The sequence below is a fragment of the Clytia hemisphaerica genome, unplaced genomic scaffold (assembly GCF_902728285.1).
Source record: "Clytia hemisphaerica strain Z4C2 unplaced genomic scaffold, Clytia hemisphaerica genome assembly, whole genome shotgun sequence".
NCBI lineage: Eukaryota > Metazoa > Cnidaria > Hydrozoa > Leptothecata > Clytiidae > Clytia > Clytia hemisphaerica.
Window position 1 is genome coordinate 395,455 of NW_027103353.1, and position 72,089 is coordinate 467,543.

Below are 72,089 nucleotides of genomic sequence, written 5' to 3' on the forward strand. Positions count from 1 at the left end.
TAGACTAGAGTTTTTCAACTTGATTCTTTCATTTTTCTTGGATTTTTGACTATAACTCGAGTCACAATCTTTGTCTGTTTCAGGGCCGTGATATGATTTCAACTCCTTTTTAATTCAATACTTAACGCGACAGCTATTTTTGGGTTCTTACCCGTATCTCTTCTACACAAAATAAGGTTTTAATATTTTTTATTCCGTTTTAGGTAACTTGGTAACTCAAAAAACATTAGTATCGACATGTATATAGACTGGCCGACTGAGGAGAATGGAAATTGACAGGTACAACCACCGAAAACACAGTAAACAAACTATCGTACTTACCTATTATAAGTTAAACAATACAGTAGTTCCCTTACAATCCAAAATCGCAAAAATTCGGATAGCTGCGGTAAAGCCACGTTTTTACAACTTTGGCGCTTTTAATTGTGAAGGGAACTATTGGATTGTCCTTCGAAAAATTACCGTACTTACGTTACCAACGGTAATTTTTCGAAGCTCGTTTTTTATTAACTACCCGGAGTTCTGGTCTTTCACAGGAATCTTCTTCTTAGTATGGGAAACTGAAAGGAAATATGTAAAACGACGGTATAAACCGTATTACTTCGAATAAACGCCCCCTCGAATAAACGCCCCTCCTAAAATAAAAGGAAAATTATTCAATAGACGCCCCTCAAATAAACGCCCCTCCTAAAATCGAAAAAGTTAAATAAACGCCGCGGGCGAAGTAATACGGTACAGTTGAATGTAGCATATAGGGTAGTCGAAGAAAGATTGTCGAAGGGTCATCGAACAGTCAGGCAAATCCTTGCATTTGCACGGGGTCCGCTACTTTGCATTAGCAACGGGTCGAAATCGAAAGTAGCGTGAAAACCCGGTGAAAATACACTAGGGGTGGAAAATTAGAAAATTTATGATTTTGCAATGGTTTTACAATCAATTAACACCATTCTTTTTGTTTAGAATCAATATCAAGAAGATGAATCAAATTCAATAAGATATACCAGGTAAATCCTTCTTTATTGTCCTTGTATTTTGATTTGGAAAACAAGAATCGTTCCTTCTTATGCTGGCGTGAGGCTGTAGTGAAGGAGTTTATCCGCGCGGCCATACTTTCGATTTTCGAATGCGGAACATACGAAACTTAGAATACGGGCATTGTGAGATAACGGTGTTTCAGAATCCCGATCCCGCCACTCCATACTTATTTTTAGTTCTCCAGTGGTCAAGATAGGGTGAATTACAACAATTCTTCTCTCGCCGTTTCTTCTTTTTCTTTTTTATTTCAGTTTTCATTTTTATGGGAACACAATTGCGATCATATCCAGGTGAGACGTGTATTTCCACATTTTCAAACGTTGTAGTAATATCATAATGATACACATTCATTGGCGAGGGCAAGAATATGATGGAAACCCTCTGGAGAATAACCTCGTGTCAGAGATCCGGTGGAGCCCCCCGCCCCACTAGAAAACTTAGCCAAAAATCGTCTGGCCACTACGATTAGATAGAAATTTTCATCCACACTGAAGGAAAAAGCTCCACCGGGGCGGCACTGAGACAGTGGTGTATGTGCGCGAGAGAATGAAAACAACGCCCATAAAGAAAAGAAAGACCAACGAAGTTACAGTCTATATTCCATTAATTTGATTGTAATGATCAATGGCCTCATTTTTATTTTTGGCCACTTTTTTTAATGTTGTATTTATTTCGTAACGTATATTATTTTATAAATCGTTAACTTTAATAAAAAAGGTGGTTCTTATTTTCTTCTTCGCGACTCTCGAGCAACACGCTCTCCCTGAACAGCTCATAATGGTAACAATCGGTAACATTGGTGGCAGCACACTAAATAAAGAATGAAGATTGAAGTTATGACTGTGGAAGATCCGTGGTACGGTAAATTTTGTTAAGCTTGAAACTAGACAAAGTGATTGTCGCTCAAAAGTCTGTGGATAAACTGCCGAAGTTACGGTAACAAGTAACGCACACTAATTGATGGGAAGCACAAAAATCGATCTAGATTTCAATTTCATACATACAACAATGTAACTTACGTTGTCTCAGGCTTTCAGTCACTTCTTGAGTTTAGTGAAAGCAGCCCGTAATGATTGTGATATTGACAAATCGTCTCCACTTCATTTGATCCATTTCTCCTGAATAAAAAGAAAAGTAAAAACTTTATTTGAGTTTGAACTTTCAAAATATTGAAATAATCGGATCAGTCGTTTTTGTTAGCAGTGAAGCTAAGTCTAATGTTTGGGAAGAAAATATGGATATGATTCTTATGCAGGGGTGAATTTCTAGGAGTGTTAGGTATCACTGAATAGTATTCTATATCGACCTAACGCAAATACGAAAATCGCATTTTAACGATCCTCATGGCCGTTCACATCATCATAAAGAAAGCCGGTAAGGGCGGGTTCCATATGCAAATTTTTCGAGTAGCGAAATCGCGCAATCTAGACGCGGGCGTTTAGAAATACTCAAATTTACCAAAAATATTTTGCTTGATTAAAAAAGATTGAATGGGTGGAATCTTTTTTCAATGGACACAATTCTTTATTAACGAATGAAGAATCTCGTAAAGAAAAAATAAAAGCCCCGTTCATCTTCATTTTCCCCCGTTTTCACTTTAAAGTTGAAATTGACGTATCTGCCTGACGCGTTCTAGCTCATTTGCACAGGGTCGGGAAAACTGCACACCAATTGCAAATGCAAGGATTTGCCTAGACAGGAGACCCGTCGTGTGTTTTTTTATAATTTGATGTACACAAGACGGGTATGAGCTGTGAGTCCAATATTGGACTCACATTTTTTACAGTGGGAAATTCGAATTTAGCGCTGTCCTCACTTACTAAAATAAAAACCAAATTTCGAAAGTTGCGCTTTCTCTAAGAAAGTGTGACCAGTAAAAGAATAACAAAATTTGATTGGCTATGTTTTCAACCGTTATTAGGATCTGAGATTTGCCTGACTGTCAAAGATAATCGAATAATTTGCAATAATTAAAGTCAGTGAACGGTTATCAAACGTCATCGAAGCGTTATCGAAGTCATCGAAGGGTTTTCGAACGTCATTGAAGGGTTATCGAAGTCATCGAAGGGTCATCGAAGTTATCGAAGGGTTATCGAACGTCATCGAAGGGTCATTGAAAAGTAATCGAACGGGTAATCGAATACTCACCCAATTTACGAAATTTCAGTGATCGAATGCATTCGATTTTTGTAATCGAATGCGTTCGATTACCTGTCATCGAAAGCAGTAATCGATAAATAATCATTCGATTACTTCGATTATCTTCGATTACTTCCGTAATCGAAGCGTTCGATTAGTACCGTCTGGAAACTACTGTAGTGCTGAAATTATTGGCTTCTATTATCTATTCAATATTGACATCCCTGGATAGTGTCAAATAGATATGAAATCTCAAACTTTGAGCAGAATCTGCGATTTACCTAACCACTAACAAGACAAGGCGACGACCAAGATGCAAAGACCCAAGGAAAGATAAAAAAGAAGGAAAGTAGGATTTCCCAAACAAACACAACACAAGTATCTCATCTTTTACTACAAAGTCGGGTTCATCTGAAATATACTCTGACGTTATAGTACGGCGTAATAGAATAACAGTTAAGTTTCTACAAAATTTACTATGATATGATTTACAGATGACGAAGTGTGTTCTTGATGAACCCGACTAATCGATTTAATGTAATTCGATAATGGTGTCATTCATGTTGCACCAGCATTGAGTCCGCGTGAATCATATTTCCATTATTTCCGGCACGGATTTTGAATTTCCGCAAACTTTCCTAGAGATTCTAGTCTCTAAATCGCAGACCTCTACAAAGAAAGCCACAGGGTCACAGGTAGTATAAGGAACTTGAAGCCGTTAGAGGCTACAAGCAGCCTAAAGAAAATCAAGTTCCTAAATCCCCTCTGTAAAACCAAGAAGTGGTAGACTAGTAAACTAGTCGTTGAAAACAGACCCATATACAAAAAATCAAGCTCCAAATAAAAAGAATCGAAGGGGTGAAGTTGCGTCTCTTTTTTGAATTTCAACGACTAGAAGCTACTTCCCTCAAAAAACGTTGTTTAATTTTACAACTTTTTTTAAGTTTTTGAGAATCCATCCAACTTTTTTGACTAAATGATATTTCATAGTAACATTGAACATGGGAACATATAAATAAATGAGCATTTCTAAAAACGCAATAAACAGAAAGAAAAATAAATGCAATTCCGCACGGGTCAGACATACAGAAATCTGTATGTCTCTCCTTACGATTTTAGTTGAAGAAAAAAAGGCGTTGGAAGTAGCTTCTAGTCGGTTATTTTCCTTTTCTCTCACGCGCGCTGAATATTTAATTAGTGTTTACATTATTTGATTGACTGTTTTATTATAAGGTTATAAGTAATAACCGACTAGTTTACTAGTCTAAGAAGTGGCAGAGAAGCGGAATCGCACGGGAGTGATTGACGGAATTCGACATAAATTTAGAGTTTAGACGGATTTTTGAAAATTAGACTCGACGGAGACGGGTGACCGCTTGGATTCCCAGTCAGGAAGGTAAAATCTTTGATAAGTAGTGTTTTATATACATCGTATACGAGATATCTATCTGTAAAATGATGAAAATAAACAATTAAAAACGGTAGAAGCGGAAAGTCGAGGGAGTGGTTTAGATTGAACCAGAGGAATGTAAAGAGATGGAAAAACAGCTTTTCTGATTACTCATAGTTCAACAATCACTTCTATTGAAAATTCTATTGTATGAACGTTGATTAGGTCATTAAATGAAAGTCCAGAAAAAATGGCTCGCCATACAAATCGGATGGTTTCTACATGATTTGACGATAAAAATGAATTTTTTTCTCCTTTCTTGCCGATTGCTAGTTCAATTTTTAAGAATAAGGAGCACTATTTTTACCAATGTATAGCAAAAGAAATTATTAACGCAATGATATTAAATTGGGTCTTGTAAAACTGTCAGAAGTCGAGTAAAATCAAGACGAAGTTATAATTTTCTCTAGCTCTAGCTTTCTATATAATGATGCGGTCATGATGCGGTAATATCAGTAGAATCGCTAGGAAATTCTGAGCAAGAAGATATAAGTAACTTTTCGTATAGGAGAGGTGTACCCAAAATATAAGCCCTAAAAGTTTGCATATAATCAGGCTTTAAACAAAAGAATTTTGTCACAACACGCTAATTATGCAGATTTTTATAGCGACAACAAAAGAAACCTATTTACTCGACATAAACTCCCTTAAGGGCAAGAGACCTGGTATATGACGAACCGTTTTTCCATTGTTTTCAAGAAGCTGTTTTTCCGTCTCTTTACATTCCTCTGCTTTGTTACTAACTACTTTAAAAAGACTCGGGTAACTTAATGCATGTCCCAGAATTGCATTAATTTTTCCGCCCCAGTTCCAGTCCCTAAACCATAACAAACTATGCATTTTTGGAAGCGTATTTCGATGTAGAATACTGTATTCGGTGTAACTTAAATTCTTTCTCAGTATAATTAGAGATATCTTAGGAAAACCTGATTATGACGTCATGATTGATGACGTCATAAATACAAAAAGTTGAATATCTCGAGAAATATAAATCAAAACTTTATGAAATATGGACCAGTGATAAAGTACATTGAGATGTTTCAAAAAGTTTTGAAAGTATTACCCAAAATTAATGACGTCAGCAGAAATTGCAAGAATTCTAATTTTTGCGATAAAATGCTGACATCAGCAAATTTTCAGATTTTTTAAAAAATATTCTCCTCCTCTTGACAAGTTCTATCATTGGTCCTAATTTCATAAAGTTTTGAGTATTAGTTCTTGAGATATTCAACTTTTTAAAATTATGACGTCATAAATAATGACGTCATAATCACGTTTTCTTAAAAAAACTCAAATTCTGCTAAGAAAGAATTTAAGTTACACCGAATACGGTATTCTACATCCAAATACGCTTCCAAAAATGTATAGTTTGTTATGGTTTAGGGACTGGAACTGGGGCGGAAAAATTAATGCATTTTTGGGACATGCATTAAGTTACCCGAGGAATCATTTTTACACGGAACTTTAAAGATTACGGAATAGACTAACTACGGAGAGGCTTGCACGACAAAACAAACGCAACAAAATTTCGAGATTCTAGTCCAATATCTAAGCGTGAAGCTATGAATGCCTCCTAACTTCGTTCGTTGCGGGGGCAATAACTAAAATCTTCTTTTAAAATATTTTGTGCTTCCAACTTACAGAAGCAGCCACCGAAGAAAAATTCGTAAATACCTGTTCTTATTTGCCAGCTGGGAGGATTTTTTTAATTTTTAGAACAGATACCCCAATTTCCAGGGTACCAATTTCCTACTCAGAACAGATCAAACAATTATTATTCGTTACTAGAACATATCTTGCAAGCAAAGCTAAAGCCAATAGAACAGATGCTATTTAATGAGAAAGGAATAGAACAGATCATAAAATCGGATTTTCTGTGAAATATCTATTCTTACTTGCCAGCTGGAAATATTTTCAATGTTAGAACAGATCCCTAATTTCCAGCTGGAAACCTTTATTAAACAGATTCAGAAAGGAGTGAATGCTTACGATGCGGAACTTATTAGAACGGATGGATAACGAATTTCCGGCTGGAAAACTTATAGAACAGATCAAATCGATGACCAAAGTGGGCAGCGGGGGCAAGGTTTAGAACAGATAGTATTTTCTCAGCTGGAAACAAATTGGGAAGCATATATTTTAGGGAAAAGATTGGCCATAATTTTTACTTAGAACTGATCGAAAATTTCCAGATGGCATATTATTATGTAAGAACAGATCAATAATTTCTTAGAACAGACCGCTTTTTTCAGCTGGAACAAGCCTTTAGAACAGATATTTTGAAGAAACCCCTCGGTGGCTGCTTTCGAAATTACACGTAGTTTTTTTTTAAGAACATCCAAAGTTTGAAGTCTTTAGATGTTCTTAACAACTTTTTGTTAGTCTAAAATTTCCTTAAAATGTTCTTATTTTCACCATTTTGTGAGTATTTCCTACGAAATCTGGTGTTTTGAGTCCATAAAGCGTAAAAATGTTCATAACTTGTTCTTAATATACACCCCCTTTTCACGGACCCGGAGGGATTTTTTAAGCTCATACAATATCTATCTCAAATCTGGATGAAAAAATATTAAAATGGTCTCAAGCCTAGGCAGATTCTCTTACGGAAACATGGCATTTATTGTGAACAAGTGAACACATGTCATGCGCGGTGTCCCAGAATCTACTCTTCTCTAGCCGAGTCTTTGGAGTGAATACGATCATATACAGAGTTATCAGAACCTGCTCGGAGATTACATGTCTACTGAAAAAGTTTAATGGCGCTCTATATTTCGGATTCTATTTCAAAAGATATCAACAAAGTGGTCCCCAACCCTGGGTGGATTCTCTTACAGAACCATGGCCTTTAGAGTGAATACGGTGTAGCGTGGAGTTATTAGAACCTGCTCGGAGATTACATGTCTACTGAAAAAGTTTAATGGCGCTCTATATTTCTGTTTCTATTTCAAAAGATATCAACAAAATGGTCCCCAAAACAGGGCGGATTCTCTCACCGAGCCTTAACCTTTAGAGTGATAATACGATGCAGCGTGGAGTTATTAGAACCTGCTCGGAGATTACATGACTACTACAGAAAATGTTTAATGGTGCTTTTTATCTCCCATTCTATTTCAAAAGATATCAACAAAGTGGTCCCCAAACATGGGTGGATTCTCTCACAGATTCATGACCTTTAGAGTGATAATACGATGTAGAGTGGATTTATTAGAGCCTGCTCGGAGATTACATGTCTACAGAAAAAGTTTAATGGCGCTCTATATTTCCGATTCTATTTCAAAAGATATCATCAAAGTGGTCCCCAAACCATGGCCTTTGGGGTGATAATACGATGCAGTGCGGAGTTATTACAGCCTGCTCGGAGAATACATGTCTATTACAGAAAGTTTGACGGCGCTCTATATTTCCGATTTTATTTCAAAAGATATCAGCAAAATGGTCCCCAAACCATGGCCTTTAGGGTGATAATACGATGTAGCGTGGAGTTATTAGAACCAGCTCGGAGATTACATGTCTACAGCAGAAAAAGTGGCGCTCTATATTTCCGATTCTATTTCAAAAGATATCAAAGTGGTCCCAAACCTGGGCAGATTCTCTCACAGAGTCATGTTCGGAGATTACATATCTACAGCAGAGAAAGTGGCGCTCTATATTTCCAATTCTATTTCAAGATATCAAAACTATGAATAAAACAACAAAAGCTTAAACTTAAAAGCAAAGAGGGTATCACTTAATTACATCGTCTCTATTAAGTATTTTAGAAAGATTAATTTCAAAAAGATAAAAAGATCCAGCTGTTAGCGTCTTCTTTGTTTGCCTTATTAAATCCGAATTACTACGCGCCTTTTGTTTTTCCTGCTAGTTTATCCATACCTCTTTCTTTATAAGAACTTCTAAAGTATGAACTAGTGAATTCATAGCAGAAGACCAAGCTATGAAGCTTAAGGGGGGCCCTTAAGGTATTTTCTTCACTTAACTTTGGCCTGCGCAATACAATAGTAAGCAAATATAATGGTATGAAATGGAAATACAATACAGTTGAGTCTATATAACTCGAACCTCTATAACTCGAATGTCTAACTAACTCGAACAGGTTTTCTGGTCACTTCACTTATGTATAACAATGTCTTACATAGGCGTAGTGAGATACCCTGCAAAATTTATGGATGAGAGCGGTTTTTACGACACTGTAATCATTCATTGTCTTTGTTTTATCAAAAGATAATGAATATGTCATAAACGTCTGCACTCCCTCATAAATTTTGCAGGGTAGCTCGCCACGCCTATGGTCGTATACACCTTACTCCATAACTCGAAAATTTCATAACTAGGACAAATTATGGAGACTCAACTGAATTTTTAAAAGATTGAATCTCATACCAGTATGATTTTTGTCATAAAGGAGTCTTCATATACTTTATCAAGAAATGTTCTTATAAACTATTTGATTACAATCCTTTTTTTGAATTCCAAAATCCTTTTTATTTGAAAGAGATTTCTCTTAAACATTAGAATAACTGCTCATTTGTTTTTATCAATTTATCGCATTGCATTGTCTCTATATTACTTTCGATGCAGATTGTTGTCAAATATTTATTCAAAGCATTTTTTTGTCATGAAGGTGTTGTTTCAAAGCATAAAAAACCAGCTGCTTTTTATGGAAGAATTTTGAAAAATGATTGATGATTTTTTTGATGGTTTTTACATGTTTATTGATTTACGTTACAACTTACATATAAGTATCTGGTCCTTAAATTTGTTGTTTTATGATACCCAGCTGCTTTACCCCGCAAATAATTTTTTGAAAACTTGATTAAAAATTCGAATGGTATTTATGTGTTTATTGTATGAGTTTAACCATGAACGAAAATTTCGAGACAAGAGTAGAATATAAGCTTCAGGGCCCCCAGTGGCAGTGTTGAGAAGCATTGGTAAAGTCGGTGTGAAGGCTGCACTAAACATTGCCACTGGGGGGAGGAGGGGGACATTTCATTGCTTTTTTCAGCAATTGTTGAGAAGCATTGGAAAAGTCTGTGTGAAGGCTGCACTAAACATTGCCACTGGGGGGAGGAGGGGGTATTCCATTGTTTTTCTAGCATTTTCCAGTATTTTTCTCAAAAATTTGAGAAGTCAATGAGGAAAGACGTTTGGGCAATAGCTAAATGTTGATAATTTCTTATCGCTGTTTGTTTTTTTTTGGTTTACATTATGTGTTATACACCGTTTTGACCGTAGTCACGCGGTCAGGCGCGTGCCACTGTATTGTTTGATTTACCACCCTAAACTCGATCCAATCCTTTTTTACACCTTTTTTATTGTCTACAGGTGCAAAAAAAGACTGGGACGGTTTAAGGGTGGTAAAAACAGACAAAAAATTCTCGCACAGCAGTGTTGGTGGCTCCGGTTTTCGGATCGAATTCGTTAATCCGGCGTGAACCACTAGGAGACATATCCAGCACACTTTCACCTCATCCACGATGTATTTTGAAATCGACACCTAGCAAAGACCCTGGCAGGCTTCTTGAGTTTATCTACCGAAAAAAAAACAGAACTCCAAAAAATGGTTTAGGCAGTTTCGTAAGTAAACAAAATTTCTGTACCTTTAGAAAAAACACTTTTCCAATATCACGCCGGTTATACCAGGGAAATAGTAGAAAGATCCCGGAAAAGTCAGTGAAGTCTAAGTGCAGAAAGTGGGAATCTTATGCAAAATAACGGAGCCCTTGTCTCGTGACACAAGAAATTCAATGTTTGCTGAACTTGATACGGTGAAAATCGAAACAAGAATACAATGGTATAAAATACATAGGCATAAAAATCATACGGATGGGTTTACACGTAAACACAGACTTTATCCGCCGCGTTTATTACGTTTTATAATATACAAACTATGTTATATCATAATAATTTATTATACAGACGATAGCATTGTCTAGAATGCACGCTATGAATGCCTCATAGTAAGTGAGACCGCGTACTGCCATATGACCCGGAAATGTAAACAAGAAACAAGCTGAACATTTTACTGGCGAGCAGGTAAACTACGTGGAGCAACAAAAGCGCCTTCGGGGCAATAAAAGTCGTATACAATATACAGTGAACGGGTTTTTATGAACTGATCTATAGCATATATTCTTTTTCGATAAGCCCATTCAAACTACGTTGAAACGGAATATCAATAAAATTTAGACAGATGACTAGCTTCGAGGATTTTACAATATGTAAAACTGTTATTTTCAGGACACATTATATGAAGATTGAAAATACCGGTCCATAATTAAACTTTGCCTATTCTCTTTCAAATACTTTAGCATTTCGATTTTTAATTAGCAATTCACATTTGAAAGTTAATTGAGAGTGGTACACATTTAATTAGTATGTTAATTATTATTATTGAAATACACCTTTTCGACCGTAGTCGCGCGGTCAGGCGCGTGCCACCTTAGTATTTAATTTACCACCCTAAACTTGATCCTTTTTCACACTTTCTTCTATTGTCTTTAGGTGCGAAAAAAAGATTGGGGTGGTTTTAAGGTGGTAATTGGCGGCTTCGGTCGAAAAGGTATATTACTACAATCGAGAAATCTATTTTTGTTTTTAGCAGTTATGTTTTTACAGATATACTATGTATGCATGGGACGAGATGAAGTTTTTACAGCTCTTATTTGATTTGGTCAGTCGTTAACCAATAATAAAATAATTTTTCTAAACAATGGTCATTTTTAAGGCTTGGGGACAAGAAAAGTTTATTTCGCGTTGGTGCAATGTAACATGCTCCATCCCACCAACCTGAAACGCTTTCTCGTGTCTCCATCCCATTTTTCTTTTAATAACTTTTATGCTTCTCTCACTTTCGTCTCTGCAGTCTATTCCTCTAAAGAATCCTGCATTGTAACACGCATGCGTAATTTGTCGTTCTTTTAGATCACATGTAGTTAATCCCCGTGATAAACAATTAGGAATGAATCGATAGGGGCGGTACAGTCTATTCTTAATAATGCAGGATTCTTTAGATAAACCCCATCCTGGGACAAAATTAGCGTGTCTTTTGGGTATTTCCCAGACTTTTTGTCCCATGAAATAAAATAAGAAACCATGAGACACGCACTTTTTTTCTTGCGTTGGTGGAATGGAGCATGTTGCATTGCACCAACAATATAGACCTAACTCTCCATACAAAAATTAATTTTTGGACTTTATGCTACACACAACCACTTAAGCCAAAGTCCCGCAAAGGTGGGACAAAAATCAGTTTTTTGAAGTTTGTAAAAAAACGCCACATAGAAGATCTTTAAATTCAGTATGTGAATAGAGCAGTAAAAAATAAAACTTTTCTATTTTTCTTATTATTCACAAGTTCTAGAAATGAAAATAAAGGGATAATGATAATTGACCCTGAATAATATCCACTGATGATCCGCGGCACTATCGTAAATCTAGAATCGCTTCGCGTACTCTTCGCTTGAGAAGTTGATTGACAGATTAAGTTTTTCACCCGCGCGGGAGCTCGCGGGTGTTCTGCGAGCGTTCTGCGAGCGCTCTCGGCTCAATCCTCGGACCGTGTTAAAAATGGTAGACTCAGCTGTGACAGATCATTTTGAAGGAAGTTACTGGAAAGTTTACAAGACTCTTGACGGAAAATCCCTTGTTTTATTGTCAATGATGACAGTGCCGTTAATAATTTTGTTAGATCTGATATATTGATTTTTGTAAGTGCGCTTTATACTTTTGATTCCCATTGAAGAATCATATTCTGGTTTTCATATAGTTAGATGCTATTTCAGAGCTTTTGAGCTAGCCTGACCAACGCAAAAAAAGCTTCTCGTGTACCAAGCCTTTATGACTTCCAATGACCAATTATTAAAGTATCTTATAAAAACTCCATCTCATCTGGCATGCACCTGGTGGATTTACACTAATTTAAGGTCTATATATCTCATAATGAGGCTAATGGCTTTTTTAATTATCCTCTGATAATTAGCGATTACATCAATAGCCCATTAACAGTTAGTCTAGCAAGCTAGACGACTAATCCAGACATATTAGAAATAAAGCAAAAAAGTAAATTTTAGTCGTCTAGAAACCTTTGTGCACTAACTCCAAACAAAAAAAAAGTGTCAATATCGCAATTAAAATTTTTTCCCGCTCAAAAAAAGTTCTTGAAAATAAAATGTGTGTGGATTTGTGTGTTAAAAATGTTTCATTTGAGTTGATTTTATTTTGAGAGTTTGTTGTTGCTTGATAAATTGTTTTTTCGCTACGCAAGTTTCTGCGTAGCTAGGCCCGGTATCTATAAGGTTGGAACACCGGATTCTTCCAGTCGTTTATACAAACTAAATCCCGTATCATTATTTGTGTTTATTATTAGTATTACATGCATTATAAACGACTCCAGTCTAATTAACAGTCGAAATAAGACGATATCTCAACGACCAATGTCAAATGTACACAGTAGCTGGCCTATTTGGCAAAGCGTCGGACCTTTCATTCATGTCGCCGTCCGTGGTGCTGTATGTCCGTTTTTGAACAAAGCAGCGCTTTGTCAATTCAAGTTTATTTTTGAAGAAACGGCGCCTTCTAGTACGAAGTGTATGTATCGCGAACAAATATTCGACCATTGCTATGTCGTTGGGCCTTCTTGTTCTTAACTTTTTTTAAGTCTTAAGCCTAAAAATTTATGCTCTCATTTTTTTCTGTTTTCCTTAGAAATCGGGTGTTTTGAAGTGCTTAAAATGTTCTTTAAGCTTGTTTTTTAATATTTAGGCCATCGAAGCGTTAGTTCTTATATAGTTTGTTCTTATAAAAAATGTATATTTCTTTCCTCAACAAGGTGTAAATTTTAGAAACACGCGGGTTTTCGTGAAGTGGAAATGAAAAGGCTCCTACATACTTTGAATTTTCAAATTGATTTGTTTTGTTTACATGCGATTTTCCAAGAAGATTGGAATCACTGACCTTTATAAACCCTGGACACAGTTTCTCGATCCCAACCAAGAAAAATCTTTGATTAGAGTTTTCATGAATTGCCACTCTAACGGTAGCACTACTCAATATTGGGGAAAATAATTTACAAACGGAAAATTTTATTCACATCTAATAGTGCTACCATTAGGGTACCACTTTTCTAAAAAACTCCGATTAAAGATGGCCGATAAAGCTTGGTCCAGAGTATATAAAGGTCAGTGGTTGGATTGTTGTTTTGGAATTTGGTGAATTCTAAACGAGATTTAAGAAAAAAGTTTTTTTATTGGGCACTTAAGAATCTAGACAACTTGTTTTCACTGTATACAAAATTCCTCTTGATTAAAGTAGTTTGTTGTTGTTTTTTAATTTGGTACTGAATTTGAACGGAATTTGAAGTATTCTACGGGAACGTGCCGCTGGTCAGGATCACTATTTTAGGCTCTGAAGATATCTGACAGGGTCCCAAATTTACTAATTTTCAAGATGTGTATCTGACAGGGTTAATTCTGGTTATTTAGACAATTTCAAGGGTGGAAATTAAAAAATCTTTCGATTTTTTGTCTTTTTTTCAATGATTTTTGCCACTTTTCATGGTGAAAACAAGTAACAAAAATTTCAATTTTTCGTTCTTACAGGGTCCCAATTTTCCCACCAGGGACAAAACTTTAGTCAAATTCTCAAGTGGTGCTGAGGTCCAAGCGGGTCTGTTACACAGGGGTGTTCTTAAAGTCTATTTCTTTGTGACATAATCGTAACTTATCGGGAAAAGAAAAATTTAGCACATCTATTTTAGTCAGGAGAACTTTCCATGTTACAAAACTTCCACAGCTTAATATTAAGTATATTAGTCCGTATTAGTAAAAACTGACTGACAAATTTTGATTCTGTTCTAAGAAAATTGAGCACTTTTTTTACTGACCTTCTCCCCCATAAAGTCTATCCGCTCAAAGTTCCATAAAGTGGAGTCTCCATAACTCGAACACGCGCACGGGGAACACAAACTTGTTCGAATTATGGAAATTTAGATTGGTTTATAAGGCTTTGTTAATTGAATAGGACCAGAAAACCTATTTGTGTTAAGGAGACATTCGAGTTATAGAGGGTCGAGTAATGGAGACTCCTCTGTGTATCTTTGTGTATTAATCTGTTATTGTCTGGTTATATCAATAAATATATTTGACTATTTTGACGGTTTTTTTTACTCCAATATTATATAACTGAAGCGCATTTGATATTCATCAGTCTTACTAAGAGTTATTATTTCGTTTTTTATACATTTAACTCGACAGTGTCTCATCCGTCTGTGCGAAGCTGATCTCTGATTTGATTTACTACAAAGGAATCTGAATCAACCTCAAATCACGTCCGATTAGTGTGTAGAATTTCCGTCCGAGAGCTCCAGCCTGATTCAATTTATAACGTTTTATAGGATTTTGCTCATCTTCTAGCGAAAACAGTTTCTTATATACCAATTATCTATAGAGGTCTGCGATTCAGGCTAAACGATTTATAGCATTTCAACTACACACATTTGATAAGATATGACTCTGCTTCATTTCTCGAGTAAAGACACTCAGAAAACGTCTCGTTCACTAAGCCAGTTCGGTAAAATATACCCCTCAAAAACACGAAGACGGGGGAGGTGACTCTCAGACTGAAATTTTAAACACGATTCGCATCCCCTATTTAAAAATCAATTTCACAGGATGCACATAGCCTAGATATTTCGGAAAATGTCTAAAACATCTCAGTTTTAAAGTGGAAAGATAATTAAGCTTCATATAGTCTAGCCGAAGTATGATATCATTCAAACTTAAAACCCTATCCTCATCGACACGTAGTTGTGGAATTGTTTATTAGATGTCCTTAAGTAAACAAATAAATATGTTTAACGAGTTTTTTGACTATTAAAGGGAAAAAGTGGGGTTTTTGTTAGTCACGGTACAGAGTTAATTATTGTTTGTTGAAGATTATGAAATATACACGTTTTAATTATAGGAACTCTAGTTAATTTTGATTGAGGCTCAAATGATCTAGATGGTCCGTCCTTTTTTTAAGGCTGGAATATTTATAAATGTTAATCTAAAATTTGATTAAGTTCTCGATATGGGAATATTAATTTTTTTCAGTTCTTATTTACTGACTGTTGGACTTTTTGAAAATTCCGACTACACTTTACTGTAATTGAGCCCAGTATTCTTATAGAATTGTTCTTATACAAAACACACGTTTCCTGTTCTTAAAGAGCTCTAAGAAGGATAAGATTTTGATTTCAAATTTGGCTAGTTTGGAAACCTGTACTCGTTGCTCTTCTCCTTACAGAGAGAGACATAAGGTTTTAAGCTCTATCAATTTCCGTGGTTCAGAAATATTAGATTGTGGAGAAATGTTGGAAGGGAGTTTCTGGTTTGTTGATGTTTTGCTTGTTGATGGCACTGACCTTTATATATCCCTGGACCAAGTTTCTCAATCCCGGCAAAGCAAAATCTTTTATCGGAGTTTTTTGAAAAGTGGTACTCTAATGGCGGCACTACTCAATAGCGGTGTAAATGCATCGAGAGCGCTAGGTCTACTTTCCCTCAAATACTTTTGATGATGTAGCACCCGTTAGACGTTAATTTTTAACATTGCAATGGCTTCATCTCGGGTACCGATTCCAAAAAAAAATCACAGATGGTGGATATAGCTTGGTCCAGGGATATATAAAGGTCAGTGGTTGATGGTATGGTGCGTGACGCTGTTTGTTCCATGATATATATTGGGCTGTTCAATAAAATTTCTATTTTGGGTTCCTGTGTAGGGGATGAACCTTTTAAAGACAAAAAAAGATTCTTTGGAAATGTTTGGATACCCCTGGTGAATGGTAAATTTTGCAGAAAAAGTTTTGGAAAAATTATTTTCATATACTTTGAAAGTGAGAGTGGACGAACTAAAATCAGTCTTTTACTCCCTGGAAATTTTAGAATAACCTTTTATTACCACCCCTGGAAAAATGAAAAAATACTTTATACAACCTGGAGATTCCTCTCCGATTACCCCCTAGAAATATCCGTCCATCTCTTGTATGGATGTTAAATGGAATGGCCCACGGTTTGCTCTTCAATTTTCCACTTCGAAAAAGTTAAGCGTTTGATTACTCGTCGATCAATTATTTGTGTTTTGATTCCTTGGTCAGTCAGAGAAAGGTCCCATTCCGAAGAGTTAAAAAATCTGACTTCTGCATTAACACGCATGCGTAATTTGTCGTTCTTTTAGACCACATGTCGTTCTTTCCCATGATAAACAATTAGGAATGAATCGGTAGGGGCGGTTCATTCGGTCAGGGTTATGGATGGCCAAAAGTGGACTTTTTTTATTCTTTATTTTTGACCTTCGATATTTTTGATTTTTGATTATTTCGATCTTATCAGGTAGAGTCAGGGTTAGAGCACGAAACATTGCGTCATTATTTAAATGATCTGTAAAGTGTAGAAGAGGCTTTCTAGGGGAAATTGTATACTCTTCGGAATAGGACATTTCATCCCCTCTGGTATAACTTGAAGATATGGCATATATTATAAACGTGAATGCAAATGTAAGCATATTTCATAAGCCCGGGGATATTATTAGGGTTGTAGGGTGTACTAGGGTTGGAGAATGTCAGTTATATGCGGACCGGACTTCCGATAAACGACTCTTAGAGAAGAATATTTTTTCTTCGGTTTTCGAAAAACGTTCTACCAATAGAGAGAATTCTTTACAATTTTTCCACTAAAAACATCTACATTTATTGGATGTAAATCTCGTTCGTGAAGCGTTTCTGCTCCCCAGAACGCGGGTAGCTGTGGAGATAAGAAAGAACTACTTTAATACCGTGAAATTTGTTTGAAGATTGCTTTAGCCTATCACCACAATCAAAAGTTCATTTAATATTTATCCCGAATCTGCGCCAAAAAGATTAAAATCTACAATCAAGGTCATAATATTTGAGAAAAAAGGGAAATTCCCACGAAATCTTACATGTACAAACGATTTGGAAGCGCTCTATACATCAGGTTGGAAGGGTAGGGTTTTAACTCTGAGTTTTAACGTGAGACTTAAGACCTAGGGCTCAGAATATAGCCTGAAAGTCTATAAACCCCTCGCCAATTGAAATATTCGAATATATCTATCAATTAGCCCCAAAAGCGACTTTCTCGCCCTTAAATTGCTAAAAACGTCAATACATTCTATACCACAAAACTTTCATAAACCCTTTGGTACCATTGTATGAAATCCTTCCATAAAGTCACATTGTTTTAACAGACATCCATATTATCAGAATCACTGATCTCCTATCATGAAAACTAGATGCTGCTTCTCCATCTATGAAATGCTTGTAGAATAGAAGATAATTTTAATGAATCTGTTGCTTAAACCTTGTAACCGGATTAAAATTCGTGTTATCAGGTCATTTATATCAAATAAACAGTCTAAATTCCTCTTTTATAGTCAAGGGTATTGAATTGATTTATAAAGCAGGATTTTCGAGATTCTGTCAAAGACTTGGTTTATCATCAGTCATTCATGTTTGTGCAATCAGAATAGCAATTTTCTCCTACATTTTGTATGATTATGTATGGTACAATCTCGGACAAAAAGTTTGTAGACTTCAGAAAAAATCTACTCCCTTCAATGTTGTTTGGGTGTAAGTTGTGGTGATGCCGTGTGACGATCCCAGTAAGATTACTTCAACACTGAAGGAAGGAGGGGAGGGGGTTCTGGAGAATTTTCATGGTAATAATATAGCTGAATGTATTATCCATTGATTTCTAAGCCAAAGGCTATGCTAGAGAGTCATCCGCATCATACTAAAGATTTCCAATTTCTCTACTTGATGCTCAGCAATTAAGAGAAGGATCGAGGGTAAGTGGAACAATCCAGGGAGAAAGAGTTGCGCCCTCCCCTACTTTCGGGTACACAGCTATGGAAAGAGGAGCCTTCGGGTCGCCTCCGACTGCAGTCGCAGACTTACTTCTTACTACTACTAGAACGTGCAAGTTAGTTAGAAGCCATACCAAAAACATAAAAAACCGAACTAAGGGTCTCGAATAAAGTTTTGCAGTGAAGTCCAAAAACCACCTCTCTTCACGGAGTTGAAGCATTTGGCAAAATTACTTATTGATGAAATTGAAAAATTTCGTTTTTCGCAACAATAAGTTGTTGTTTTGCTTATTTTTACATCAAGGTAAAAACGTTTCTACAAAATACGTATCCTGAAATTCTTAAAGGAAAAATCTGTAGTATTTCCTTGGTAAACTACATTTGCCATTGTCTTTATAAAGAAGACGCCAGGATTATTCTGGAAACGCCTGCAAAATAATCCGGAACCTTACAACAAGTAGAAAATAATAGAAAAAGAAAGCTCGTGGTGCCAATTCCTTCAATAAGATTTCCGTATTACGAAAACGAATATAATTCATTTAAACGCTCCTGATAGTTAAAGGTTTTGTTTTTAAATAAGAGTGATATCGTTTGTTTACTCATCAATTTTCACAAGCTTTTTGACATTGGATTGGCATGGATGCGGAGCAAGATTGGTCAGGAAGAGGAAGAAAATGAATATTTTTATGCTTATATCAGCATATAATATAACAATAGAAAGACACTGTACTGGTATTGTTTTTCTAGAAGAACATTTGGATGTTCTAGATTTATCGAGTTCAATGTTCTTAACATGTTCTTATTTTCACCATTTCGTGGGTATTTTGCCCATTTTCCTAATAAATGGGATGTTTTAAATTTCACAAAGCCTTTAAATTGTTCTGAAGTTTTTCATATAATTTTTGCCATCGAAGCCTTATGTTCTTATATAGTTTGTTCTTATAAAAAACAGATTATGGTTATTGAGGGATTAGCTTGTTTTTTCAATTTTTGAATAATTTGAAATTCCTTTCATCTAGTTTTAAATATACTCTTTTATCTATGAGAACAGTTCAATGAGAACATACCGAATATACCGAACAGCACAATAAATTTTCTGGTTGAATTTTGAGCAAATTCAAGATCAAAGTGGCAATATTATAACACCTAAATAACATCAGTCTTCGCGTAAAAATCAAGCAGTTTTAGACTCAAAGGATAAAAAAAAGTAAAGTGTATTAATAGAGGTTCCTTACATTCCACGAAATCCTTACATTCCTTACATTCTTCGCTATTGAAATTGATAGCAATCTTTTCTTTCAAACTCAAATAAATTGACAACCTTTATTTGTCCGGACTAGGCTGCAAGCATCTCCTTTAAAATGTTTTGATATAGGGGATTCGTATCGAGTATAAAATCCTCGTCTCGATTAAAGACAAACAATTGCGTGATATCTGGGGGAGCTTTGTGTAAAAGTCCTTTTTTAGAAATTTCAACTTATCTCTTGCCTGCCTTTCGGAAGATATGAGTTAGAAATATCCGAACCTTTCGCCCAGGGCCTTGGAAAGCTTCTACAGGCAAAGTATCTCAAACCATCTGATTATCCCTTCAAGAATCGACGAGAAACACGAAAACCGTGGTGAAGTTCACAAAACTTGTTTATTCAACAACTCTGAATGGATAGCCTAATCAAAACAGATTTGTTGTGGTTAACAAAGTGGTCTATTTATCACTTAACTTGTCAAAGTTTGATGATTTTGGAGCTGTTTTTATCGATCAAGATTTATGATAGGAGATGGTCGGGTGTATATTGTAGACAGTGTGATTTTTTCCCGAAATTTGGCCTTTTTCGGGAAAGATATTGGTAGCTTCACTTTTTTTGTGACCCTTAGGGGGACTGAAATTAGAAGTTGTGATTTTTGCAACCCTTAACGAGACTTTGAAAATCTAAAAAGGGACCCTCAAGGGTTGCACATACCCGTACCCTCCAATTGCCTAAGTACCCCCTCTCTTCATGGGGACTTTCAATACATTGATTCCTCTGGATCTCACTACTTTTTCATCTCGGTGATACCGGTCTATTTGGCACACAACGCTCTTTCAACGTTTATCTAATGTTCATAACGTCCAAATAACGTTAGATGAACGTTGAAACAACGTTTTGTGCCAGATTGCGGTTTGATTAATAAATACCCTCGACCTCGTTCCCTGCGTATTATCAGCTTTTTGATGCTTACTGATAGCGCTAGATAATAATTTTCTGGCGTCCATAAGTAAAGTGAATAAAACCAATATGAAGATTTGGCGCCGAAAGTGGAGCAATCTGAGGAGGAAGCGAGAGAATTTGGTTTCATGCAGTCATGCACAAATCACCGAATTTTAGAAATGTTTAGCCAAATAGGAACCATTTCAGCAAACTTAGGTTATGGTTTCGGAATAATAGAGCTCTAGTAATGTGTATGTTTAACCATATCTTTATTTTTTAGATAACAACTAAAACAAAAAAACACACAATAGAAATGGATTTGTTTAGCGATTTCAACGATCAGAAATGGGACGATAAAGGAACCGCCCCTGAAAACATCAAAAGTTTAGGTCAGTATTGCATTATTCTTTCTCGTCATTCTTTTGTCCTTTGCATATTACAATCGCTGACCTAATGGACTATTCCAGAAAAAACCGTATACCCCACAGGCGTGTGGATTCATTTCAAATGATTCATTCAATAGCTTTAAAGAGGGCTTGAATTAATGAAATAAAACCCTTATTAAGATACACACAGCAGGGCCACACTATCGAGATAATCAGAACTTGATTGAAAGTTTACTAAAATGGGGTAGTTTACAAGAGCTTATATAGAATTTTTTGAAAGATTAATCAATCTTTTCTTGTTCAAAGCTCTCGGATTAAGATCAAAGACTGATCATTTTTTGCCGTTAAAAAAACTTATAATCTTAAAACGTAGACGTCAATCAACACGCATTTTTAATAAGAACATCCCAAAATTTTGAAGCCTTCGAATATTCTTAGCTTTATTTTGAGTTTTGAGCCTAAAAATATTCTTAACATGTTCTTATTTTCAACATCTCGTGAGTATTTTTGTGCAATCTTCTAAGAAATTGAATGTTTGAGAGTCTCCAAACCCTAAAAAGTTCTTAAGGCTGTTCTTAATACTTTGACCATCGAAGCCGATTGTCAGCTTCTCTTCTCTCTCTATAAAAAAGCGTGCATATTTCAGCTCTCGGACTGTTAAAAAAGCTTAAGCTTGTTAAAGATGACAATCAATAAGACGAATTTTTTATACATACCAAGTCAGCCAAAAGAAAAATTTCAAAATTATATGTCAACAAATGTCAAATGCCTGTTCGTTAATCCTAGCTTAGAAAACTCATTCGAATACATGGTCAAATGGGCTTCTTTCAGAAATAAGGATATCGAAAAAAAGTCTATAAAAATTGCAATTGGGATGAACTTGCAACCTACAGGGGTAAATTTAAGTGTCTTATTTAACGAACTTTACATGACTTTCAACCAATTAGCTAGTTATAAAAATGATGCAATGTATAAGGGCACTGTAGTGATGCATACGTTTTTCTATGAGAATAAATTTCATAAGAACATAAGGCTTCCATGACCAAGATATTAAGAACAAGATAAGAACATTTTAAAGCTTTGCGGGCTCTATTCTGAAACATTCACCTCTTAGGAAAATGGACAAAAATATTCATAAAATTGTGAAAAAAAAACATATTACGAAAATCTTTAGGCCTAAAATTGAAAAAGAAGCCTTCAAAATATTTAAATGTTCTTATAAAAGAAAACGTGTACATTTCGAAAGTTTATTTTCAATAGAGCCCCCCTGCATACACAGTAGAAACAAACTTACAGTTACAGGTTTTTCAAACCTCAATCATTTTCGAGCTGGCACACAACGTTGTTTTAACGTTCAAATAACGTTATTTGGACGTTATGAATGTCAAATGGACGTTGTTTTGACGTTGTGTGCCGGCTGGGTTTTCGATAGAATTTGAATTAAGCAGCAGTTTTGTGCTTATTAAAAAGATAATTTGGGGAGTGGAATATTATCAAAAAAGTTTAATTCAAAAACTTTAACTCCACGTTTAACTTTTCGATACGCTCCATTATTCTATAGTAATAAAAAGTCACTGCAAACAAGAAACTTTCATATACGACGCTCTAATTTTCGATACGTTCCCTTATTTGATAAAAATCCATTTCCCCTTGAGAATCGAATTAAAGAGCGTCTTTTTTGATAAACCAATTCTTAAAATACTTTAATTTGAATCTTTCTTTTACTTCGAATTGCCCAGCTGCTACATAACGTTGTTTCAACATTAATGTAACGTTATATGGACATTGTAAACGTCAGATAAACGTTGAAACAACGTTGTGTGCAATCAGCTGGGCTGTATATCAAAGGGGGCCTTCAGGTCGCCTTCTTATTTGCCAACATTATTTAACGTTGATTCCGTGAAATTCAATTTACTTATGGTTTTCATTTGATCTTATACGCATGCGCACAACCAACAGAGGGATACAAGAAAGTGGACATCATGCGAGGAGGACAAGAAGAAGAGTTGGGTGAAAAGGTTTTCCATTACTACATGTCCGATGCAGGTGGTGACCCAGTGTCCGCTAAACTGTTCGGAGCTTGTCGAAACCCTTTGAAGAGTATTGGGCATTGTAGTATGAAGGTATAAAAATCTCATTTTTCGTGGGAATTATTGGGCTATTCTGGAAAAGATTTGTACCCCCTATGTTGAGGAGATTTTTTTTTAAAAGGATGACAACCTGGATCTTTTTTAAATTTTTCAGGACCCCCTTGGATTTTCTTCTACTATTTCCTTGGACCACCCTGGATTTTCGACCTCGTTAAACTGACCACCCTGGATCTTCAACCCTTTTTTACTGACTAACCTGGATTTTATCATTCAAAAAACCAGACCACCCCTGGATTTTTTATTTTCAATACCACCCTGGACGTCACAACTCCACAACATAGGGGGTACAGACTATTTCTGGAATAGCCCATTTAAAGTGGAACTTAAATCATGATTTTTAAGTACCAGGGGCGATAATAAATACTAAGAAATATGCTATTCAGCTAAACTATTCGGAGCTTTTCGAAATCCATTGAAAGTATTGGACAATATTTTTTTGATAAACATTATTGGAGAGGAGAAGGTCCTACCAGGTCTGTGAAAAGTTTTTTTGCTTTTTGGCTGAAAAATTAAAATTTAAGCTAACTAAGTCCCCGTGGCTGTATACATGATTTCCCTCGCCTGTATACACAAAAAAAGATTCGAATTACAGAAATTTGAAATGAAAAACTTATTTCTTGGAATACTCTTAACTATATTGTTCTACAGTTGACTCTCTCTAATTTGACTTCCAAAGGACAAAAAATTTTCATCGAATTAGAGAGATTCAAAAAGTTCGAATTAGAGAGTTTATTGTTATTAAAAAACTAGCTATTAAAACCGTAAATTTTGAATTTTAAACCCTTTAAAAAACTTTCATTGTATCGCAAGTTCACCGTACTATACAAAACGTATTATAAACGGCTCAAGGAGCTATTCCAAAAAAAATCAGCTGACCCCCGGACATTCAGAATCACCCTCAAACAGAGAAAATTAACCCATCAGAAGCATTTGTATTTATCAACAGCTCTAAAAGTGACTGGATTGATACGTAGAATCAACTGTTTCCATACATTAGAACCTTTCTTATTGTTCAAAACATCAATATGTGATTTTGTAGATTTTTCACCCCCCAGGACAATATATCCTCAATGCACCATGACCCATGTACGAAGATTTTCTGGAAAATGCCAAATATCTGGACAAATTATTAAAAGACACATTATATAAATTACTTTTTTATCATAGATCATCGTAAAGAATTACGAACCTCTCGTCGTTGGTATTATCGTTGAAGATGATTGGGTGGAAATCAAACAAAGCTATTTGGATAGTTTGAACGTACAAGGAGAACCACCAAAAGAACCTGAAGTCGTTGACATGAACGAAGGTAGAAATATATGTTTTATAATATATTTTGAGAGTTTGTGTATTGTCTAAGTGTGTCATTGTCTCAGTGTGTTAGAAAACAAAGCTATTTGGAAAGTTTGAATGTACAAGGAGAACCACCAAAAGAACCTGAAGTCGTTGACATGAACGAAGGTAGAAATATATGTTTTATAATATATTTTGAGAGTTTGTGTATTGTCTAAGTGTGTCATTGTCTCAGTGTGTTAGAAAACAAAGCTATTTGGAAAGTTTGAACGTACAAGGAGAACCACCAAAAGAGCCTGAAGTCGTTGACATGAACGAAGGTAGAATTATATGTTTTTTGTAATATATTTTGAGAGTTTGTGTATTGTCTCAGTGTGTCATTGTCTCAGTGTGTTAGAAAACAAAGCTATTTGGATAGTTTGAACGTACAAGGAGAACCACCAAAAGAACCTGAAGTCGTTGACATGAACGAAGGTAGAAATATATGTTTTATAATATATTTTGAGAGTTTGTGTATTGTCTAAGTGTGTCATTGTCTCAGTGTGTTAGAAAACAAAGCTATTTGGAAAGTTTGAACGTACAAGGAGAACCACCGAAAGAACCTGAAGTCGTTGACATAGACGAAGGTAGAATTATATGTTTTTTGTAATATATTTTGAGAGTTTGTGTATTGTCTCAGTGTGTCATTGTCTCAGTGTGTTAGAAAACAAAGTAATTTGGAAAGTTTGAACGTACAAGGAGAACCACCGAAAGAACCTGAAGTCGTTGACATGAACGAAGGTAGAAATATACACCCCTGTATCAGTCAGCCGTCAAATCCACTCAGTGGAATAGCCCGGTGACAAAGTTGCCGAAAAATTGACCATACGTAGGTCAATTCAAAATTGTCCATACTTTTTTCCGATTCCCCCTAAAAGGTACCCTTCGAGGGACTTATTTTTCTATTTTGGCCTTTTTTGCGACCCTACCTGGGAAAAAATATCCTGACCAGCGGCACATCCTCGTACCCCTTTTTGCCCAAGTAGCCCCCCCACCCCCCCTAGCCGAGCTAAATTCGATCAATTGATCTTTAACTACTTGACTAGATCGGGCTACCCATATAATGGATGTCCAAGTTTACAGCCGAATAATCTGCCATATTGTCTTAAATTCTGGTTGTTAACAGCCCGATTTGAATGTTTTGAAATTCGAACGTTCGAAAAAAGGTAGAAAGGTAGAAAACAATTCGGGGGACTAGTTGACTTCAAAACTGAACACCTACTTCCACGGGGATCTGTGAGCAGTTAGCCTAACTAGCGTGTAAAAGAATATGATATCTTTGCATCATAATCACTATTTCTTCCTTAGTAATCGGACTCGTTGCAGACTTGGATCACGATATATGGTGCAACAAAGGTGACCCACCAAGAAACAAAACCAAAATAGGTAATTCTTTTTGTTGTTCAACTTTCCATTGTTTTGCATAGCATTCCCGTATTAAGATCCCACTGAATTTTCCGGAATATCTTTCCGTAATGTTTCCCAGGATAGCTGGCATGAGATTGGAAAGAGTTATTTTTCTAAAAAGGACAACTAAGGACCACTCTAAAGTCTCATGTTAAAACTCTACATTCCGGAAGTAACTTAGAGTGCTCAAAAATATTTTTTTGTGTCTAAAATTTGTGCTTTTTCTTATAATAACAAATTTATAAGAACACAAGGCTGAAAATCGGCCAAAACCTAAGAAGAAATTTAGAACAATCCTGAGCCACAAATTTAAGAAATTACTAAGAAAGTACTGATTTTAAAAGGTTTTAAACGTATTTAAGTTTTTAAATAAAGAAACTAAGCGTATTAAGAGCACCGTGAGAACATTTAAGCATGAAAATTTCTAAAAAATTAAAAACAGCCCAGTCTGAGCCAAAATTTACATACATGATGTAAAAGAATTGTGCATTATTGCTGTAATAGTGAATTTGTTAACTTGTCATAAAAAATATATAATTTTATTTTCCAATTTATTTAATGTCGGTCTTACATAGTAATAATCAAACACTAATTTATACCCACCAAAATATATGATTTTATTTTGGTTGTAGGTTACGTTTTTGTAAGCGTTGTACGTCCCACCGACAAAGGAAACAATACGTTTGATTATCAGCTGAGCGACGATCAAAATGGCCGATCACTAAGTGCGACGTTGTCTGGATGCCGAAGAAATCCGTTACGCGATGTCGTGAATTGTTTTATGAAGATTGAAAATAACCAAGTGAAAGGAATTATTGTTGAAGACGATTGGGTGGAAGTTAAATAAACGCCCTCAATTCTACGCTCTCGTAATTCCCGCCCGATATATTATTTCTTGATTTTCTTAATATAAAACAATTTCTAGTGAACTATACACAACGCCATCGAACATGTTTTAGTTCAACAATCTAGAAATTGTTTTTTAGACCGCGTTTTATTCATAAACGAAAAGTAGAAAGATTACTGTTGGAAACATTTCCGCTTAGAATCCCGAGCAAACAGTCTTGTGTGAACTTCTTAGTTAGCTTTTTTTTGTTGAAATTGGGTCAACTTTGGGGTATAGGGAACATGGGGAAAAGGAATTTAATATTGTATAAATTATGTATATCAACATTTTTTTATTTTCTTCAATTTTAATGCCTCTTTTATCAATCGTTTTAATTAATTCGAATTCTAAATCCGAAGCGTAGCTTCAATCTTTTTTGAAACACTTCACAAACAATAAAAGTGTTCAATCTCAGTAGAATCTCTTAGATCTAATAACACGTTAATTGTTTGAATAACGGGTTGATGGAGAGAGGTAATTCTTAAATGATAGTGTTTTTCTTGTGAAGATTATAAAATGTGATCTTCAGATAAGGCAATTCGTTGCTTTTCATCATTTATGCCGGACATTGAATGTGGTGTGATGATGGTACTCATATGTTCAGTACCTGGGAGAATACAAGGTTCTCCTGTACTGTGCAAGTATCATCATCGATACAGCACTGCTCTGATGTGACGCGAGCACAGAGTACAATGTCTGGTAGCACTGTGATTTCCCTATCTAGGGGTAGAAAACTATTCCGAGATAGGGCCCGGTCCGATGATATCGGAGGGTCCGCTTCTCTCTCTTCTCTCTATTTTTCTCTTTGTCAAATCTTGTTTATTTTTCTAATTCTTCTTTCTAATTTGTGTAAACAATATATCAATATTATTTAGTATTTTAAATATTTTTTTGAATATACCAAAAGAATACTTATATTGTAATAAAAGAAATGTTTATTTTATATTGGAATTTCAATATACATTATCTTATAAAATCTTACGAGTAATCTCTTGTTAAAACCCTACAACTGTAAAAATACTATGAATAGGCTGAATACCAGGTACAGTGGAGTTGAAGTGGCTTCCCAGCTAGAACACAACGTTGGCTTGGATATCATCGAAGCATTACCGATGATTTCACCATCAATGGAAGAAGAAAAAAAGAGAAAAAATCAAAGAGATGTGCGAGAAAGCTAAGAAATGGAATTCTGAAAGTGATGGCGATTTCATTTGGAATGTGAGAGGAAGTGCCAGAACAGATAGCCTTCACTTAAATAAAAGCAAACCAAAACTTTGCCAAACAAAAGCTGTCAATATCTAGCCTTAGTAGCAGCAACGATGAGTTTTTGTTGCTACCTTTTTGTCGTAATGAAATAAACTATTAAATACCTACATACATAAAAACTTTTGATGGGAAATGAAGCTATTACTTAATACACCCCTGTCTCTGTGCCCCAGTGGGTGTTGATTACCCAGTGGGATGAGAATCAAAAAACCTGAAATTCACTGGGGGGGGATATTCTTTCAAATATTGAATGGGGTGGCGAAAATTTCCTTGACATTCACTGGGGTGAGAAAGATTTTTTTGCATGAGCTAAATTTTGGTTAGCCTGTATGTTAGACTGTAGACCGCTTAATTTTATCGTGTTTTAACGATAGAAGGTGCTGAATAACTTTTGGTTTAGTGCTAGTAAAAATCTGCTTCTTACATGCTACTAAATATCACTAGAAATATCATCTTCATCAGGTGGATCTACTCTTACACTGTAACAGGAAATGTAATAAGTTCTGGGGAAAGGCTATAGAGGAGCAGTACGTTATATCAAATTTTTTGAACTCTCGAACCTAGTAATGTTTAGTCAACATGATTTAAGTAGAGGTCTTTCTTTCAGTATCTACGCAAGTGAGAAAGCCTCACGAAAATCTTTCAGGCTATAACCTAGCTTTAAAGAAAGAAAGGTACAAGTACAACTGTGGTTTGCGCTGACAGAAATTTTGGATTTTCAACCCTCTCGTTTGGCATTTTCTACGTTTTAAAATAACCATGACAATGACCATAGAAGTCGGGTTAAATACAGTTAATATATTTAAGTGGAACATTTGATGGCGAGCGAGCGAAGCGAGCAGATTTTTATGGCTTTTTTGGATATTTCACCTTTAAAGAAGGGGAAGGAGAAAATTATAGTGGGGTGAATTTTTGAAAGAAAAGTTCTTCTGGGGTACGTTAAAATAAGGGCATTTCGAGTGGGGTCTGTGTAAACTTTTTATCATTTTCAATGGGGTGTTTTTTACTACAACATTCCAGTGGGGTGACTGATTTGTCCAGCGGGGCTGAAAAAATGAGCCATTTTTGGTAAGAAATTTCACCGGGGTGGCCAGTGGGGTGGATCCCACTGGGTCACCGAGGCAGGGGTGTCTTAATTTCTCATCCAGACGCCCGCGCGCGGTTTTTACATAAATGCCGGATCGAAAGTAAAACTTATTGCTAGATCTCAAAAAATGCAATCCTCAAAAACAAAGGAACTGCAAGATTCAATCCGTCGTCATGATTGCGATACGTTTTAGATAAGAAATAAACAGTTTCACTTTTTCTACTCTAGTCCTTTGGGCTTAAAACTCAATGACATAAACATTTGCTAGCATTTAAGGTTCTTTCAATCTATTGAGCACCTTTATACTAATGAAGTACGACTCCGTCGACTACCAGAGTTGGAATTCCTAATCATTTTAGACTCAACATTAGCTGTGGTGCTCGAAGCTTGGACTTGTAATTTTGAAAATTGTTTAAAATTCATCAGTCTATAGATTTAGCAAGTGGTATGTGATATGAACAGAGACATTTTGTCGAAAACCGGGGGTCTTAAACAACGTACAATCGTGGACAAGACTGGTGTCCGATGACCCTTTTCCACCGGCGTGGCGTGTGTCACATATTGCTGGGGGAGGTTGCCTAACAGCGCCGCATCTTATAATAGCCCTATTCTTGACCCCACCCCAAATAAAAAATAGAAGGAAAAATTTTAACTTATCGCTTTTGGGCGTGTCTGCATAATATTCAAAATTAAAAAAGAAAGCGTTGAAATTTGTTTACAATTGATTAGAATTTAGCATTTTATGAAATATAAACATCTGTTTATTTTTAAAGATAACGTTTTACTGTGGGTATATAATTCTCTATTTTATATTTTTTTATCTTGATTATAATTTTAATGTCTTATGTAATGAAAATTACTATCAGCTTTTTTCAGTAGCGTGGTGGGTTGACCAACATAAGGGCAAACTGGGAAGGCAATTCTCCTAAGTTGGGATTCTGGTTCCCCCTGCATGTTTTTATAAGCAAGTGTCTGTCCCTACATCAGGCTCGCATTATGCTTAACATTCTATTGTTCTCAAACAATAGAGCCATAGTTTAGGTGCCAAAACCTCAGCGTGCATATGCTTATAAACGTTATGCTTATAAAAGAAAAAAAAACTTCGTCACTTGCCTTAAAATTTCATTACTTTTCCCCGACTAGTTTTTCCCATAGGTAGCTTAGATACAAAAGAAAAAGACATCAGAATTGAGTTCGCATCCACAATATTAAAATATTAGCTAATAAATTAATGAAGTATACAAAAGTAAAAATACTGAAAATATCGCGAAAAATAACGAAGTATGAATAGGTATTACTTCAACAGTCTTCCGATTTAGATATACAATATCCTCATATCTCGTTAGGCGAACGATATTACTATCATAATATAACGTTGTACAGTGTGTCCCGTGAAAAAAACCGAAAAATTTTTATTTAAATTTAAACTTGTCATCTTAACCGAGGTTAGAATGATTGAAATAAGATTGAAATTCTCCTTTCAGTCGATAGATTTTCCTATGATGATTGAATAGATTTTTGAGGTTGAAATATTAAGTATACATGTCATAAAAGAATTGTCCCCTTTATCCGGGACACACTTTACAATGCCAATTGCGTGATTACTTTTGGAAATCAATCCATAATCTTCTTACGCTGGTCCGATGACGAGTTTTGTTTCATCGATTGAAAACATTCAAGCTACCTCTAGAAATCAAACGACTTCTGATTTCTGAAATTAAAAAGTATGAAAAATGAAAAATTCAGCCTTTCCACTATCAAAGGAATACACCTTTTCGACCGTTGTCGCGCGGACATTTTTTTGTCCGCTTTATCCCACTAAAACCGTCCCAATCCTTTTTTGACGCATTTTTCTATTGTCTATTGATGCGAAAAAGGACTGGGACGGTTTTCAGAGTCGGATACAGGAGGTAGGCTATCTTATTAATGGAGAGTAATTAGTTTCCATATAAGGTAATACGATAATAAAGTGCACTCTCCTCCATTGGTTATAGCCTCCCTCTGTATCCGAGCCTGGGTTTTAGTGGGATAAAGTGGACAAAAAAATGGCAATATTCGGGGATCAAATCTGAGTTTTCACGTTAAGCCGATATCGTCTCTTTAAATGCTGTTAAATTATTACGTCAATGCCAAATGCTATACTTTAAAAAGTAAAACTTAAGTCAATAATCTTCGGTTACCTTCAACTTCGGCGTCTTCTGGTGAAATCCTTGGAAGAAATGAACCAAGATGTTCATTTAGTGGTGGCGAGGTTGACCTGTTTATACAAGAAAAGAGAAAGTTGAATTGTGTGAAATCCTCGGAAGAAATGAACCAAGATGTTCATTTAAGGGTGGCGAGGTTGACCTGTTTATACAAGAGAAGAGAAAGTTGAATTGTGTGAAATCTTCAAAAGAAATGAACCAAGATGTTCATTTAAGGGTGGCGAGGTTGACCTGTTTATACAAGAGAAGAGAAAGTTGAATTGTGTGAAATCTTCAAAAGAAATGAACCAAGATGTTCATTTAAGGGTGGCGAGGTTGACCTGTTTATACAAGAGAAGAGAAAGTTGAATTGTGTGAAATCTTCGGAAGAAATGAACCAAGATGTTCATTTAAGGGTGGCGAGGTTGACCTGTTTATACAAGAGAAGAGAAAGTTGAATTGTGTGAAATCTTCAAAAGAAATGAACCAAGATGTTTACTTAGTGGTAGCGAGGTTGTTCTGTTTATACAAGAGTAGAGAAAGTTGAATTGTGTGAAATCTTCGGAAGAAATGAACCAAGATGTTTACTTAGTGGTAGCGAGGTTGTTCTGTTTATACAAGAGAAGAGAAAGTTGAATTGTGTGAAATCTTCGGAAAAAATGAACCAAGATATTCACTTGGTGGTGGCGAGGTTGTTCTGTTTATACAAGAGAAGAGAAAGTTGAATTGTGTGAAATCTTCGGAAGAAATGAACCAAGATGTTTACTTAGTGGTAGCGAGGTTGTTCTGTTTATACAAGAGAAGATAAAGTTGAATTGTGTGAAATCTTCAAAAGAAACGAACCAAGATATTCACTTGGTGGTGGCGAGGTTGTTCTGTTTATACAAGAGAAGAGAAAGTTGAATTGTGTGAAATCTTCAAAAGAAACGAACCAAGATATTCACTTGGTGGTGGCGAGGTTGTTCTGTTTATACAAGAGAAGAGAAAGTTGAATTGTGTGAAATCTTCGGAAGAAATGAACCAAGATGTTTACTTAGTGGTAGCGAGGTTGTTCTGTTTATACAAGAGAAGAGAAAGTTGAATTGTGTGAAATCTTCAAAAGAAATGAACCAAGATATTCACTTGGTGGTGGCGAGGTTGTTCTGTTTATACAAGAGAAGAGAAAGTTGAATTGTGTGAAATCTTCGGAAGAAATGAACCAAGATGTTTACTTAGGGGTAGCGAGGTTGTTCTGTTTATACAAGAGTAGAGAAAGTTGAATTGTGTGAAATCTTCAAAAGAAACGAACCAAGATGTTCACTTGGTGGTGGCGAGGTTGTTCTGTTTATACAAGAGAAGAGAAAGTTGAATTGTGTGAAATCTTCAAAAGAAATGAACCAAGATGTTTACTTAGTGGTAGCGAGGTTGTTCTGTTTATACAAGAGTAGAGAAAGTTGAATTGTGTGAAATCTTCGGAAGAAATGAACCAAGATGTTTACTTAGTGGTAGCGAGGTTGTTCTGTTTATACAAGAGAAGAGAAAGTTGAATTGTGTGAAATCTTCGGAAGAAATGAACCAAGATATTCACTTGGTGGTGGCGAGGTTGTTCTGTTTATACAAGAGAAGAGAAAGTTGAATTGTGTGAAATCTTCGGAAGAAATGACCAAGATGTTTACTTAGTGGTAGCGAGGTTGTTCTGTTTATACAAGAGAAGAGAAAGTTGAATTGTGTGAAATCTTCAAAAGAAACGAACCAAGATGTTCACTTGGTGGTGGCGAGGTTGTTCTGTTTATACAAGAGAAGAGAAAGTTGAATTGTGTGAAATCTTCAAAAGAAATGAACCAAGATGTTTACTTAGTGGTAGCGAGGTTGTTCTGTTTATACAAGAGTAGAGAAAGTTGAATTGTGTGAAATCTTCGGAAGAAATGAACCAAGATGTTTACTTAGTGGTAGCGAGGTTGTTCTGTTTATACAAGAGAAGAGAAAGTTGAATTGTGTGAAATCTTCGGAAGAAATGAACCAAGATATTCACTTGGTGGTGGCGAGGTTGTTCTGTTTATACAAGAGAAGAGAAAGTTGAATTGTGTGAAATCTTCGGAAGAAATGAACCAAGATGTTACTTAGTGGTAGCGAGGTTGTTCTGTTTATACAAGAGAAGAGAAAGTTGAATTGTGTGAAATCTTCAAAAGAAACGAACCAAGATGTTCACTTGGTGGTGGCGAGGTTGTTCTGTTTATACAAGAGAAGAGAAAGTTGAATTGTGTGAAATCTTCAAAAGAAACGAACCAAGATATTCACTTGGTGGTGGCGAGGTTGTTCTGTTTATACAAGAGAAGAGAAAGTTGAATTGTGTGAAATCTTCAAAAGAAACGAACCAAGATATTCACTTGGTGGTGGCGAGGTTGTTCTGTTTATACAAGAGAAGAGAAAGTTGAATTGTGTGAAATCTTCGAAGAAATGAACCAAGATGTTTACTTAGTGGTAGCGAGGTTGTTCTGTTTATACAAGAGAAGAGAAAGTTGAATTGTGTGAAATCTTCAAAAGAAATGAACCAAGATATTCACTTGGTGGTGGCGAGGTTGTTCTGTTTATACAAGAGAAGAGAAAGTTGAATTGTGTGAAATCTTCGGAAGAAATGAACCAAGATGTTTACTTAGTGGTAGCGAGGTTGTTCTGTTTATACAAGAGAAGAGAAAGTTGAATTGTGTGAAATCTTCAAAAGAAACGAACCAAGATATTCACTTGGTGGTGGCGAGGTTGTTCTGTTTATACAAGAGAGAGAAAGTTGATTGTGTGAAATCTTCGGAAGAAATGAACCAAGATGTTTACTTAGTGGTAGCGAGGTTGTTCTGTTTATACAAGAGAAGAGAAAGTTGAATTGTGTCAAATCTTCGGAAGAAATGAACCAAGATATTCACTTGGTGTGGCGAGGTTGTTCTGTTTATACAAGAGAAGAGAAAGTTTAATTGTGTGAAATCTTTGGAAGAAATGAACCAAGATGTTCACTTGGTGGTGGCGAGGTTGTTCTGTTTATACAAGAGAAGAGAAAGTTGAATTGTGTGAAATCTTTGGAAGAAATGAACCAAGATATTCATTTAATGGTGACTAGGTTGACCTGTTTATACAAGAGAAGAGAGAGTTGAATTGTGTGAAATCTTTCGAAGAAATGAACCAAGATGTTCACTTAGTGGTGGCTGGTTATGTAAAACCTGACTCACAGCGCCGATGGAACTTTTTCCCAAACTGGGGAATATTTTTGTCTGAGGGCTATTTATTTCTTTATTTTTTGATATTTCGCTCGAATTCTTTTGGATTTTCTTGAGCACTCTGTATTTTTATTTATTTCACTGTCTGAAGGAGAAATATTCTATTGTTTTCAGGTAAAAAAAACAAGAACAATGGGGATGGTTTTTAGAGGGCAACTTTTTCCCATTGGATTGCAAATACTTTTCACCAGGGAGGAAATTTTGGCCAAATCACATAGAGAAAGTGTCTACCTTGCATCTAATAATTGTTTCATTTTCAAAACAAGTGAAATTTGTCGTTCTTTTTAATGTTGCGAAGTAGGCACTTTCTCCACCTCATATTTTCCAATGGAGTAGGGGTCCCACCGGGCCTGTGACACAGGGTTGTGGTTATTATCTTAATTTTCTTAACCTTGTTTTATGATCAATATCCACTTCAATACTTTCGTGGATCTGCTCCAATAACGGGTTCCTTGGTAGCGTTAGTATGTTTGATGGTGTTCCCTTTTGTTGATAAACTAGAATGGAAGAAAAGAAAAGACATGGTTTAATGTTATGCCCCGAAAGGGCTGGACCCGGAATTCTTGGATGGGAAATGAAATCACTTATTTCCTATCTAAAACTTATGTTTTTTGCTGTTCCATTTTGTTGATGAACTAGTTGAGGAAGAAGTCAAAAACATGGTTTAAGAATTGACATGGATGCAACGATTTTTGATTGAGGCTCAGCAGTTCTCAAAAGTTTGTTACTGGAGAAGAAGAGGCACTCAAATTAAACTCCCACATTCCAATAACATAGTTTGCTTGAATTCCTTTAATTTTCGAGCTGGACAAGCTTGGAAAAGACTACCTTTAGGTTTTTAAACTATTGACTCTTAGGTAAGTCTAAAAACAAAATTATCAAGGCAAAATCTATTGTTTATGCAAACTCTGCTCTATATTCCTTTTTTTTTTTTTTATAATTATTATTTACTATATAGTAAATATTCGAATGTCAGACAAGGGTGTCCCGCTAACGTCCAGAAATTTTGCCAAAATTTACGAAAAAAAGTGACCCTGAATGGGACTGAACGAGACTGAAATTCCAAAAAAAATTCTCAAAATGTTATACCATGCGAGGGACTGATTTATCTATTTTGGTGCTTTTGTGACCCTATCTGGGACTCATGGAGGTGAAAAAGGTACCCTGAGCAGCGGCACATCCCCGTACCCCTTTGTTCCAGGTACCCCCCCCCCCGTAGCTGAATAGGTACTCAAAATGAGCAGTTCTTTATTTCTGAAATGTGGAATTTTTCATAATTCGCTTAAATATCCTGAGTAACCTTCAATATACTTCTACATTTGTTTTCATAAAAGAATTTTAATTAATTGAACTTCTATTATTCGAATCTTTCTATAATTCACCAAATTCAATCCCAGTCCCCGTCAAGGAAAAACACTTTCTATAATTTGAACCTCTCTGTAATTCGAACAAAATAAGATTCTTGAGTAGATTTTCGAGTTTGAAATTTCAAACCACTCGATATTTAAAGGGATAATCAGATGGTTTGAGATATTCGGCCGACAGAAAGCTTATGTGGTTTTGAGTAAAACTTCCAAGTTTCAAAGCCTTTGGATGTTCTTAACTTTTTGAGTTTTAAAGCCTAAAAATGTTCTTAGCATGTTCTTGTTTTGACCATTTTGTGAATCTTTTTGGCCATTTTCCCAAGAAATAGGGTGTTTTTTTTAGTCCCAAAGTCTTAAGATATTCTTAACTTGCTCTTAACTTGGTCATCTAAGCCTTATGCTCTTATATAGCTTGTTCTTATAAAAAACATTTTCCAAAGTCGAGATATCACAATTTGAAATTTCTGAAAATGGGTTCTGCTCACACGCTTCTTACATTGAAATTCTACTAAAAGTCAAAAACTTGTAATTCAAATATCTCAACTTTTGGAAAATATTTAGGCAAAAATATTTTGAAGTTTTCCCAAGACGATAGAAAGATTAGACATGCCAAATATCTGAAACCATCTGATTATCCCTTTAACAAAGACAAAGAACTTGATACCAATAACATACGTTCAGGATCCAAGCTTGATTCGTGGTATAAAAAGTTCTCTTCATATGGATATGATGACGTATGCGGTCTGATGACGTCATCATCATTCACTTTCGATATCGCACGGACCATGTCGAGAACTGTTTCTTTTTCTGAAATCGAAAAAAGTTTTTTTTTTGAATTGTTACCCGTAAAGAAGCCATTGCAGTGTTAAGAATTAACGTCTAACGGCGCTATATCATCAGAAGTTTTCGAGGGGAAGTAGATCTAGCGCTCTCGATGTATTTACACCACTCCTGAGTAATCCCGCGCCATTAGGGTAACACTTTTCAAAAAACTCCGATAAAAGATTTTGCTTGAACAGGATTGAGAAACTTGGTCAAGGGTATAAAAGGTCAGTGTTTGCAATACACCTTGACTGCGCGGTCGGCTTTTGAGGGCAATGGTAATGAGTTTACAAGGTTTATGATTTGCCGGCCCACGGCATTTTCAGGCTGTCGCCAAACCAAGCAACTTCTTACAAAACTTTACTCCCCATGAGAGATACATTTCTTTCAAACAATTTTAGTAACATAATAGCTTACAGGAGAAAGTTTTGGTACATAAATTTGCTAATTCTCCCACTATTCCCATCTAAAAGTCAAAGTTTTGGTCTAAAAAAGCTGTAAAAACCATAAAAGTTGTAAAATATCTTATTATTTTTCATACTTCAAAAGAGGTTCCTTGAAAGTTGTGAAGATAGGACTTTTCCAAACTTTTCCAGCCAACAACAGCAATCATTTGGATTTGCAAAGTTTTGGTATTTTGGTGGGGAAATGAGATTTATGATGTCATAATCATTCCAGACTCGGCTGAAAATTATGCGTATCATCCTCGTGCTACCTTGTTGCAACCATGGAAAATCCCCCATTTTTAAAAAGTTTTGTTTAGGAAAGTTGTAAAAGTGTGAAAGATTAGAAAAGTGGAAAGTTTTTTCCTAAAACTTTCTCCTGTTAAACTGATGTTACTTCGTCACATTAATGCAAAAGTCTCTTAGATTTCTTTTTGAAAAGAGCGCTTCTACGATTCCGTTTTCGATCCTATAAAGACAGTTTCTTTGTCAATAACTTCAAAGTATTACCTTTAGCAGGTGCTTGCATCAGCCAATCTTTAATCTCCTCGTGATTTTCCGTTCTCAAAATCTTTGTCAGTAAATGGAAAACCTAAATAAAAAGAAAACATTTTGACTTTTTACATAATCTTACCAGCCACTCCCAACTGCAGCAGGCCAATTGAAATAACGTTTGTATTCTGTACACGCTTTTTTTATAAGAATACACTTTATAGGAATGTCCATGAAAATGGCCAAAAAATTAAGAATAATGCTAAGAATATCACCATCATGGAATTTGGCTACTCAAGCTAAGAATTCCATTTTTAGAGCATTTTCAATTATAAATTGCCAATTACCCCCAAGTAAGGCTCACTCCTTCACAGAAATGCTATTTTATGTTTGAGACGTTGTATGTACTAAATGTTGAATCTAGTCTGGATTAGGATTCTAACCTACGAATGCTGTAAGAATATTTTAGGATGATTTTCCCAAAAAAGTTAAGAATATCCATGATAAAATGGATTTACACAATTCTTATAAACAAAGCGTGTATTTGATATTAATCAAGGAGTCGGTTTTTTGACTATCCAAAAGAAATTCTTACAAAATGGTCTCTCCGATTATCCCTTTTGGATGATCAGGCACATACCAAATATCCTGCAATGAAGCACCCACCCCGTGGTTAGATTAGTCTGATTTGTGTGCGATACCAGAATACGAATACTCTACCAGCCGGCAAACTACGTTGTTTTGACGTTCAAATAACGTTGTTTGAACGTTATGAATGTCACATGAACGTTGTTTTGACGTTGTTTTGACGTCTGGGTACCAGCGTTGTGCATAATGGAATGATTTTGGCGTGATAAGGGGGGCTGCTAATGGGCCTCAGATTTACTATCTTTTAAAAGAAACGCGATAGCTCACGACCCTTATTATATATATAAGTATTTTTGGAAAGTTGATACCCGCAAAGAAGCCATTGTAGTGTTTGAAACTTTGCCTAACGACAAACAGCGCTACATTAACGAGATTATGTATCTGGAATTCTCTACGGCTACGGCTAAAGTGGCGAGGGAAATGGCGAGTAAGGCAAGTAATGGTGGGTGAAAGCAAGTTTGATATTTGACGTACGGCATTATGTCGGCTTTGCTTAGACGGTGTTTTGGTGTTTTTCCCGTACAGAGCAAAGTAGACAACGACATGTCGCCTTTGGTGACGACCCTTATGGGCAGCCCCGCAACCGTAGCCGTAGAATATCTCCGATACACAATCTCGCTATTATTAGTGTACGTGTGAAACTAGATCTACAACTCTCTCCGCGGGTACCAATTTGTGTACGTGCGAAACTAGATCTACCACTCTCTCCGCAGGTACCACTTTTCAAAAAAAAAGCTCTGATCAAAAGGTTTTGCTTAGTCGGCATTGAGTAACTTAGTCCAGGGATATATAAAGGTCATTGAACATGACCCAATAAGTATAAACGAGGCTGGTTATAGTAGATTTCCCAAAAATTGAATTAGAATGTACTAAGTAACTCCACCCCTTAGTCTAGAATCGGCGCTACATTTACAAGATAAATAGTTACTTACAAAGCTCTCTTTATCATCGACCAGAATGTCTTTTCCCGCCATGTCTTGTTTTAATGCGGACATCATGTCATTTCCGTAAAGCTGACTTGTCCGGTTCACTAAATTTCGTCCGGAACACTGTCGGCGAACGAAATCATTTTCTGCTCTCTGCATACCGGAGCGTGATGAATTCCGAGTAGACATCCGACTTCTAATAAGTAACCGATGATAGTTATAGAAACAGACTAGTTTGTTTTTTAATCATGCCAGAGGGTGGGGACATAAGAATGGTGGGCCTCAGCTAAAATAGGAGCTACGCTCATTTTTCCCGCGTGATATCGTTGCAGCCCAATTGGCGTGACGTTCTAAATATTTGACACCTAAGATAATTATCGTTACCCGTACTGTTTTTTCTATTTATACTTTTATATATATTCCTCTATATCAAAAATATTTGATACCTAAGATAAATTCAAAGAAAATAAAACGAAATTCTCGTTTGGGTCACGTAGTTGTAGGCAGCTCTAACTCTATTTTTAAAGAGTTCTTTAAAGAAAAAAATGGGTTGAAGATGTATAAAGTGAGCACCCAACTGGCACACAACGTCGTTTCAACGTTTATCTAATGTCCACAACGTCCATATAATGTTAGATGAACGTTGAAACAACGTTGTGTGCCAGCTGGGCAATCAATAGTATCATAGTAAGCATACTGTCGTTTTTCCAGGAATTCCAGAAAAGTTTTCACTTTTGTTACTGTTACGTCACTCTCGCCATTATGGAAGCAAACGTTCAAATTTCATAAGAGATCGCTTCCGCAGATTCAAGTATTTGATTTCATAATGGTGGTTTTTCCTTATTCAACATTTCATGTCAAAGTGTTCTAAGCAATTACCATGGTGATTATGTCCCTTGAGACATTAAATGATTTTTTTATAAATAAAAGGTACTTTTAATCAAATCTGCTGGGAGTTAATCACCTTGGCGATAATTTCAAAACGAGGCATATGATGTTTGTAACGTAATAAAGGGTGTCCCTAATTAAAGTATCGAGTTTGAACATGCGATTGAGTAGAAAAGTTTGTGTGTGTTATCGCTAAAATATAAGAACGTTCTCCATCACACAGGCTTATTACAAAAGGTAGTTACAACGTATAAATTAATCGTAATGACAAAGAAAAAAGAGGGAGAGCTTAAAATACAGTTTTGTGAACACGCACATAAAACTTTCTACTCATAGTTGTGTTTCGATTCGATACTTTAATTAGGGACACCCTGTATATGATGGTCTGCATTGTAAAGTTTTAGAAAGACCTCCATTGTTAAATGTTTCCAGTTTCCAATAAAACAATCAATAGACAAAGCATTGAGTTTCAAGCCCGAAGAGCTAGAGCCGCAGGATAAACCCTTCTCAGGCAAGAGAAATTGAAATCACTTATTTCCCATCCAAAACGCGCATAGAACCCGCCGTAATCATGACGACGGATTTTATCTAGCAGCTCTTTTGTTTTGAAGGACTGCACATTTTAAATCTAGTGATAGATTTTAGTTTCAATCTGAAGTTTGTGTAAAAACTACGCGCAGGCGTTCTTGGATGGGAAATAAGTGGTTTCATTTCCCATCCAGGAGTCACGTCTCTAGCTCTTTGTCTTGAACATCAATGAGACGAAGCGCGAAACATTATTGTGTTTTGTTCATTCGTTTTCATAGCCTCGATTTGAATAACAATAACCTGGATTTATACCTTATCGGGGAAAACTTCGTCGGGAAAAAGTGACGAAATTTCGGCCAAGTGACGAATATTTTTCCCCGACGAAAATTTTCCCCGGCCTTAATGCGTTTACCAAAACCAGCAAGTGACGAATATTTTTCCCCGACGAAAGTTTTTCCCCGATAAGGTAGTTTCACATGAATGTTTTTTCTTTCTTTTTCTTATCAATCTTGCGCCACATCTGTGTCAATTCAATATGAAAAGCTGGTAGTTTATAATATTGATGAGTAAGCAATTGATATCAACTCAGTTTGAAACAAAAACCTTTAAAATTTATTGTCAAAAAATTACTTTACACTTACTGGACATTTCTTGTTGAATCAGCTGTCCGTAAACTTTGACGTGATTGGCTAATACGATTGGATTCAGTTTTTGATTGGTTGATTTTTTGAAACGGTGATATAGTGACGTGATGATTAGGTTTGAGACCAACTTTGTCAGTGAAGTTTTGAAGCTCTTCAAACCACTGGGGTTGAGTGTTGACTGTGAAATGAAAAGAAAAGGTAGTGGCTATGCAGCCCCGTTGGCTAATAAACGGGATAGAAAGTCTATTGTTCCCAGCTAGAATAATCTAATGGGATGGTTTTGGAGTTCAATTTTTTACATTGAATTTCAAATAAGGATAAAAGGAAACTCGATTTCTCTTTGGGACTAATATTGTATGATATTTTTTCCCACCGGGACGAATTTTGATGAGATTTTTCAGTGAGACAGGGGTCCCAGCAGATCTAAGAAAGGTGGTAGTTATGTATATGCGGTCCTCTCATTTAAAAAGATTGACTGTTCAGGCTATCAAAGTTAAGCTTTCAAAGGGTGAGAAATTTGGGATTTTCATTAAGCTAAAATGGTGTATACCAAGTGACTTGAAAAATGTGGTAGATGTTTGATGATGTGTATGTTTTTGGGGTCAGTTTTTCCAAGGGACAAAAATTCATGTTTTGTAAATTTTCAAATTTGAAATAAAAAATTTGAGAAACCTTCTCTTTAATTGCCACTATTCATTTCAAAATATAAGCTGTACCAGGATAAGGGTGTGAAGCAAAAGGCTGCGTTAACCCTTTCCGAGTCAAATAACTGCCAAAGGGCAAGGAAACTGAAAGCGTCTAAAATGATGGTGATTATCTTTTAGGTTATTCTTCTCTTAAAATGGTGTATATATAACTTTCTTCTTGAATGGTTATAAATGTCAGGGGTCTTATTTAGGCACGGCGAACGGCGAATTTTTTCGGCCCAAGACACGAAAAAAATTACAATTCGTCGTTCGAAAAGTTTAGTTCGCCGCCTCAAGTACATATTGACGTTACTCAATACACTGCGCTTGCTGAGAATTCAACGGCCTAGAATCTAGAAATCGCCAGAGTTAATTTTTCATTCACCAGCCTACAAAGAACAAAGTAAATCCCCTGAATATTGAGAAATTAAAGTCAAGGTCCGCATACTGTTGAATCAGACTTTAAAGAAAATCCTTGTTACTTAAAGGGCCACTGGCAACGAGCTTGAATAAAATAGCTTACCCATTCCTATACCAGGAACAAATCTTTCTCTTCTCAACTTCAGTATACTGTAAATCGATTGAGGTGGTTTTTGTCTCGCTTGTTCAACATCATTGTATAATGTATCATCGACAGCACAAACTGGGAAATCGAGCAAACCTTAAAAAACAATGATATATCAGAACATAGTCCGTATAAAAAACCATGGTCTGGAAGCTTATTGTTTTAAGTTTTTGTTAACTTTTACCTTTGCTAATATCAAAAGATAAAAATCAATTTGCTCATTTTTTGATCACGTTAACAAGTATTCCCCTTGGGATTGGTTTAAGATTTAATCATATGATCAAAAAGTGAGCAAAACAAACCAATTTCTCAAGCACAAGTTCAAGTAAGAAACAATGGAAAGAAATAAAAGGCTTCCAGACCGGGATTTTTTATACGGACTATGCGATCAGAAGTACAGTTTTGTATTAATTCAAATGAGTTTTGAGTTTGTTAATCCAGTAATATCCCCTTCTCACAGACCCCGGTGAGATTTTTTCAGTCAGATAAAAATAAAGGACTGAAGTTCTATGGGGATTGATATTCCCATATTTTTTATGACTGGGGATTTCAATTCTTTTGTTTTCAAGCCAAAAAATTCAGTGGGGATGGGAAAAATAGCATAATATTATGCAGTGAGGATTAGTTTATTTGATCATTTTCAGTGTGTAAAAAAATTGAAGGATAATTTTCCACCGGGGACAATGTCTTGAACAATTTTTCTAGGTGGGAATGGATCCCAGTGGAACTGTCTCTCTCGAATCTCTCAAAACGTAGCCAAACATAAATCTCGTGATCCAAGCCACGATAGAATGCCAATATATACAGTTTTGTATTTTGATAAAAAACAAGCATTTTATCGCGTCTAATCTTTAGAATTCTTTAAAACTTAGCCTTGCATCAAGACCTATCAAGTAGTTTACGATCCAAACTTTTTCTCAAATAAGTCTTTTTCAGCATTTAATACCCAGCTGGCACACAACGTTGTTTTAACGATCAAATAACGTTATTTGGACGTTATGAATGTCAAATGGACGTTGTTTTGACGTTGTGTGCCGGCTGGGTAGGCTATGAAACACTTTGCGTTAGGCGATCATTTAATTTTGCGATTCGTCGTCTTTTGTTTTAATTTATCCAAAATTTCTACTCAATTTTTTAAAACAGAAGATTCAATCGGGGTATTTCTTATATCAATCTTATATGGAGAATGGCGTTCCCATTAACGCAGTGAACAAAGTTCTTTTTTTATCAGACGAAGTTCTAATTGAGGTACAAAAAAAGGCGTTTCTGTGTCCCAATTCAATAAAATTGGACGAGATGTAGTTTTTACAAGCTCTTATTTGATTTGGTTGGTCGTTAACAATTTTTTTACTTTTTCTAAAGAAAAAGTTATTTTTATTACTTCAAATGACCAATTATCAAAGTATCTTATAAAAACTCTATCTCACCTGAGTAAAATACTTTATCGAGGTAAAAACGTCGGGGGAAAGTCACGAAAATTTTGAGTGGGTGACGAAATTTTCCCTGACGAAAAAAAAACCCGACTAAGTAAAACTCCGACATTTTTTTCCCCGATAAGGTGAAGCGAAATTGAAAGAATCTTGCATGATTTGTTGTTCAAAGTTGATTTCCATCTGAGGCAGAAAACCTTTGCTTTGGCAACTGTCAAAGCAAATGGTGTGTTGGGGGGGGGGGTGGGTGTTGTAAAACTTTCGAAACTTTAATAAACGGGAGGAACCTAATTACCGGGGAGTTGGAAATTGTACTTCTGGAAACCCAAAAATAAGGTAAATATAGGCTAAAATCAGGCTTTTTGGAGCAAAGTATAGGGACTTCTTTTTACCAACTGAAAATATTCTTTGTTTCGAAAAATTAACAAGCGGGGGGCCCGTTTATTTGGCACCTAAGAGTATAAAAATATCTTTACCTTTAATATGTCGAACTTTATTAGGATGTGGTGCATTCCGAATAAAAAACGGATTCCGACTTTTACGATCAGGGAAACTTTGCGTTGTGTGTGGTCTTGAATCTGGTTTGTTTTGATTTTTCTTGAAATCGTCAACAGCGTACCGACTGAATGGTGGTATGACGCTTAAGCGACTGGGTGCTGTGTTCACCATTTCTTAAATTTCTATTTATTTACTTCTGTAAAATACAGGCTTTTTATAAGAACAAACTATATAAGGACAAGACTTCGATGACCAAAATGTTAAGGACAAATTAAGAATATTTTAAGTTAGAACACCTGATCTTTTAGGAAAACGGAGAACAATACGCACAAAGCGGCAAAAATAAGAACACGTCAAGAAAATTTCAAAACTTAAGGCTTAAAACTCGAAAAGTTAAGAACAATCGAAGGTTTCAAAATTTTGGATATTCTTATAAAAAACGTGCAACCTTTTTCGGGGTCGGTGTCCATTATAGGACTTATTTTGCCTAACTATGTGTCGTGAAAGTATCTAACTTAAAATTAAAAATCCATTGGTGCAGTTTTCTCCAAGTATACTTAATTATCCCTGTAAAACCAGAATTTAGCGGCTTACACGTTTTTTGTAATAAGAACTTCCAAAATTTTTGAAGCCTTCGGATGTTCTTAACTTTTTGAGTTTCAAGCCTAAAAATGTTCTTAGCATGTTCTTAATTTTCCCATTTTTTATGTGTATTTTTATCCATTTTTCTAAATAAATGGCTATTTTTGAGTCCACGAAGCCTTAAAATATTCTTAACTTGTTCTTAACATTCATAACATCGAAGCCTTATGTTGTTATATAGTTTATCCTTATAAAAAATGTGTACTGTAAAACCAGAATTTATCGACTTATCCAACAAATCAGAAATATTGCTTACGTACCACGCGGGGAGGGGGGGGGCAGTGGGTTTACCAACTGACGGTATGTGCGGCAAAAAAATTGGCTTTTACAATCGCACCCTTACAGTGTAGAAAAAAATCTGTGAAATTCATACCCTTACAGTGCATTTTTTCAAATTTTAAACTCTTTTAGAGGAAAAAAAATCAACATTTTCGAGCAAAAATTAGCAATTTTTCGCAGATTTGCTGAAATTGCCACCCTTACAGTGCATTTATCTAAAGTTCACCCTTACAGTGCATTTCTGATATTTTGAAAAACGTACCCTTAACCGCGGCACATACCCGTCGGTCAATTTGCCTGACTGCCCTCCCCCCCCCGGGACGTACCAAAAACTAAAGCTGAATCTCTGTAACTCGAACCTCTATAACTGTGAACAGTAGAATTTCTATCCCAATTGGGATTTCAATATGAATTTTTATCACCACTGAGGAAAAAAGTTCCATCTGTGCTGTGAGACAGGGGTGTTCAATAACTCGAATGTCTTCTAACTCAACAAGTTTTATGTTGCTTTCAGTTAAAATGCATTATAAACCAATCTCCATAACTCGATCAAATCTGAATTTCCCATCCGTATTCGAGTTATGGAGACTCCACTGTAACACCCAGTTAAGAAAAAAAGAAATATAAGCATTGTAAATTTTACTGTGTCAAAGTCTGCCATATCATTGGATTAAAACAAAAATTTGAAAATTCATGTAACAATTTATTTCTTTCGAAGCTTTTCGATGTTCATACCATTATCAGGTTCATAAAAATGATCTAGTTTACAAATTCAGCAAGTTAAATAAATGCAATAACATCATTATTCCCTCTACGTATATGAAAACATCTCTCACAAGCTGGTTACAGTTAAATCATCATGAAAAAATGAATTCAAAATGGCTTCCAAACATTCTGTTGTCCATGGTTACATCTTATTTAAAATCAATTAATTGAGAAATCACAAATTTGTCAAAATAATTGAGAGCTTTTTGTTGCAGGAGAAAATTAATTGATGTTAAAAATTAGTCGAGAGATTTTTTGATTTACACGTTGTTTTATAAGAACAAACTATATAAGAAAACTGCTTCGATGGCCAAAATGTTAAGCATAAGTTAAGAAAATTTTAAGGCTTTATAGAAACCTGCTACGGAGGTTTGCGAAATGAATTTTGAAATTGGTAACTCCGGGCCAATATGTCATGGATCAAATCCCTTAACTGCTTAAGATGAAAAAAAATTGAATTTGTCAATGGTCATGAACAGTATGAAACAAGTTTCTCCTGAAGTTATGTATTATATACGATTTTATAACTTACACAATAATTTTCTCGATTTTCTTTTGTTTAATTTCAAGTGTTTCTTTGTAATTTTTGAAAAATAACTTTTTAAATATTTGTTTAATATTTTTCTAATATTTTTTTGCAAGTCTGGTTTATTAGTTCCAGAAAATATTATTGTTGTGGGATACATACATTCGTTCCTTTTTTCTGTTTGTGCATTGGTTTGTAAACTGAGGCCTTAGCGAGTCTGCTAAATGACGCGCCTTACGCGCCCACGCGCCCTCATATTTTTAATGCACCCACGTGCCCTAAAATGTTACGCGCCTACGCGCCCTGGTAATTTGACGCGCCCTAAAAATTTGACGCGCCCAGATAATTGCTCCAGCCACGCTGAGCATTAAAATGAGTATCATTCATCGGGCGTTCAAGACTTCAAAAATAATTTCCCGATTTCACTTTCGATTTCGATTTCGGATTTTTTGTATAGAATCGGGATTTTCGGGTGGAACATTATCCTTAATGGTGCGCTCCTATTTTCTTCAACTTAGCAATATTAGCTTCTTAATAAACTGCCACTTTTTTTGATAAACTGCCACACAAATCGTTGTAGAATTTCGGGCTGACCACGTCAACTTAATCTTGCAGAGTGTTAAAGGGTGAGAATTTTCTTACACTGTTTGATTCCACGTTTTAGTATAGCAAGGTAAGTGTGATTATACCTCACTTGTTTGCTATCAGTAAAAGAGAGCATACAGCTTGCCTGTGTTATATATCAGGCAAGCAGCTACATCCCAGAGGTTGCATGCGAGCTCCTTGCATCCTCTTGCTAATAAATTTAAACCTATTAAACTTATTAAACCTATTCAACTTTGTTCAAAAAGACAATGTACCATTCTTAAAGCTTCAAACTCTTGAAAAGATCCACAATATTTCAAGTATGCCAGCTTATCAAGTTTCAAAAGCTGTTTTGGGTTCTTTTAATCAAGCCAATAGAGAGATATTTGGCCAAACAGCAGGTACACAACGCAGTGCAACCTGTCTTTACGCCATATTTTGGTCCTATGTAAGACGTACGTCGATTTGGAAAACTAATGATTTAGATAAAATTTTAATAGAAGGAGACAAATTATATAAACAACTGAATACTAATGATTATTATCAGTCGATGAAATGCCACGATTCATTGAATTCAACGGTGTCGTTACTGAAATTAATTTTTTAAATTCTGAAAATGGTCAAGCAAAATTGATTGATAATTATCCCCTTCTGCAAATACCTCTAAGCATGTCTTCAATCCCAGAATTTGATGCATTGATGATTATTGATGGTTTTACAATAGCAATTATGAGAAGGCCCCAACGATTTTTTGTTTTTGATTCGCATAGCCGTAATGAATTTGGATTGCTCGATCCATTTACTGGAAAATCTTGTTTGTTAAAGTTTGAAACCATATTTGAACTAGAAAAATATATCCAACATTTTTATTTACTAGAAAAGAACAAAGATAATCTTTTTTTTCTAATTCAGTTTATCAAGATAAGTGAATTAAAAGAAGAGCTTAAAATTATGCTTCAACAAAGCTATTCTCGCTTTAAGAGTAGTGCAATCAAGCGAAAAAATAATTTTGATAGTGGAAATGATAAAAGCGTCAAAAATGTGCAAGGAGAAAAATAGTACTTACTATGGAACTAACAAGAAAAACTAAAGGAAAACAAAAGAGTCTATCGTGCCCAAAACAAAGAAAAATTAAATCTTAGAGATAAAAGATATAAAAATAAAAATAAAGAAAAGATAAAAGATACACGAAAAAAAACAACTTTACTATGAAAATAACAAAAGCAACATAGCTGAAAAACAAAAGCTCTACTATAAGAAAATAAGGAAACATTGAAAGAAAAACAAAAAGAAAATTTTTCTAAAAATACTGATACACGTACAAATGACTTAGTGACACAATTTAAAAATCTTGTATGAGAAGGTCCTTTTTACATATGTGTTTGCTGCAACCGATGTCTTTATCGAAAAACTGTTATCAAATATTCACCTGAAAAATATGATATGCCACAAGAATATTATTATTCTGAAGTTCTTTCTTTTGATGGTCAATTATATATTTGTAAGACATGCCATAAAAAACTAAAAAAAAAAAGAATTACCATGTCAAGCTGTCAAAAATAAACTTTCCCTTGACGACTTACCCCCTGAATTTCAAACTCTCCGCAGGCTTGAAAAGGTATTGATTTCTCGAAGAATAATATTTAAAAAAATTGCAATCATGCCAAAAGGTCAGTTCCCGAAACTTAAAGGTTCAATTTGTAATGTACCTGTTGATGTTGAGAGTATTGCAAATACTTTACCAAGAAGTGTAAATGATAAGTGGACTGGTCATCGTTAACTCAAAAGGAATTAGAATATAAAGGACATGTTCTTTTTGAACCAATCAGACCTGATTTTATTCAGCGTTTTTACACTATTTCAAAGAGAATAATCCTCTCTATCAAGACATAGACATTAATGTTAATGATATTTTAAATAACGAGACCATGGTACAAAAAATTGGAAACATCAATGCGGAACGCTCAACTTTGGTGGGATGGGGACTTCAAATCCCACCAAGGAGATTCAATTCTAGCCCTTCGGGTTTATATTTCATTGGTTGGGTCCGTGTGGAGTGCATAAACGCGGGAAAACACGGAACTCGAAAATTTGCGTCGTCCGTGCATAAAATCAAAACAAGAATTCTCGGCTCGGGATGATTCGATGAAGTGTTAGTGAACTAAAATGTTCAAATTGAAATTATTTGATAAACCCCTAGAACCCTAAACAAAAGCAAAAAAGTTTCTAAAATACCTCAAGTCTCAAGAATCTCTAATTAACGGTAGTATCAACCATCTTTTAGTTTAGAAAGGTAATCCCCTTCTTCAAAAGGTTTTCTTCTTGCAGCCAAAATCAAAGAAAGCTAAGTTTCAAGCCAGTCTTGCAAACAGGGATGTTAATAAAATGATTCCAAGAATATATTAATCAATAATCTCTTGAAATTTAAGATTTAGAAATAAAATAATGGAAAAATATTTTTGCTACATCATTATTTAAAAATCTAACAAAGTTCTAAGTTTGTGGAAATTTTCACCAAAACTACAGTATGATAAAATGTGTAACAGACGTTAAATCACGATAAAAAAAGCGGTTTTCGTCTAACAGGCTATAGAAGACGATGCTATCGTCCGTTTAAGAATTCAGTTAACGCGAGAAAATAGTCAGGGCGGTTTACGGGAAAAAAGTGGCGGTCGAATTTTGGAACAAAACGCTGTAAACACCTCCGCCTCGAGCTAACCACCTGTTCACAAATTTTTCCCGCCTCCTAAACTACTTTCTTTTAGTGATCTTTGTGTAGACGATAGGATCGTCTGTGTAGATGATAGGATCGTCTAATCTTTAGTGCTTTTTAAAGTCAAAAATCGTATTAAAAGAATAATTTGCATTTTAAAAGGCATCCTCCTTTTTATTTAACAATTCACAAAAAGTTTATGCTTGCGAAAAAGATTTTATGTTACAGCTTAAAAAGAAAATTCTACATAATCCGCTGAAATATTTCTTTGTGTTCGTAAAATTTAAAAGAAATCGATCGACACAGGTAATAATCTTGGTAGTCGTTTATTTTTCTCATCGTTGCATTCAAATCAATGTGGTATTGCGGAGGTTTGTGTTTGTCGTTTCTTTGTCATCGAATCGAATAATCGTCTGAGTGAAATACTGTTGCCGGCAACGACGTGCTCCTGAAAAAAAAAGTGTAAAACCTTACATAACATACAAACCAACGATTTTTTTAGGCACATAAACAAACTGTTGTCTTGATCATGTCCCAACCTAAAAAATTCTTAAAAAATGACATCATAGTTATGATTTCAAATGCATTAAAAAAGGAGGATTATTTGGCGGAATTGTCTGAAAATTTATTTTTTCGCTTGTCCGCCAAATTTAAGTTTCTCAACCATTCACCAAATTAAATTCTGTATTTTTCGCTCATCCACCAAGCCAAGTTAAATTCTCGCCCAAATTGATTCCGTATTCTTTATTATCTGTATTTTAGATCTATTTAATCCAATCTCTTATAACGTAAAAATTCGCACACGTTTTTACTTTTCAACCTTTGTCTTCGTTCAAATCTTTGTGCTAATAATCCTTATAGCTGGAGCTTCCAGCGCAGCTGGTTTATTTAGGCTTAAAACTCAATTTAAGCCCATTTAAAAGTACAGCAATTCACATACAGTATATCGCACAAAAACATCAATAGGTTTAAAAAGAATTTATCGCAAAGTCGTTATCGTTATTTGTTGGCAAGATAATTAAGGGCTCTGACTATATTGAATTTTCATATTTCTTGTGTATAAAATGTGTTTTTCTGACTGATCTACGCCAGTAAAAGCATGACATATTATATATTTTCTGTTAAGCCAACTATTTCTGAATCTAAAAAGGTAAAATTTGCGATGAAAAACTTGATGGAGAAGAAAATGAAGACTTTTGTGAAGAAGAGTATTTCAACTTTGAGGACCTTATATTTTCGGCAAAGAAAAAAACATTTTGAAAGATTCTTTGCACTAAATGATGGTGCATCTTTTACCGAACAAAAGAATAGATTTTCGAAAATATTTGTAAAAGCTTCTTCGTCTCAAAATCTTCTCATCACAATTAAGGCAGTCTGCAGAATATATGCGTTTGAAAATTAAATCAATCGATGCTCGATTACGTTCAAAAGTTTACTTCAATTTAATTTTAAAAGCACTGTAGTTCACAAAAAAGGAGAGGCAAAAGGTGGACAACCTGAAATTGACAATTGAATACTGGGAACCTCCTTCACAAACCAATCTAACTATATTTATGGATTAGCTATCCTCAATTTATAAGAAAACTATTTGTATTGAAGAAATGAGGATTAGCTACTGAATGATAGATCAAATTTAAAGGAGAAGAAATTGGGGTTAGCTGCAAAGGGATTGTTAAAAGAAGTTGCAGTTGATGGGTGGTGGATAAATTATCATGAAAAATATCAAGTCCGAAGATGTGAAAATACATATATTGTAGATAATGTTACCTCAAAATTCAACTTGATAAGTTAAAGCCAATATCAGAGCAGCCAAAATTCTTCGAAACCCACCCTTCTGAGTTCACATTCATAAAGCTATTCCTGGATTCTTTGATAAACATTTCAGTTGAACAACAAGCGGAAGGAGACTTCATCTTGTCTTTTCGCGCCTTCACTTGGGATTTTTCGCAAAAACTAAATTGCTGACACTACCGGTACACTCGCAAATTGGTAGAGTTCGGCTGCGAAGGTTTTTTCCGGTAGACATTATTAAACCGGAAAGATCCCGGTACTATTGAACAAATTATCGCGCTTCAAAAAAGTACGCACGGCCTTAAATCTGATGAGTTGAAAATAGTTGTTTTTGACCTATTTTTCATTCAAATTTTTCGTAAAAAAAGAGTCATAACTTTGATACATCAAATTGAGAAAATTTTTTCGAAAAATTTTAAATAGTTCAATCTTTTGCAGATAATTTAAAAAATCCCAAACAAAACTAACCAAACTAAGCACTTTTTAGAAAAAAGGATAATATAACATTTTATTAACGTTTTAAGGTTCATAACGTCATCTTTGAAATCAAATTTGCTAATTACTCTTAATAGAATAAATTCAGTTTATAAAGACAGTTTTTTAATAAAAGTGTCAAAGTCAAAGAACGCAAAACAAAAGTTTTATCTTCAAATCTAGTAACTGTTCTTTTGCCTGGTCAGAGCTCTTTACCCTATTAGCCCCAAGCTTTTTTGACTTTTGTATCCCCAGGGGGGGGGGGGTAGAATCTACCACCCTCGATTATTTTCGATCTAGAAGAGCTATGGCCAAGAATTTGGTACAGATGTTCTCCATCATGATACAATTTTCAAGGAAGAAAAAAAATTGATGACGTCATTCAAAAACTGATGACGTCATTACAAAATTTCCACCTGTCGGAAAAAAGCCAAAATATATGGTTTACAAAAATGTCTATTACAGTCGAACCAATAAAGATATTTCAATTCTGTTTAAAGATTCTGAAAGGTAAAGACTGTTCTTTACTATAATTGCTGGTTTTGCAATTTCCATGAAGAGCTTTCCTTAAAATCTATGCTGAAGATGAGTAAAATTTTCAAAATTTGATGACGTTATAAATGATGACGTCATCATTTTCAAAAATTTTCTTTTGATTTTTTAAATTTGTATTATCAATGCCTATCACGTGTCCAAATTGAAAATGATTGAATAAATAGTTTAGAAGTTATCAGCACTTTAAAATTTGAGTTTTAAGCGATTTTAGCTGGGTTTTATGTCATGTTTCACAATAAAGTCATAAAACCTGATCTGGACAACCTATGACCCTAAAATTGCACAAGTACTCTTAATAAGATTTTAATAAAGTCAGTCAGAAAGTTTCAAGTCGTTAAAAAATGTTTCTTTGAGATATAAACAAAAGAACTTCAGCGTGGTAGAGATTCTACCCCCCTGGGGCTAATAGGGTTAAGCCACAGGCTGTCGTCAGTTATTATCATCAGATATCAGTTAAACCCACATTAACGCAGCTTGTGTCTTTAACCACAAGTGACGTAATGAACATTTTTTTATACAAAAGAACAAACTTTATAAGAACATAGGACTTTGACGGCTAAATTAATAGGAGCAAGTTAAGAACATTTTAGAGCTTAGTAGAATCTCAAATATCCAATCTCATAGAATATTTCACAAAAATACTCCTCAAATGATGTAATTAAAGAACCATTTTAAAATATTTTAAAATCAACTCAAAAAGTTAAGAACTTAAAAGTTTCGGGATGTTTTAAAAATAAAAATTAGGGTGAACCTTTCAACATATTGTTTGCAATCAGGACTTATAAAAATATTTATGATAACGCCTTTTTTAATAAAAAACAGTAAATTTAGGCTTTTGCAGTATTTTTTTGCGATTATCAGGCTTAAGTTATATATTATATCTTATATATATTTTCCTTAGTATGCCCATATTCAGGTATGGCTTGAAATACCTAAAAAGTCAACCTTTTTTAGAAATATGTTTAGCTTTTGTCGGACACACTATCTCCTATAATCGATTAACACTCCCTTTGTCGATAACAATTCAGAACATAAACGAAACAAAAGCTCAAAATCACTTTTACGAATTCTTTTATAAAACATTAATCGATCTTCCCCTCGTTTGGGTACCTCTAAAGACAAAGGAGTGACGCAACGAGGAGAAAATCCATTAAATTTTGAAAAGAAATCGTGTAAACGATTTTCCATTTATTTTAAATGCGTAAAAAATTGAACATGTAACAACCTTCTCTCTCAGAATCATGTTTGAATTCGATAAATTTTTTTCCGGACCCTGTATATTGTATAAATGTATTGACGGTTGAGTAAAGAAAAACCATATTGGCATTCCGTGATACAAGTCAACCCATGAGAAAGCTTTGATAAAATCAAAAGAATTCTATTGTATTTCTTAATCAATTCTCTCCCACTGAGTGTATGTAATAAATATGATACCACAAAAATTTATTAAAGCTGGTACATTTAATTTCATTATTTCACGAACCACTTTTTTAATTATAATGGGAATTGTTTAACGTGTGATACATTCTATTCCGAGCACCTCATTGGATGAATTTTAAATCAAGTGAATAGTAAATTGCTCTTATTATAAAGCCTCAGTATAAAAAGAGACGAACGTATGACTTGATAATCAAACGAAAAGCAAATTTCAAACAAAGAAGTATACAGTGCAATAGTGAAATTGTGGACAACAGTAAGTACAAATTTATTAATTAATCAGATTTTTGAAAGTACTGACTTTTCCAAAGTTTTCTCAATACACTTTTCAATAACTTAATGAGCTACCAATATTAAGCCTGAGTGACGAGATATTGAAACAAATTTTATAGTTGAGCAAAATAAACAAAAAGCATTTTCTTGGTTTTTCTTTAGGCAATGGACATCAAAGTACTCATTTTATTCACCGCGGTTTTGGCAATTGCTTACTCCTATCGCATAAGCAATGACGACTCTAACAAAGGAAGGAATTTCTACCAAGCGCTGCAAGATATGATTGATGAACGTGTGGCGGAAAAAATGGTTCCTAAACATGAATGTAAATTTGGAGATCTATGTTACAATGATAACAGCTTCGGATGTCATAAGTATGTGAAGAAATGTAATGGTTCAGGATGCACAGAAATCGTAAGTAACATTTTCGTTTTGCAGCTATCTGTAAAGTCATTTTGACTACTTGATTGACAACCACTTTTGTATTGTTAGTGGTAGAAACTGCCATATATATACTGCATCATATGTACATATTACGTTAACTGTGCCTGAAAAACTATCTACCATCTCCCTGGGATTTGAGTTTAATTTTCCATACTGATTTTTGCCCATAGTTACGTAAGATCGCATAGAAGAAGAAGGAAAGTAATAGATTATATTATGAGGCTCAAACTGCAGTTTTCTTAAACACTTTGTGTAACTTTAGGGAACTTGCTGGCGTCAATGTCACTCAAACTCAAAGACATGGTGTAGATTGTCAGACAAAGCCAGAGGTGACCAATTCTTTACTTGTCTATATGATTCAGATTGTGCACACGCTAGAGTAATAGGATTGTTAGGAAAACCTGCTGAGGAGGTTTGCGAAATGAAATATTCTGCTCTTGGCTCCGGGCCAATATGTCATGGATCAAATCCCTTAACTGCTTAAGATGAAAAAAAATTAAATTTGTCAATGGTCAAGGATAGTGTGAAACAAGTTTCTCCTGGAATCATGTATTATGTACGATTTTATAAGTTACACCGCAATAATTTTGTCGACTTTCTTTTGTTTAATTTCAAGTGTTTCTTTGTAATTTTTGAAAAATAACTTTTAAAATAATTATTTTGATATTCTTATATTTTTATAAGTAGGGTTATTAGTTCCAGAAAATATAATTGTTGTGTGATTAATCGTTCCTCTTTTCTTCTGTTGGTGCATTGGTTTGCTTCCCTTTAATTAGTTTGTTAACTGATGAGGCCTTAGCATATCTTTAGATACTGTTTAATTTTTGGTAAGATTTGAGCCCCTGGATATGCTTATCCATAAGGACTATTACGATTAACAAGAGTTAATGATAGTAGGAACAAACGAACTCCCCACTATGCGTTTTGTTAAAGAAACATGAGGATCAGAATGCCTAAAATTGAATCACGTTGATGGTGAGCATTGTTTTCAATAATATTTTTGTGTGAAAAAATTGGAAATATAAGGAAAAGATCCAATGAAAATCTGCAAAAACGATGATTTCCGGCATTTTCCACCAGAAGAAATTTTTCTCAAAAATCGAACTCGGCCATGTTTTGAGCATTGCGAATATGCATCTCTCTGAAAAAAATCAGAAAAAACTAAGGATGAAAATTCGAGAAAATGTCAAAAAACCGGTTTTTCCGGCATATTTCCGGCTTTTTCGGCCGGAAAAAAATGTTTTTCGAAAATCGAGGTCCGTCACATTTTAGGTATTGTCATTTTGCATCAGTGTGAAAAATTTCATAAAAAAACATAAAGTACAGCTCGAGAAATTCAAAAGATACTGTCTTTCCAGCGAAAATAGATTGTTCCGGAAATTTTTAAATAGTTCCGGCTTCAAAATTCAATTTTATTGAAAATTGAAACATGCTTGATGGTGGGCATTGCTATTAATAATGTGTTTGAATGGAAAAACAACCATTTAAAAAGGAGAAAGCCCAACGAAAACCCAGAAAACGACGATTTCCGGCATATTTCAGGCATTTTCCGCCGGAAAAAAATTGTTCTCAAAAATCGGATTCGTCCATGTTTTGAGAATTGTTAATACGCATCTTTGTGTAAAAAATCAGCAAAAACTAATGATAAAATCTCGAGAAAATGCCAAAAAAACAGTATTTCCGGCATATTTCCGGCTTTTTCGGCCCTATAAAAAATGTTTTTCGAAAATCAGGCTCCGTCACATTTTAGGTATTACTATTTTGCATCAGTGTGCAAAATTTCATAAAAAAATGTAAAGTACAGCTCGAGAAAATCAAGAAATACCGTTTTTCCGGCGACAATGGGCTGCTCCGGCGATTTTTAGAAAGTTCCGGCTTCAAAACTCAGTTTCATTGACAATTGAACCATGCTTCATGGTGGGTATTGCTATTAATAATGTTTTTGGGTGAAAAAACAACGAAATATAAGGAAAAAGTCCGATGAAAATCTGCAAAAATGGCAATTTCCGGCATATTTCCGGCATTTTCGACCGGAAAAGATTTTTTCTCAGAAATCGGTTTTGGGCATTGTTAATACGCACCTTTTTGCAAAAAATCAGAAAAAACTAATGATGAAATCTTCAGAAAATGCCGGCATATTTCCGACATTTTCGGCTGGAAATGATTTTTTTTCGAAAATCGGGCTCCGTGACATTTTAGGCATTACCATTTTGCATCATTGTGCCAAAAATTAGGAAAAAGCCAATCCTGAGAAAAGCTGTTAACAGACGGACGGACGGACATGGGTTAATTTATAGGACCTCCACCGGGGCACCCGGAGGTAGGTCCAAAAATAATCGTAACGGGGTAATAACAGTTTGTATAAGCTTCAACATTTTTCCCTTTCATTATTTTTTGGTTATTTTCTACTTTGTCTAAAGTCCCCCCGGGGGCACTGACTTTAAGACCGACGGGGATGTGTTGCTTGAGTTTGAAAAATAGACCCTATCAGATATGAATATTTGGTAAATCTGGGACCATCAGAAAGAAAAATGGATACATTTTCCAATTTTCACTCTGAAAAGTGGCCAAAATGACTAAAAATAGATGAAAATTAAGATTTTTCTAATTTCCACTCTATAAATTTTCAAAAATTACCAAAAGTCCACCCTGTCACACACATATTTTGGAAATTAGTAAATTTGGAACCCTGTCAGATATCTTCAGAGCTTAAAAAAGGGACCCTGACCAGCGGCACGTCCCCGTATCAAAGTTTGCCTAAGTACCCTCCCCCCGGGATAAGTCGTCTTTTGTAGCATGCTATATTACGTAAGTAATCTCCAGTGTGAACTCCAGTGTGTGAAAAAATAAATGTTGGTACGTGTGCCCTCTCTGTTCTATGATTATGCTAGTCTAGCATATTCAGACATTGTAAAGGAGGGAACAATTTTAATCAATTTTATACAAACTAAATCCCGTAACAATAATCATATTAACATATAACGCCTATACTATTGTATTACACGCATTATAAACAACTCCAGTCTATGATTATGCTTATAAAATTGGCGAACTAAAATGTCTCGAAAAATGCAACATAAACAACTTATACAAACAAAGACAAATTTAATGAGCTTAACTGTCAAAAAGGTCAAATACTCCCGTCAGCGACAGAAGAAATTCTACTTAAATTTCATGCCATCAAAAAATGGGACAAAAACTCGAAAACCTAACATCGTTTTGTAGATCACTAAACTTTCGCTTATTCAATCTTTTATTATTCGAATCTCTCTAGTAACCTACTCTTGTCTCCCGAATAGACGCCCCCCGCTAATTGTTAAGAGAAAAAAAATCCATCACCCCGCTCCTGTTAAGACTCCCCCCCCGCTAATTAAATTCGAATAATTCAATCTTTTTCATTACAGTGTAGATAGACCTTAAACTTGTTAAAATTTTCCTTTTTGTTAGTATTGGTTCTTATTTTACGTGTTCATTTGCTGAAGTTTCTTTTTTTGCTGTTGAAATTGATATCAGTTAAAAAAAATTCTGCCTTCAAATTACCCTCCCCCTCTTATTCCACCCCTCCCCGCTTATTAGAATTTAGAAAATTTTCCTACCCCCTGCTTATTCGGACCCCCCCGTCTATTCGGGAGACAAGAGTACTTGTTTCACTTACTGTAACTGCTGTAGATGCTACCTGCAAAAAGTGCTATGAAATTCCCTTGAAAACTTAAAACGATAGCGAATATTGCAAGTTTTATTGTCTTCGATATCATTACCATTAAGTGCCAACACGTATATATGTTCGCATTGACCTCAGTTTGATAGAGAACACGACGCTGTTCCCGCAGTTGCTTCCAGTGTGGACTGGATAGCTCAGTCGGTAGAGCAGTTGCACTAGTAATGCGAAAGTCGTGAGTTCGAATCTCCCTTCAGTCCTCAGTTTAGTAGTTCTCTATCAAACTGAGGTCAATGCGCAGTATAAACATGCTGGCACTTGTTGTCTTCAAATAAAAAAAAAACCTTTTTCAATCCATTGTTTATTCATGGTTGTGTGACCCACCTTTCACGCCATTATCAAAATAACTGCTGTCTTGATTTCAGCTATAGACTCGTATATGGAGCAGCAAGCTACAGTTTTACCTCTTCAGTCCTCTAACGTGTTATTGGTTTAGAATCGGAAACCAGGCTAAGAAAACATAATATCATTGGTCTCTTTCCACTTTGGACAGCCTTATGCTCCTATAATCAACCTACATATGGGCTTGTCTCTGTGAGTTTTACTTCTAGGAAGTCCCTTGAGCCAATACTTTGTTTAGCTCAGACATTTTCTTGTTGTGCTCTGGCTATAATCCAGTCTGAATTTGGATGCAACTTTTACTTTGAAGAAATTGCAAACTTTGGTTTGCTTGCTTCCTTTTTCTGCTGTTAGTGGAGTTTGCAAGTTTATTTATAAGAAGTGCTACAGTTTTTGAGAGAAAAACCTGAAATGAGTGTACTTATAGTAAAAGCAAAAATAACGATGAAACAAATAGGCTCAATAGTTCGAACTTGCTTCAAATCCCTGTCAAGGCAAAACCCTCTTAAAATACTTTCTAAAATCATGGTTGAAATATATTGAGCATTCTGGTTATCTTAACGTTTTTCAAGATTTAAAGTTTCCGGCGAGAAATTGGATTTTGAGCTATCTCTTTAATTTAATCGAGTGTTTCGATTTGGGAGGAGTTGGCAGATTTGGGCTATATTCAGAGCCTCATTGAACTTTTGGATCCACGGATTTTCAGGTGGTAAGTCTTAAGTCTAGCATTAAATCTGGCACTTACAAATCGATTGTGGTTTCAAAAACTTCCCGGTGAATCTCCCTTTTTTTCTCAAATATTATGACCTTGAATGTACTATAATACTAATGTCTGGAAATGCTAGCAAAAGGCGAATCGAAGTATCTATAACTATTTTAACCAATTCAGTAGAAAATTATTTTGCATATGTTGGCATGTTAGGTAAAAACGTAAGTGCACACCCAAAAATGTGAACTACACGTTTTACTTTTATAACAACGTCAAAAATTTTGGAAGCCTTCGGATGTTCTTAGTTTTTTGGATTTGAAGCCTAAAAATGTTCTTAAAATGTTCTTATTTTCAGCATTTTTGAGCATTTTGATGTAATTTCTTAAGAATGTTCTTAAATTTTTGGGCCTCGAAGCCTTATGTTCTTTTATAGTTTGTTCTTATAAAAAAAAACGTGTATCTCGATTTTTTTGAAAATCAGACTAATATTGTTTGAATACATGACTTTTTAATGAGCACAAAGTAAGCAAATCTTACCAAAAATTAGAAGCATAAGCTAAGGCCTCAGTTTACAAACCAATGCACAAACAGAAAAAAGGAACGAATGTATGTATCCCACAACAATTATATTTTCTGGAACTAATAACCAGACTTAAAAAAAAATATTAGAAGAATATGAAACAAATTTAAAAGAGTTGTTTTTCAAAAATTACAAAGAAACACCTGAAATTAAACAAAAGAAAATGGAGAAAATTATTGCGGTGTAAGTTATAAAATCGTATATAATACATAACACTGTCCATGACCATTGACAAATTCAATTTTTTTTCATCTTAAGCAGTTAAGGGATTTTTTGATCCATGACATATTGGCCCGGAGCCAGTAGCAGAATATTTAATTTCGCAAACCTCCCCAGCAGGTTTTCCTAACAATCCTTTTTCTCTGGTGTATGCACAATCTGAATCTTTTTGACAAGAAAAGAATTTGTCACGTCTGGCTTCGTCTGACAATCTACACCATGTCTTCGAGTTTGAGTAACATTGACGCCAGCAAGTTCCCTAAAGTTACAAAAATTATACGGAAATTATATGGATATTCAAACTTCGTAAAATAATTGTTACTTTTGTATGCGAGTACTTTACAGTAGTTTTGGCATAATATCGAATATTGGCTCTTTAGTAGGAGTGGGCTATACAGGGTGATTTTTCAAAAATGTCAAACTAAATTTTTTTGAGGTCTAATTTATAAGTGTAGACATGATCAAACAGAATTTTTGAACAAAAATGAAGAAAAAAAATGTGGGAAGCCTTTTTGTAGACTAAGGTTTGTGCCCTCAAATCAATCTTTTTCCATCTACCCAACTACCCAAATTATGTTGGACATTAGACACAGTGATTAATTCCGCTCAAATTTGGCACATTAACTCCTCAGGGACAGAAATAAAGTATATCAAAACATCTATTCGAGAAATATAATTTTGGACATTTTGGGCGTAGCCCAAAGGCTTTACGCAGGCAAAAAAGAGGAAGGCTAGACTATAAAGGCGAGAAAACATTCTTTCCTGCTTAAATTTGGCACATTACCTCTTCAGGTGAAGATTTGTCAGTGTAAATTGTGAAATCTTAAAAATTTTATTTTTCCTACATAGAGGGAGTGACTTCTCGTCCTAAATATATGAAAACTTGACAACCTTTTATTTCTATGATCTTGAACAACAGAAAAGCCATCAAAATTTATGTTTGTGAATTGTAAGCACTTCTTTTATATCTGAAATAATGTAAATTCTCGTAGAACTGCCGACAATGTGCTCTATGTGATAAAAACACTTTCCTTAATTTAGGATTACCTCAGTGAAGTTCAGAAGACGTAAAAAGGGATCGCGGAAAGCGGAAAATTGAAACTTTTACATGAATTTCGACTCTGAAAGGCTTCAAAACTGTTCTTGGATCAAGAATACCAATTTCTAGAGGGAATATCAATTGAATTACACGATTTATGAATGAGCCCTAGCCCGTCTATATTTCCCCTTTCTTTACGGACATCGAAACAATTATTTACGAAATAACGAATTTACTTTGGGAAATATTCTCAGGATTCGTCAAGATAGATAACTGAGGGTAGGTATGCAAAACTTTAGGGCAAAAATATCATTCCAAAGTTTACGAGAGCTACCCGATCCTTTTTGCCCTTTTTGGGGTTTGGCAACGCCCTAAAACATCCGATAATGAAAACTTTTAAATAATAGTGACAAAATGTTATTATTGTTTCCAGGTCAAATTGAGATTTTTTTGTCATACTTTATATGAGTCTAATAGGGGGCCAGAAAAGGGGCTCCCACATTTTTTATATTTAAAATATCTCAAAATTCTTTTTAATCCTGCCTAGATATACCATACGGAGTTAAAAATAATTTAGTTTGACATGATTTGACGAAAAAATGAAAATGACCCTGTACAGCCCACTCCTATTCTTGCATCGTTTAAATTGTTATTGCCACTCACAAAGCGTTTCTTAAGAAAACTGCAGTTTGAGAGTCTCATTATACTAGAACAGTGCTCGCATCAATGGATAACGACCGCCTTAAATTTGATGAAGAATTCATCGGTTTAGACAATGATCCACTTCGACACTCTCGTTTGCGTGATTTAACTTGAAAATATGGATATTTTTTATAAGCATTGCACTTATAAGCATATCTAGGCTGAGTTTTGGGGAAAAATTAAGTATATGGCAAACATTACTTGAGCCTACGAAAAATGATTTTTTCCTGCTTTTATGGCTGGAATTTTGCGGATTTTCAGTATTTCCCTAATTTTGTGTTTTAGATTTAAGCATCCCAAACATTTTGCAGCCTTATTAAGCTTTGAACCTAAGCATCTCTGAGCCTGTTTTCAGATTTTTGTATGCTTATAAAAAAAAACATGTATAAGCTAAACCACTGTGGCAGTTCTGCTACATATGTTCCTTGACGTGGGTTGTGATTTTGATGAGCTAGTATATTTTGAGTTTTTTAATCACGTGTGGTTTGAATCAGAAGCTAATAAATACTTTAAGTTTTTTATTTACTTAACATTTATCTCCCTAGCGGGGCGCCACAGCATGTTTTTCATCTATTCATGATTAACATCGTTATCTCCGAAAAAATGCTTTTTTTATCTCCGTAGTAAAACGCCACACATTTCAGAAAACCAGCGATTCTACAAATATCTCAAATTTGTCTCACCTGCTCAAACCTTTAACCGACAAAATTCTGCAAAACGTGCAGAATGGGCATGAATGGCGAGTCAAATTTTAAAATATTCAAAAGGATAGCACAGTTGTGACAAATTTTGAATCCAACTTTTTTACCCGTATACAGCTCGGAAGATTAACCGCCTTCGGCGGTCGATAATCTATTGCTTTCCTTTTTCTCCCGTGCGATCTTGCGAAATAGTAGGCGAAAATTAATATGGGAAATCCGGGCCGGGGAGAGGGGTGAAAAACTACAATAGTTTTTCAGGCACAGTTAACGTAAATGTACATAGGGTTCTATTTGGCAATTTATACATCTAACAATACAAAAGTGGTTGTCAATCAAGTGGTCAAAATACATTCACAGAGAGCTGCAAAACCAAAATGCATTCATAATATTACTTACAATTTCTGTGCATCCTGAAGGGCCGTCACATTTCTTCACATACTTATGACATCCGTAGCTGTAAACATTGTTACATAGACCTCCAAATTTACATTCATGTTTAGGATCCATTTTTTCCGCCACACGGTCATCAATCATATCTTGCAGCGCTTGGTAGAAATTCCTTCCTGTGTTAGAGTCGTCATTGCTTATGCGATAGGAGTAAGCAATTGCCAAAACAGCGGTGAATAAAATGAGTACTTTGATGTCCATTGCCTAAAGAAAAACCAAGAAAATTTGTTTTGTTTATTTTGCTCAATTATAAAATTTGTTTCAATATCTCGTCACTCAGGCTTAATATTGGTAGCGCATTGAGCTATTGAAAAGTGTATTGAGAAAACTTTGGAAAAGTCAGTACTTTCAAAAATCTGATTAATTGATAAATTTGTACTTACTTTCTGTTGTCCACAATTTCACTATTGCACTGTATACTTCTTTGCTTGAAATTTGCTTTTCGTTTGATTTTCAAGTCATACGTTCGTCTCTTTTTATACTGAGGCTTTATAATAAGAGCTATTTACGATTCATTTGTTTCAAAATTCATCCAATGAGGTGCTCGGAATAGAATGTATCACACGTTAAATAATTCCCATTATAATTAAAAAAGTGGTTCGTGAAATAATGAAATTAAATGTACCAGCTTTGCTAAATTTTTGTGATATCATATTTATTACATACACTTGGTGGGTTCACATCTAGGAGAGAATTGATTAAGAAATACAATAGAATTCTTTGATTTTATCAAAGCTTTCTCATTGGTTGACTTGTTATCACGGAATGCCAATATGGTTTTTCTTTATTCAACCGTCAATTCATTTATACAACAACATACAGGGTGTCCGGAAAAAAATTTATCAAGCTCGAACCACAGATATCTGTAAAGCCCGAAGGGCTAGATAGGCAACTTTAAGCTTTCTTCAGCAAAAAAAAGTGAAGCAAAAATTTGACTTTTTGAGTTTCGTGCCGATGGATAGGATCTAGCATTTTAATTGTTTTCGGAGCGCGAGATAAAAAAGATTAGGCGGCAAACGCTATTTTGCATCTCTCAAACCAGTGAAATTGCTTGTTGTCACGTGATTTCTTTGGATGGAAATCCTACCAAAACTTGCTTCACTTTTCGATAAAGGCCGCGGATCTAGCCCGTCGGGCTTACAGATCTGTGGCTCGAACATGATTCTGAGTAGAAGGTTGTTGCATGTTCCAATTTTTTACGCATTTAAAATAACTTGGAAAAATCGTTTACAAGATTCCTATTCAAATCTTAATGGATTTTCTCCTCGTTAGTCCTTTTTCTTAAGAGGTACCCAAACCTACCTCTTGTAACAATGACAATAATAACTAGGGGAAGATCGATTATATTTATAAAAGAATTCGTAAAAGTGATTTAAAGCTTTTGTTTCGTTTATGTTCTGAATTGTTATCGACAAAGGGAGTGTTATGTTAATCGATTATAGGAGATAGTGTGTCTGACAAAAGCTAACCCAGATGGCACACAACGTCAAAACAACGTCCATATGACGTTCATAACGTCCAAATAACGTTACTTAAACGTTGAAACAACGTTGTGTGCCAGCTGGGAAACATATTTCTAAAAAAGGTTGACTTTATAGGTATTTCAAGGAAAATATATATAAGAACGTACTTAAGCCTGATAATCGCAAAAATACTACAAAAGTCTAAATTTACTGGTTTTTATTAAAAAAAGGCGTTATCATTAAATATCTTTATAAGTCCTGATTGCAAACAATATGTTGAAAGGATCACCCTAATTTTTTTTTAAAAACATCCCGAAACTTTTAAGTTCTTAACTTTTTGAGTTGATTTTAGAATGTTTTTAAAATGGTTCTTTAATTACATCATTTTGGGAGTATTTTTGTGCAATTTTTTATGAGATTGGGTATTTGAGATTATATTAAGCTCTAAAATGTTCTTAACTTGTTCTTACTAATTTAGCCATCAAAGTCCTATGTTCTTAATATCGTTTGTTCTTTTGTATAAAAACAAGAGCCGCAAAGATGCGGATAAATATTTCCTCTACAAATGTTAAAATAATAGTTGATGTCCTCAAAAGATTTCAAAGTGCTTTAGATCTTAGATAACATCAAGCAACACAAGTCCCTAAGAATTTCAAAATTCCATTTATGTTATTGCCAGTATTTACAGAGGATTATTCATAAGATGACTGTAGGTTCAAAGCTACGGATCACAGAATATATCCAAGCTGAACCCGACTGAGAACAACAATGCAGTAATCAAATTGGCTGGAACTTTAATTTTCGTTAGGTGGACTTTAAATGGATTTTAGTATTATACTAGCGGTCACCCGGCGTCGCACCGCCAAGTAGAGTGTTGTTGAACACAAGACCTGATTATATAATTATTACTTTAAGCGCCGATTTCCAGAAATATTATATAGCCAAAAAGGGCAAATATTTAAAATGAAAGAATGACAAAAAGGAGAATATTTCACAGTAAGAAAACCAAAGAAAATTTTATATATTTTCAAAATGAGATGAAATATTTGGCATATATAAAATATTGTAAAAATGTAAAAATTTAAAGTAACTTTTGGAGTTTTTTGAAATAATGCATGTGCCAAAAAGTAAAAATCTTTCAAAACAGGGAAACAATTTTCCAACAGAATGCAAAAAAAAAAAAAAATCTCATTTTTATTAACTGGGAAACATTTCATAATCTGAAAGAATGTCGATAGGAAAAAATTCCCCTAACAAAAAAATCCCTTTTGAATGCACGTGTAAGAAAATCTCCAAATTTATCACAGAAGTTTCCACGTTCTAAATGTACATACCGTCAACTGCTTTAACTTGGGACGACTGGTCGAAACATGAAACTGTTTGATATCTGGTCTGTATTTTCACTAACTTGTTAAATGTCTTTGATAACAAATTTGTTTTGATAACTCCACCAAGTTTATCAATCAGACTTCCTTTCATAACATGTCACGATAACTTTCACTGATAGCGCCAATTGGAGAATTAGAGAACGCCCGCCGCCTAACCACCTCACCCGATGGGATTAACAAATAACGCGTGTGTAACTTGCCACGCGAGTGACGTCAAATGCTCCATCATTTTGCCATTTTTTTAATACGCCGTTCATTAACTCAAATCAAATGACTTTGGAGGTTCAGTGAAATGGTGGCCAAATTGCCGTCCCATGTTTTGTCAGATAGTCCCAAGTTGGAGCAGTTGACGGTAAGAAAATCTCCAAATTCATGACAAAAGTTTCCACGTTTAAAACACACGTTGCAAAAGATCTCTAAATTCACAACTAAAGTTTTCCACGTTTTATGCACGCGGGGAAGAAAATCTCCAAGTTCAAGAAAAATTTTAATGTACATGTGAGGTGATTCCAAATTATTTACATCCATATTCATATAACATAACATTCTTCATATTGGGGCCGTGGTGTTCAACCATTCCCATTATTGCATTGTCGGCATTGCATTGCATTTGTTGGGTGACAAACTTTATTCATATTGCAAGTATGTAATTTTTCAGGTATAACATGGTCAGATTTATTCACAGTCACTTGCCTTCGTACGATTTATGTAAATATACAAACAAAATTGAAGTTAGTTTGTTGTAAAAGTTGATAAAATGTCCTGTTATTTCTAGACCAAGCCAAGGGATTGTATCATCTCTCATTCCAGCTCTGACATTCAAAACCAACAGAATGTAAACGAAACATCAAATCCAAAAAGGAATATTAAGAAAAGTTCACTTTCGACCATTCCTTGTGACAATCGTACAAAAATCATGATCCAATTCAACTCATCAAAGCATAAAAAGCAAAGCAAAGAAAAGTAGCGAAAGAGCAAAAGTTGTTGTCTATTTTTTGACAGTTAGAAACAAAGCAGTATGGTCCGATCAACAATACGCTTCTGAAACGGCCGACGTTGCCCGATCGACAAGGAGAATAGAGCGCCGTACGGATATTTACCACATACGTTTCTCGAAGAAATGACGTCTTCTGCCTCGAAAAAAGAACATCCTACTGTTTTTACCGCCGGAGCTTTATTTAAAAAGAGACTCATGTACAAACTCACGAAATTGACCAAAACCGAGCGTTAGACTTGGAGGAGAAGAAGAAGGAGAAGAAAGATTACCGTTTTAACAAATATTTCCTATATAGATAGGAAATATTTAAAAATGTTCAATATGTCACTTGTGGTTAAAGACACAAGCTGCGTTAAGGTGTGCTTAATTTACTGATTATCTGATGATAACTGACGACAAGCCTGTGGCTTAAGAGCTCTGACCATAGTCAAAAGAACGGTTACTAGATTTGAAGATAAAACTTTTGTTTTGAGTTCTTTGACTTTGACACTTTTATTAAAAAACTGTCTTTATAAACTGAATTTATTCTATCAAGAGTACTTAGCTATTTGATTACAAAGATGACGTTATGAACCTTTAAAAGACGTTAATAAAATGTTATATTATCCTTTTTTCCAAAAAGTGCTTAGTTTGGTTAGTTTTGTTTGGATTTTTTAAATTATCTGCAAAAGATTGAACTATCTAAAAATTTTCGGAAAAATTTTCTCAATTTGATGTATCAAAAGTTATGACTCTTTTTTTACGAAAAATTTGAATGAAAAATTGGTCAAAAACCACCATTTTCAAGATTTTGAGACGAAGAAGCTTTTACAAAAAATTTTCGAAAATCTATTTTTTTGTTCGGCAAAAGATGCACCATCATTTAGTGCAAAGAATCTTTCAAAATGTTTTTTCTTTGCCGAAAATATAAGGTCCTCAAAGTTGAAATACTCTTCTTCACAAAAGTCTTCATTTTCTTCTCCATCAAGTTTTTTCATAGCAAATTTTACCTTTTTAGATTCAGAAATAGTTGGCTTAACGGAAAATATATAATATGTCATGCTTTTACTGACTTAGATCAGTCAGAAAAACACATTTTATACACAAGAAATATGAAAATTCAATATAGTCAGAGCCCTTAATTATCTTACCAACAAATAACTATAACGACTTTGCGATAAATTCTTTTAAACTTATTGATTTTTTTGTGCGGTATACTGTATGCGAATTTCTGTACTTTTAAATGGGCTTCAAAATTTGAGTTTTAAGCCTAAAAATGTTCTCAACATGTTCTTGTTGAATGAAATGTTACGTGTTCATTTGTTAAAGTTTCTTTTTTGTTGTTGAAATCGATATCAGTTGAAAAAAAACTGTCTTCAAATTACTCCCCCTCTTATTCCACCCCACCCCGCTTATTAGAATTTAGAAAATTTTCCAACCCCCCCTGCTTATTCGGACCCCCCGTCTATTCGGGGGACAAGAGTAGGTGAAATCTTATTGGCTCATTTAAGCTTATTAATTGGGCTTTTCCAGAAAAAAACCGTATACCCCCTGTTGAGGAGGTCCATTTCCATTCCAATGGGGTAAGGTTTGATATGTGGCGGAATTCCATAGGGAGATACAAAAATCTGTCAAAAATAACTGGAATTATGGACCTCCTCAAAAGGGGGTATACGGTTTTTTTCTGGAAAAGCCCATTATATGAGACGAGATTCATTGTTTCTGACATTAGTGGAAGAAAATGTTTGGACTAAAACAAGGCCTGTAAACTTGGCAATCCTTCATTAAATGATAAGATTTTTCGACCAATGTTTTCTTCAAGGTGAATTCTATTGCTTGATACTTTCCTCCAAAATTCTCCAGCGACTTTATGTATACAAATTGAGTCTGAAATGTGAAATCGTGCGTGCTTATAAAGAACTTTTAATTTTCTGGCTTGAGATAATATCTTTTCAAAACAAAATTTAACGGACAACGAAATGGAGCATAAACTTGTTTCGTGGGCGAAGTTTTATCCAATTTTAGTATATTAAAAGACTAGAATCTTCAATACTGATAATTAGAATGTTCAGAGCAAACTTGAGTTCTACTAAAAAGTCTTATATCACCGGGCGAACTTAGCATTTCTTTTGATACATTTTATAAAAGAAATCCAGACTTTAACGAACAATTACCGACACATTCAACTCCTGTTTTTCTTTATACCTCCATGGTTGATAACATAATCAGTTGTGGTTGTGGCATCTTAAGTAAAGACAACCTCGTCCCCGTGTATCCCCAGGCTTTATTTACGTTACTGATTGACGCCAGAGAATACCCTGGTGTTGGCAGATGCGAGCTCCCCTTCTCAGAGGGGGAACTTCTCAAAACAATACGTCATAAAAAAATCTGACGTTACAAAGTTACACTGCAATGCAATGGTTTCAAACCCAGGAACGAATGAAATCTGACGTTTTGTTTTTGAAATACGTAATCTTACGCGTTCGAAAACCAGCCAATGCCAGGGTATTATCTAGCGCTATCAGTAAGCATCAAAAAGCTGATAATGCGCAGGGAACGAAGTTGAAGTAAAGACACAAGCTGCGTCAAGTTTTAAGTTTAAGCGATAAGTTATTCACTGGTTATCTGAGTTTGCTGTCATATGAAAATTGCATTTCGTTGATAACATAATCACTTGTGGTTGTGGCATCTTAAGAAAAGACACAAGCTGCGTTAAGTTTGTTGTTTAAGCAATGAAGTGATTTACTGATTATTTGATGATCACTGAAGACAAGCCTGAGGCTAAAATGTCTCACCAACAAATAACGATAACGATAACAACTTTGCATTAAATTCTTTGCAATAAAAAAGGCCTTACAAAAGTCAAAGTTAGCAAGAATAAGGTCACATAAAAAGCAGAAAAATTTCAAATTCAAATTGCGTATTGAAGAAAGTCTTCTTCGAAAATCTGGTTCTGAAAAAGGTCAAATAGTTTAAAACAGACTTCAACTTTGTGAAGTTGATAAATTAAACGAAAGGAACAATAAAAAATGTTGGAAATTTACCGGGCTTCTACTGTTGCAGCTTTCTTTGACCGGGGTGACCTGAATAGTGCGAGGTTTCCCTTTATATTGAGTCATAACTTTCTAAATTTTGACTGGGTTTGAAAATTTCAACTAAATTTGAACGGGTACTCATTTTTGCTTGAAATTAGACCATTTTTAGTATTTTTTTTCCACCGGGTCATTCACCAGGACGGATCTGACCGGGTTACTGACAGCGGGTCTATGACACAGGGATGTGTGTTCTTTTGGCTAACTTGACGATTTCTTTTGGCTAACTCAATGATCGGTGTTTTGCGTTTACCAGAAAATAAAAATTGCAGTGTTTCCGGAATGCAGATCAAGGATAAAAGCTCTCATGCGGCTAGGCGGAAAAAACTTTTTTTGCTATTTTTGATAACTTAACATCATTGAAATAGAACTTTAAAGATAACTTTTTATGCACAAACAGTATGAAGTAAGCCCTGAATACTAATGTATCAACTACTAACAAAGTCTACGGCCAGGTCAGAAAATTATTCTTTTTCACCCGGCCGGTTTCCAGAAACACTACATTTTTTAATTTTCGCCTTAGAGAAGAATAAAGCTAAATAGTTTCAATAACTCCCGATGGAACTTTTTCCACGGCACAGGGATGTTTTGTAATCGATTTAGATTACGAGTTTTGCATTGACGGATTTCTACGTCATCAAATTTTCCCTTTCCACTCCAACCTCATAGATTCTCAGTAAATATTCATTCTAGATTTTTGTCGTTTCTTTCGTTGTGTGGGTTTTGTCTAGATGTTTCCATTTTTTGAAATAGTGGAAGGTTTTCTTCATCATACTCGACTTTCTTACAGCTATGTATTTCAAATAAACACCCCTCCTAGGAGAGGGTTAAACAAAAATGAGAATCGCTTGTTTGAAGGTTGAAATAGATGGAAGATTACGTACATGATCATTCAAGTTATTCAATGTATCAATGCATGCAAAAGAGAAAAACACACATACATAAACTCAGTAATGACACGTGGGGAGACAAATCATTCCTATCTTCACCTCGCCGGCGAATAAAAATAGGAATCACATATACGCTTCATTCTTTCCTATCCATCAATTTGAGTTTCATTTTAACGCACTTCTTACCCTATTCTGAATTTTGATTCATACCCAGCCGGCACACAACGTCAAAACAACGTCCATTTGATGTTCACAACGTCCAAATAACGTTACTTGAACGTTAAAACAACGTTGTGTGCCAGTTGGGATATTCTTCAAGCTTTAAGGATTCTGATTTGGCTTGTGTTAGAACGGCACAAAACATTTAATGAATTAAGGGCTCTGACCATAGTGAATTTTTCATAATTGCCGTGTTTAAAATGCGTTTTCTGACTCGGGTAAATTAATGCGTATCCAAATTTTCGTTAATTCTTCGGACCCATCATCACCCCTCCTAACATAATAAATTATACCTTTAAAGAAGCGCATTACGATGTAGAACATGAAAATCGGTGTTACTTAAATTTAGGTTTTGCCAGATTTGCGAAAAACCACAAAAAACAAAAAATGCTGACGTCAGCATAACTTGTTTTTTAAATAACTCCAGTTTGGCTAACGGTATGAGCATGAAATTTGGACCAAAGTTGCACATCATTAAAAGGATCATTTTGAACAAATTTTTTTTTGAGATTTTGCTGACATCTGCACTTTATTGCAAATTTTCGTATTTTGCTGATTTCTGCTGACGTCAGCA

General features: G+C 35.0%; 2 protein-coding genes and 2 long non-coding RNA genes across 5 annotated transcripts; 2 read left to right on the forward strand and 2 right to left on the reverse strand.

The window, feature by feature from the left end:
* Positions 1–20,957: 20,957 nt before the first annotated feature.
* Positions 20,958–27,815, forward strand: LOC136820480 (uncharacterized). The gene is made up of 5 exons (XM_067076667.1): positions 20,958–21,062; positions 23,019–23,182; positions 24,377–24,976; positions 25,850–25,927; positions 26,581–27,815. Exons 1-3 carry the CDS (start codon positions 20,987–20,989, stop codon positions 24,566–24,568), a joined length of 432 nt encoding a protein of 143 aa, XP_066932768.1. The 5' UTR covers positions 20,958–20,986; the 3' UTR covers positions 24,569–24,976; positions 25,850–25,927; positions 26,581–27,815.
* A 2,560-nt stretch (positions 27,816–30,375) lies between these two features.
* LOC136820490 (protein TBATA-like) lies at positions 30,376–44,749 on the reverse strand. 2 transcript variants are annotated; one of them, XM_067076678.1, is made up of 9 exons: positions 44,528–44,746; positions 42,580–42,717; positions 41,368–41,548; positions 39,317–39,506; positions 37,755–37,836; positions 36,655–36,786; positions 35,007–35,112; positions 31,368–31,444; positions 30,376–30,898 (listed from the first exon to the last, which is right to left on the reverse strand). In XM_067076678.1, exons 1-9 carry the CDS (start codon positions 44,718–44,720, stop codon positions 30,846–30,848), a joined length of 1,152 nt encoding a protein of 383 aa, XP_066932779.1. In that variant the 5' UTR covers positions 44,721–44,746; the 3' UTR covers positions 30,376–30,845. The 2 variants fall into 2 exon arrangements, with proteins under 2 accessions (XP_066932779.1, XP_066932784.1); XM_067076683.1 differs by lacking the exons at positions 30,376–30,898; positions 31,368–31,444 and adding an exon at positions 31,698–31,800 and having other exon boundaries at positions 44,528–44,749.
* Positions 44,750–54,486: 9,737 nt separating this feature from the next.
* LOC136820502 (uncharacterized) lies at positions 54,487–55,759 on the forward strand. The gene is made up of 3 exons (XR_010848602.1): positions 54,487–54,572; positions 54,752–55,003; positions 55,296–55,759. It is a non-coding gene; the product is annotated as an uncharacterized lncRNA (long non-coding RNA).
* A 4,651-nt stretch (positions 55,760–60,410) lies between these two features.
* LOC136820510 (uncharacterized) lies at positions 60,411–63,962 on the reverse strand. The gene is made up of 3 exons (XR_010848603.1): positions 63,871–63,962; positions 63,437–63,691; positions 60,411–60,857 (listed from the first exon to the last, which is right to left on the reverse strand). It is a non-coding gene; the product is annotated as an uncharacterized lncRNA (long non-coding RNA).
* Between the last annotated feature and the right edge of the window lie 8,127 nt (positions 63,963–72,089).

What these genes read in the sequence shown, in the direction of transcription:
- LOC136820480 (XM_067076667.1), top strand. Translation starts at nt 20,987, where the DNA reads ATGGATTTGTTTAGCGATTTCAACGATCAGAAATGGGACGATAAAGGA. An exon ending in TGAAAACATCAAAAGTTTAG is followed by an intron (nt 21,063 to 23,018) that starts GTCAGTATTGCA and finishes CACAACCAACAG; the next exon opens with AGGGATACAAGAAAGTGGAC. An exon ending in TTGGGCATTGTAGTATGAAG is followed by an intron (nt 23,183 to 24,376) that starts GTATAAAAATCT and finishes TTTTTATCATAG; the next exon opens with ATCATCGTAAAGAATTACGA.
- LOC136820490 (XM_067076678.1), bottom strand. Translation starts at nt 44,720, where the DNA reads ATGGTGAACACAGCACCCAGTCGCTTAAGCGTCATACCACCATTCAGT. An exon ending in TCGATGATAAAGAGAGCTTT is followed by an intron (nt 37,837 to 39,316) that starts GTAAGTAACTAT and finishes CTTTTTATTTAG; the next exon opens with GTTTTCCATTTACTGACAAA. An exon ending in GATGCAAGCACCTGCTAAAG is followed by an intron (nt 36,787 to 37,754) that starts GTAATACTTTGA and finishes TTTCGATTTCAG; the next exon opens with AAAAAGAAACAGTTCTCGAC.